General features: G+C 33.8%; 2 protein-coding genes, 1 long non-coding RNA gene, 1 other non-coding gene and 1 pseudogene across 20 annotated transcripts in view; 2 read left to right on the top strand and 3 right to left on the bottom strand.

Moving 5' to 3' along the window:
* Window positions 1–10,092: 10,092 nt before the first annotated feature.
* On the bottom strand, window positions 10,093–14,715 carry LOC146942409 (uncharacterized). 7 transcript variants are annotated; one of them, XR_015032678.1, is made up of 5 exons: window positions 14,633–14,715; window positions 13,647–13,772; window positions 12,254–13,568; window positions 11,628–12,160; window positions 11,170–11,528 (listed from the first exon to the last, which is right to left on the bottom strand). It is a non-coding gene; the product is annotated as an uncharacterized LOC146942409 (long non-coding RNA). The 7 variants fall into 7 exon arrangements; XR_015032676.1 differs by adding an exon at window positions 10,093–11,080 and having other exon boundaries at window positions 11,412–11,528; window positions 11,628–13,772; XR_015032679.1 differs by having other exon boundaries at window positions 11,628–11,739; window positions 11,883–13,772.
* Window positions 14,716–21,734: 7,019 nt separating this feature from the next.
* PKL (chromatin remodeling factor CHD3 (PICKLE)) lies at window positions 21,735–42,023 on the bottom strand. Of its 10 annotated transcripts, none has more exons than XM_085756373.1 (32): window positions 41,957–42,023; window positions 41,652–41,784; window positions 40,859–41,028; window positions 39,199–39,336; window positions 38,946–39,112; window positions 38,503–38,664; window positions 37,450–37,694; window positions 37,250–37,345; window positions 36,643–36,785; window positions 36,363–36,569; window positions 36,130–36,237; window positions 35,010–35,060; window positions 34,803–34,902; window positions 32,649–32,791; window positions 32,423–32,526; window positions 31,577–31,715; window positions 31,293–31,462; window positions 30,316–30,382; window positions 30,104–30,226; window positions 27,952–28,061; window positions 27,793–27,874; window positions 27,234–27,422; window positions 26,759–26,906; window positions 26,557–26,665; window positions 26,390–26,464; window positions 25,062–25,123; window positions 24,893–24,969; window positions 24,513–24,643; window positions 23,978–24,338; window positions 22,987–23,119; window positions 22,506–22,576; window positions 21,735–22,387 (listed from the first exon to the last, which is right to left on the bottom strand). In XM_085756373.1, exons 3-32 carry the CDS (start codon window positions 41,003–41,005, stop codon window positions 22,013–22,015), a joined length of 4,233 nt encoding a protein of 1,410 aa, XP_085612499.1. In that variant the 5' UTR covers window positions 41,006–41,028; window positions 41,652–41,784; window positions 41,957–42,023; the 3' UTR covers window positions 21,735–22,012. The 10 variants fall into 10 exon arrangements, with proteins under 10 accessions (XP_085612499.1, XP_085612505.1, XP_085612506.1 ...); XM_085756379.1 differs by having other exon boundaries at window positions 26,557–26,662; XM_085756380.1 differs by having other exon boundaries at window positions 26,557–26,662; window positions 40,859–41,054; window positions 41,759–41,784.
* A 5,913-nt stretch (window positions 42,024–47,936) lies between these two features.
* Window positions 47,937–49,482, bottom strand: LOC146942407 (putative CCR4-associated factor 1 homolog 7 pseudogene; annotated as a pseudogene). The gene is made up of 3 exons (XR_015032671.1): window positions 49,376–49,482; window positions 49,153–49,220; window positions 47,937–49,050 (listed from the first exon to the last, which is right to left on the bottom strand). The product of XR_015032671.1 is annotated as a putative CCR4-associated factor 1 homolog 7 pseudogene (transcript).
* A 7,611-nt stretch (window positions 49,483–57,093) lies between these two features.
* On the top strand, window positions 57,094–57,167 carry TRNAT-AGU (transfer RNA threonine (anticodon AGU)). The gene has a single exon. It is a non-coding gene; the product is annotated as a tRNA-Thr (tRNA).
* A 5,664-nt stretch (window positions 57,168–62,831) lies between these two features.
* The window catches only part of CLPB4 (casein lytic proteinase B4), a 9,229-nt gene continuing 8,581 nt past the window's right edge, over window positions 62,832–63,479 (top strand). Inside the window, exon 1 of the mRNA XM_085756368.1 lies at window positions 62,832–63,211. Coding sequence (XP_085612494.1) covers window positions 62,942–63,211 — 270 coding nt within the window. The 5' untranslated portion in view covers window positions 62,832–62,941. The remainder of the gene's footprint in view (window positions 63,212–63,479) is intronic.

Below are 63,479 nucleotides of genomic sequence, written 5' to 3'. Positions count from 1 at the left end.
TATGGTGGCGATTGAGGGACACTTGCTCATTTGATATTGTACTTGAGATATTTGATGCATTGCTTTCGAACAGCGACCTAGCATTCACACTATTACATATTTATTTTTTGAATGGCAAAATTTATTCTCGACGAGAAAATGCAAGGAGCACTTAAAACTCGCGGTAAACAGGGAAAAAAAATACGAGGCACCGCATATATACGGAACACCAAAACACCCTTAAACCCCCCCAAAAACATGGATTCAGGTATTGAGGCCGACATATACATGCGATAGACAGCACGCATACCCCTACCTCACACCATTACCGCCGAAACTAGGCACCCTAGCCGCAAAAACCAGCAGGAACCACACTGCCAGACAGCACCGCCCACGCACCAGCAAAGACAAAACAGAAAAAAAATCTGCAATCCCAAAAAAAAACCGCTAGAGAGAACCGAACAGCTGAAGCAAGGCCCGAAGCACCAACAAAGAGAGACAAAACAACAAAATATAAACTCCTATATAAAAAGGAGATTTACTTTTCCCACCCTATGCATTTCCTCGCGCGCCCTATTTTTTTCCAATTTTACCCCTGGTCCGGATTTCGTTTTCCGGATTGCATTGTTAGAATTTTGCAGATGTATCCGGATTTTAAAATCCGGAATAGTGTTTTACCAGAACTTTTGCAATTTTAAGCTTTACAATTCGTAAAATAAAATGCAAATAAAATAAAAAACAGAAATAAAAAGACACAAACATAAAAACAATTCATTTTATTAATATATGAACAATACATTACAATAATTTTCAAGTTTTTTAAGCTTATTACATAAGATCCTAAATCTATTTCTAATCTCCTAAGAGACTAACCACTGATATGTGATAGGACATACTAGTAGTTTCCCTATTGGAGGGCAACCGGAGGAGGAGGGAAGAGGAGGGCGGGAAAATGCCCCTGCGGGAGGTAGGGGTGCTCAAACTTACGCCCAGACAGGCAAAGCTAAGAACCACACTGACCCACATGACCCTCAGATGAACCGCACTTAGTTGCAGCGCGGTTCCATCCTCATTGACCGTTCATACAAACCCTGAAAGTTTTCAACGAGGCCCTTATCTATGAAAGGCCAACGATGGAAAACCATGGTTGTAAAAGGAAGAAGAGGAGAGGGTGGGAGAGGATGGTGTGAGAAATGGTGGGGTTTGGAAGGCAATTTATAGGGAGGGGTGGGTCAAAAACGGTTGGGAGGCCATAAATGCAGTCAAAAAACGTGGTAAAACGCGTTTTTTTGACTTGACCACCGACAAAAACGTGTGGTGCAGACCACCGGCCATGACTGATGCATTCCGGAATATAAAATTCGGAATGCACATCTGTTTTTCGGAATATATTTTCCGGATTAATGCGATAATGGTGAACGAGAGAAAAGCTTCTTGTAGGGCTAAGGACATTCCGGAATGTAAAATTCGGAAAGCTTCAGCATTAGATTCTTTTGAAAGAGAGCTTTGATTCTTTTGAAAGAGAGCCATTAATGTGGGTTTGGACGGTTACAACCACTAGCACGTTTTCATTGACTGTAGTAATGACCTAGGACTTGTTTTAGGCTATAAATAGGCTTCCATCTTCAACAAATACCTTCATTCCTCACTTCACCTCTTTTCTTCCATTATCTTCAAAAAAAATTAGTTTTTTAGGGGTGTCGGTGGTGTCATGGTCATTGTTGACCGTTCATATGAACCCTACAATTGCATTGCAGCTTGTGTGGGGTTCATATAACGGTCAACAGAGACCCTTGACATCAAAGAAAGACACAAAAAAGCACATAACATCTGGTCCGGATTTAATTTTCCGGAAATCACTAACAATCTGGTCCGGATTATATAATCCGGACCAGGGGTACTTTTGGAAATTTTGCAGGGCGCGCGAGAAGGCAGCAGGGTGGGAAAAGTAATAGTCTATAAAAAGCAGCAGCAGTGTTTTATGTTGGTTGTCGAGGCCTAACACAATCTTCTCCTATTCGGACTTGTGTCTGACTATGCATAGCAATTAAGATTCCTATGTATTTGTTTTAAAATTTAAATTTAAACTAAAATTGTGGACCATCACATTTAATTGCTAATAAGATTCCTATGTATCGCCTTGTAATGCATCGAGACACAAGAAATTTGTGCCTTGTAATACTAACGAGAATACACATATTAAATCAAATGTTAAATTGATATGAACAATTACAATATTTTTAGAGAAATGATATTTTGACAACCACTTTTTGACAACTTTTGGACAACTTTCTCTCTCATACTCACATAATGTTGTTATCCTCTCTCTTCCTTTTTCTCTCTCCATTGTTTTTGACCAATAAGAAGTGAGAAAAACAAGGTTGTCAACAAAGTTGTCATCAAATGGATGTCAAAATATCATTACTCATATTTTTATATCCGAGATACAAAGATGTATCTGTTTTGATGGGCGATGTGGGACATCTGCTTATGAACAGTTATGATTTAGCATTCTATCTTAGCTGGACATGAGTAGGGATGGCAAAGCGGGCCGGCCCGCCCCATTTAGGTCCGCCCCGTCTAAGCCCACTAAAAACGAGACGAGCCGAGTCAAATTTTGTGACCGAGTCTAAAATCTCACTCCGCCCCGTTTTGTGGCGGGCTTGCGAGTTGGCGGGCGGCCAGCCATACAAAAACTTTTTTTTTAATTTTTTTACAACTTAATTGTTACAAAAATACTAGGTTGCTTTGATCGTAAAAAAATATAAAAGAATAGGTAGCAAGTAAATTTGTGAAAAACAAGATAATTATCATTGTCGAATTCAAAATCATAACTAATAGCTTTCTTTCTTCAAAAAAAAAAAACTAATAGCAAAATAAGGCAAATGCGCAACATAAAACAAATTATAAAATAAGTCTCAAAATAAATAAACTCAGCAATCAAGATAAACCCAAAAGCATAAAATAAGTCTCAAAATATATCTAACAACCAAAATAAATCCAAAAACATAAAATAAGACTCAAAATAACAAATTGAAACAAGAGTTAAGCGGGCCTCCCCGCCACGCCCCGTGCCCGTCCCTTTTCCAACGAGTTAAGCGGGCCGGCCCGCCCCACCCCGTGCCCGCCCCGTATTTTAACGAGACGAGCCGAGCCGAGCCAACTATAGAAAGCGAGTTCAAAACTTCGACTCAGCCCGCCAAAAATAGCGGGCCAAACGGGCCGGGCCGGCGGGTCAGACCCGTTTTGCCACCCCTAGACATGAGTTACTATAAACTAGACAGAGTGGAACAGCTGAAGAAAAATGAGAGGTGGTATTTAAATTGAAGTGATATAAAGATCACAACCAATTTGATAATTAATTTTTTCTAATTCGAGTTTCGTTTATTAAATATAAGGGAACAGATGAAATCATTCTTCGTGGAACAGATTATATGTTCCAAATGATTTAATAGACACTTTACCGTTAGTTCTAAACTTACTTGGCACTTAAGGTTACGCCATCCTAACTCTAGCACTAATGAAAATTGTTGTAGATCATTGTAATATCTCATTTTCAAATAAAATGTTTGTTTTTCTACTTGATGCAAGGGTATGGCACATAGGTTGCACTAACCACCTTTGCACACTCAATACACTATGCTACTTAAATTGATTTTTATTGATTTGTGAGGACCAAAACACTTGTCTCCATTTCACTCGTAGTTGATCTTTGCTTAACCATCTTAAGCCATGTCTTTTTACCCTTAAAATATAGTTGGATCATTGTTTCTCTGTTTACCTCCTCAATACTAGCTGTCAACCCGTGCTTCGCACGGGGTGGATTGCTTTTTTTTTTTTTTCCGGATAATTTTGTTGGCAAACACATATTTGTTAATACGCTTAAAAGTAAACTGATTCGAAATTTAGATATTACATGCATATAGATATAAAAAACCATGATTCATAACATATCAAATCCTAGATAGGTCTACCATAAACAAAACCATTGCAAAAAAATTGTTCACTATTTCACTACAATGTACTCCAGTCACAGTAGCCATTATGAGGGTGTAACATATTCGGGAAGTAGGTCAGATTGTGGCAAACATTGAATAACTTAATTATTAGTACAATATGTGTCTCCCACAATCGAGTTTCTGCCACTACTGTGAGTAGGAGATGATTCAACTTCAATTTCACATCCCACTCGTCAGTGTTGGAATATTACCAGTCGAACGTATCAGAGGTTAAGTTTTCAGGAAAATTCGTTTATGACGAAGAATGTTTTATGATGTAGTGTCGGTTTCGCACGGGTTGAATAACGTACCTTGTAAAAAATTCGTTCCCAAGAAAAAATGAGCAAATTAGTGAATATTGCACAAACATTAGAAATCTTTATAAAAATATTTATGAAAGCTGTACCAAGTCTTGATTCATGAAAAGATGATATATTTTGTTCATGAGACCAGGAAAATATCATAATAATTAAGATGAAACTAATTGGAACCAATGAAGGAACCAATAATGTGTAAATTATGATTACATATTAGGCAAAATTATAAAAGTGAACGCTATTGTCATAGAGTTACAAAAAAGGGATTAACACTAATATTTACATCACACAAAATGAACTGAACCGTCATAATATTCCTAAAGGGCTTAGACGCCCTCTAGAAGGGCTCAGACGCCCTCCAGAAAGGCTGCCAAGGCCCAGGCGCGTCCTCCTAAGGATGCCGCCCTCCTTAGCTTCCAGAAGCTTCCAGAAACCGCCCAAAATACATAAATACCCCCGTTGCTTGGGATCCAAGCAACCGAAACCCAAGCTCATAACAGGCTATAAATACTACTCTTGAGATCATTCCAAAGGCATCCAATAATCAGTCTAAACCCTAGAATCCTAGAATCCTTTACCGTACTTTTTTGCAAGTACAGTTGGCGCCGTCTGTGGGAAAAGGTAAAACTAACCTAGACCACTCTTTTGAATCGTAATCCGCGATTTAGAAACCCTAAAGCCATAGAAATCTTAATGGTAGTCACTAAATTGCGATCACCTTTTCACATCAAAACCCTAAATCACGCCTCTCGGATTTAGGAACCGAACTTCATCATTCCCAACCGCCATGATGACCGAATCCTCCGATCACGACGCCGTTGGATGAAAATCAATTCGGAAGCATGGCAGCAACCTCGCCGATAAGAAGTTGTTTTGTCGCCGCCATGCCTGCACCTCATCTTGTTCTCACAAAAAGAGACCACTTCTGAAGCTGTACAAGGCAAAGTCAGAATCGCTACAATAATGAAAGCATGCTTGTGAAAATTCCTCCAATCGAAGGAGAATCGACACTTAACAGGTTTCACCGGTTTGTATTTATTTACGTTAATATCTACTGTTCGGGCATGTGTTTTTTAAAATCTCAATCACGCCCACCTTAACGCTCTATTTTGAAAAGTCAAAATTGCTTAACCAACAACCAGACGTTATATTAACCTCGTTAGTAATTCATCATAAAACGCACACAAGTTATTTAAGAAAGCATAATAGTTTTAACATTGCCGCTTCTCAGCGAAAGGGTTTTTAATCGGTGTTGATATCTCAGCCAAATTGTCAGGTAATAATATGGTCTTTTATGTGTTTGGTTCTTTAATCAACAACTTTGTAGGTGGCGTGACCAGAATTATTAACTTTATAAAATTGCTTGCCTCCTTTGCATAAAAATCATGATATAAAATTGATTGGGTGTCTTAGCCTATTATTAATTCCTTTGTTATGAAAGCCACGAATAAGATATACAATATCTTATTGGGTAGATTATGTTTTATCAATTCCTTGTTATGGAAGCTACAGGTTATGTGCATGTGCATATCAGGAGTTGTATTGGCTATTTATTTTGAATGGATGATCTCTATGTATTAATCTTTTCGTGCATACAAGTACATGATAGCTTAGCAGCTGTAAATAAATAAATGATATTGAAACTCATAATATGGGTATGACCCGTAGTTGAAACATGTCCCATGTTCTTTTATCTTTATCTTTCTTAATTTCATGTTTCATAGAAACATGGTCCATACAATATTATTTCTTTACCTGAGAAAGGATGAGTCACTTTGTGCCTATGTGTCTTAGCATCATGTCGAATTTAGTTTCTTTTTAACTGGCTTGTTTAGTAAATTCCTCATAAACAAAGACGACAAAGCTTATGGTATTGTTAGTTCGACCATACTGAGAAGTTTTTGTTCTGTCCTTTGTTTGAAAGACGCCCCCTTTTTTAGTTCAAAAAGGTGTAAGCTACTCCACCTCTATAAAATATGGACGAATCAGTATTGAATTAATCGTTTAACAGTCCATTATTAGACAATATTTGTATACAGCAACAAGACGGAGACGTGAAAGATCGGTAGTACCTACTATCTCCATGAACAGGCGTCAGCGCAAGCCTCACAAGTCACAATGAAGCTCGCAAGTTATAGTATTGCTCGTTAATTCCATTAAATAGATTGCCATCAATCAAGGTATGCTCACTTTCATTATTGTTGTTGATCCCATAACATTTCTGGAAGACTTAAGCTTCAAAGGTACCGACTGCAAATTTAGTATTTTTTGTGATGACTTTTTATTCAAAGTTTGTGGCTATTTGCCCTATTTATGTGTTGATAAGGTCGAATATCGCACCTGAGTTCATAGTATTTAATCTCTACAAATTAATCATTCTTATACAATCTCGAATGAATGAAGTAGTGAAAACATTTATGGGAGGTATTAACATTGCACTTGGATAAACTTTGATATAGATTATTGCCTTGGTGAAACATAGTCAATTTATGAAGACAAGTATATGGATTTTCAACCAAAAATATTTTCCTAAATAGGAGTATACCATTAGACAGTTGAGCGGGCGAGTTAGTTTGTAGTCAATAGGCGAAGACAAGTAGAAAACAACATAACTAAACGGAAGAATTAGTTTCAATCTAAGGGAGTACGATTTTATAATTATATTTATATTGTAAAGTAAATTCTGTCATTAGGAAAATTATTTAACTACTCTAGGTACCCTGCAGCAAAAGTACAGTGTAGTATTGATAAAAGGTCAGTTGTGAGGGTTTCTGGCGAGGAAAGCCTTGGTATTTAAGAGGTCCAAGTGACCCACCTCTCTTTCCTGGGAACCCCTTCCATGTACCATTTACTTTGCGAACTGAACTAGACTGTTTAGTAAAAATATAGATAAAGACTAATAGCACTAGACCCACGTAGAAGAATGAAGATGAGCAGAAGACTTAGTTCCAACTTTATGGGAGGAAACAAAGACATACAAAATAAAGTACCAAGCAAATTAGAATTCGAGTTAGTAGGAAGAAGAGAAGGAGTATAAAATAAAAGAACGAAGTAGGCGAGCTAGTAGCGGGAGAACTTGGCTTCCAATCTAATAGAGGAGAAAAAAGGTTTAAAAGCACAAGATAAGAAGATTAGCAGTAGGATGAAAAATATGGGTGAGTTAATAAGAGAAGACAACGAGTAATTAGTTTTCATTAATTAGTTCCCCTCGTTACTATTGTTTATTACTTAGAAGAATTCGGCCTTGTTATCAGTTTAATTCAAGTTTGAAAATATGTATGATATCGGTAAAATCTTTTCATATGTATCGTCTACCGTCAAGTAAGTAAAGTTGAATAGAAGTTAGTTTGGATTTAACATGGCCAAATAAATTGGAGAAGGACAAAGAATAGTTAGTTCCCATTGAATATAATTGCATATGATTAAAGACTACTGATTACTTCGGAAGCGTGGAAGAATTATTATATTTCAGATAAATCGATGATGGATGCTAACAAGCCCGCCGGGGGCTAGATGAACGAAAGAAGAGAACTCGCCAAACAACGCACCATGATTAAAAATGCAAGGAAGCAATGGTCCCACCATTAAGAACATAAAGATGAAACACGAAGTTATTCTAACCTTTCTCAAACCTTTGAGATTTGTTTTGCAGGTTTTTAATGAGCCACCTTAATCTCTATAAATACTTTGCCATTTCAGTTTGTTATTTTGTCCAGGTGCTACTACTACAATATTCATGGAAATCGACGAATCAACTAAGCGCCCTAAACGTCAACCTTAAAAAGGCTCTGGCAGGGTTCGACATCAAAAAATCTGCAATCTACTAAGCGCCCTAAACGTCAACCTTAAAAAGGCTCTGACGGGTTGAAAATCCTAAATAATATGGTTGAAAATCCTAAATAAAGGTTGAAATCCCTAAATAATATGGTTGAAAATCCTAAATAAAGGTTGAAATCCCTAAATAATATGGTTGAAAATCCTAAATAAAGGTTGAAATCCCTAAATAATATGGTTGAAAATCCTAAATAAAGGTTGAAATCCCTAAATATGAAGACTTCCCACGACGGAAGAATCAACATGGTTGAAAATCCTAAATAAAGGTTGAAATTCCTAAATAATAATGGTTGAAATTCCTAAATATGCAGACTTCCCACGACGAAAGAATCAACAAGGCCGAAATTCCTAAATAATAATGGTTGAAATTCCTAAATATGCTAGACTTCCCACGATGGAAGGATAACAAGGTTGAAATTCCTAAATATACAAGCCTTCCCACGACGGAAGAATCGACAAGGTTGAAATTCCTAAACAAGTGAAGAGTCCCCAAGGGGGAGCACCTCGATTCAACAAGTTATGAAGACTTCCCAAAATAAACGACTATCTGTTTTTGGGCAAGAATTGAAACAAAAATAAACAAGAAGCTAAAGTACTTGGGGACCTCTCCCATATGAGAGACATCGCCCAAAAAAAGAAAGAAAAAAGACTCGACAATTTCGCTAAAAAGCAAGAAAGCGCCAATCTGTGATTAAATATGATCTGAGTGTAAATTAACCACTTTGCTCTTATGAACCTCTTGTTTGGGGTTTATGAATCTTTAGAAAAATATAAAGGGGCGACCAAACCAGACAAAGCTCGCTGTAATATTCCTAAATGATAGACGTCGCCCGCCCCTCTGTTTCTAAAGCAAAAACCACTTCGCCTTGTCCCAAGACTCGTGCTTGGGGGGCTGTGGACCGTTAATGTACAATTAAGAGCTCAAACGCCCTCCAAAAGGGCCAAAAACGGCCTTAGGCAAGACCCCTTAAGGGTGCCACCTCTAAAGGCTTCTAGAAACATCTAGAACACTCTAAAAGCATCCTATGCGACCGACCTTATTGATTCATCACTTCGCCTTGTTCCAAGACTCGTGCTTGGGGAGCTGTGAACCATCATAATATTCCTAAAGGGCTTAGACGCCCTCTAGAAGGGCTCAGACGCCCTCCAGAAAGGCTGCCAAGGCCCAGGCGCGTCCTCCTAAGGATGCCGCCCTCCTTAGCTTCCAGAAGCTTCCAGAAACCGCCCAAAATACATAAATACCCCCGTTGCTTGGGAGCCAAGCAACCGAAACCCAAGCCCATAACAGGCTATAAATACTACTCTTGAGATCATTCCAAAGGCATCCAATAATCAGTCTAAACCATAGAATCCTAGAATCCTTTACCGTACTTTTTTGCAAGTACATGAACCAAAGAAACAACATACCCTATGCCAATGGTTGCTACGTTGGAAGTGAAATCTGACTGGCCAGTGTATAATATATAAAGAGATTTTGATATAAAGTTTCGGACAGAACAACTTTTCTTGGTGTTTCTACTTTTGCGATATTTTCCTATTTGCAGCTATTTTTTTTTGGTAGTGATGGATTTAGTACTATAGTGTATCATTAGAAATTGTTAATTATTAAAAATAATTGGTAGAAAAAAAAAAAAAATTTAATTTGAAAACTGTTGAAGAAATATCCCTTCTTCCTTTTCCATCTTTTTTTATAAATTTATTTTCCATCTTTTTGTCTTTAATCTTCATCATAAACATGGTATTCACATAATTTAATAAAAGAAAGAATTTGAAATTTATTATTCTTTGAGCAATGTAATAAAGAATTTGAAATTTATTCTTTGAGCAATTTAATAATTTCTCAAGTCTTTATCCCCAGTGCTACTTTGCACTAAATTATAGTTCGCACATGGTGTGTATTACTTTTTTTTGAAAGGTGGTGTGTATTACTATTACTATTATTAGTGTATATAAAAGAACAAAGCTTTGATGAGCAGGAATATCATAAACATTGTCAGTATGCCATCCATAGACCACACCATGTCACATGAAATACCATATTACATAATCAACATGCCCAACACTGAGCTAGCGTACTAAAATTAAATAAAGAAAAAAGGCAAGTTACATCTCAAAGAAGATTAAAAATTAAAAGCATCGATCCTGTGTGCAAGGCTTTGGGGAATGATATTGTGGATCCCTCTTTCTCTCGCTTCGCAACAGATTTAGCACGTGTTGTGTAATCCACATCTAGTCTTTGTTTTAAATTGATGCAGTGATTTGAAAACTATCACATTATAATTTGGTTTTGTTTAATAAAATTTGTGTAATATGTTAAATTTGAATGCAAAGGTCCACTATTTGAATACTGCTTATAACCAAAAAAAAGAAATTAGCTAGATGAAGCATCAACCATGTTCTACATGCCATACCAGACAAAAGGAAATGATAATTGACATAAATATTATACTTTCAAATTTAATCTTATCAGCAATGCTCTAAAAGGTTCTGTCAACAAAAAAATAATAGTGCTCCAAAAGGATCTCAATCTCACACTCATTAAAAGGGGACATTTTTTTAATCCTCGCATTTCTAATAAAACTACACATTTGATAGAGTACCCTATAATCAATTTAGAAGTACTTCTAGTGATCACAAAAATATGTGTTTCTTTTTTTTGTACATTCAAAGTCATGTCTGGGATTAAGAATGTTTTTCTCCATAAAAATCACTTCAACAATACAAATCTGAAAGAAAAATAAAATCAATGTTTTATGCGTCTAAATGTATGTCCCTGCTGCTGATCAAAATGTAGACATTCTCACTAAGCCCGTTTCCCCACTACAGTTTACTAATCTGAGACAGACCCATGGTGTTTGATAAGTTTGCACTTGATCGACCACCTTGAGTTTGAGTTGAAAAATGGAAAATGGACAACCAAACATTAGAAGCATCCAAGAGCAATGATCATCCCTTCAAAAAAAAAAAACCAATGAATCGTTTTGTGGTATAAGGAAATGGATCAAGGACCCTAAGTGCAAGTCATGTAGCCCTTAAAAGTGTTGAAAATGAATGAAAAGAATAATAAATATGTTTGAAATTAAAAGAACAAAATGACCTTAGAAACCCGTGCAGAGGAGATGACATGTTTTGTAAGATCAAAAACAGCACTCGAGAAGATTGCAATAAAAGAAGCTCAGAAATATTGTAAGCTTCAGACAAAAATAACTTAAATAGCTTAAAAGGATCACTTTTTCTTCTCTGATCAACACTGGTTTGCGATTTTTTGAAAACAATATCTCACCTTCACAATGGCTAACAACATTGTTAGGCGACTGTAAGATACATGTGTTATCGCCATGACAAAAATGAACCGATGCAACTGCTCTAGACCTTCATACGGAACAAATGGTTCATAACCCTGAAAAACATAACAAATTGCAAATCAACCTCCGTTAGCATAGAGCAGTAAAAGATGAAGTTAATCAACCTTAGTACATGTCCGGTATATAACGCATACCTCTTTGCAGGAGTTTCTATCCATTCCATTCAACATCCTTCTTTATCAATCTCAGATCTAGTGCACGGAGCAAAAGCTCTATTATACAACTTTGATGGAATGCAAATATTGGCTATCATGCCAGATGTAGCAGTAAGCACAAAAAAAAATATGCAAATAAGCATTTCCTTTTAAGAGATAAAGAAGAAAGAAAACTCTAAAATAGAACAAATTAAATTGTCATATAATGTCCTCTAGAGTTCCGGATACACATACCAACTCCATCACAGCGCTCTTCTTGAAACAGTACTGCGTCAATGTTACATTTAAATTCACCTACCATTAGTGGCATCCACCGTACTGCTGAACTGTAAAACTGTTTTGCGCAGCTGCTAAACTGCAACTATTTTGCACTTCTGCTGCTGTACTGTTATTCCTATTCGCTGCTACAATCTGCTTCCTAATCTCCTTCCATTGCGTGATGGTCTCGTGCAATCTTAATTGATACGAACATTATTCTCCTTGTCTTCCCAAATCTTCTCATTTTGGCGCTTCTATATATACCACATCATCATAGCAAAGTCAATAGCCTTATGGTGCTCCATATTAGTAATAACATTAAAAAGTAAATTTGCAAAATCTGTTACTTTTGTATTGAAACATGCAAATTCTCCCACAGCCCTGCCGCCTCACTTAGTTTTTTTGGCCTTATCACATCCCACAAACAAATGTCGATTGTTCTCATAGTTTGTTTCGGCACAAAATGATTTGCGTGTGTACCCTCTTTCATCTTGTCCACAGCTTCAAGGAAAGGTTTTCTATTAGTTTTCCACAGCCACAGAAAAAAATATAACCACAGATCAGAATTCATACCAAAGGAATAGTTTATTCAAAAACCCTTACAAAAGGGAAGGTTTGGTCCCGTAAGACTTATATATGATTAAGATAGAATCAAGCTCAATACATCAAATTAAAAAAGGTAGATTTATATATATAGCTGCAATTGCATTAACAGATACTTCCATCATACATGAATACATATTGAAAGAAATATTCTAAAAGTGGAACTTAGATAAAGTTTGTTTACTAAATTATGTTGTGTTTATTGTCACTGGTGTTTAGTGTTTGCTATATATTTATACCTGTAGGTTTGACTCAGCTTGTTTCAATCAGTCAATCAATCATTTATTTTCTTAATGTCCCTATCCATTTCAGTTTTTCTGGCAATGGAATTAACTTGTGACAAAATATACACAGAACTTATAAAGTAATAATGCACAACTAATAAACAGAACAAAACAACAAATTTGATAGATAGTTGTTTCATAAAATGACATATTGCTTCCTAACATGCAGCTACTATAATTAGATGATCTCTAAAATGTCGTAATTTCAGAAATATGATGCACAACTTATAAAGTTATAGTGCACAACTAATAAACAGAACTAATAATGCACAACTTATAAAAAAGGCAAAAATGAAATCCTTTGAAAAACCATACAGAGACCATACACTCTACAATCTAGCTATCAAAACCAATCCTTCATGAAATTCATCCTTTCACAAAAAGTATCAGATGAGAGAACAAATTATAAAAATTACAGAACCAAACGGATATAGGGAAGTAACAGAATTAAGAGATGGGTGGTTTTATGAGACTGGTTGTTTGATATTTGTAGGAAAAGCATATCTTCCTATTTTCTTTCCTAAATTAACTTCAGCATGACATTTTTTAATCTAACAAAGAATCAATTTTGCTACTGGAAACCTCATTGTTTCAGACATCTACAACGTAAAACTTGAAATATAAAATGAATCAGTAATTTATTTTAATAAATGAAATAAGAATGCGATATAAAAGTAATAGTTAAAGACTGAAGTAATGAAAATATAGTGCTTCCCGCTTCTTTATGAAGAATTGCACACAAGTGGAAGATTCCAAATGACGTCTAGGTTGTTCTCTGTAATTCATTTTTTAGGATAAAGAATTACAGGATGAAAATATAGTGCTCTTTAAATTTCAATGAACATAAGGATACCTGACTTGGTTGAATAGATGGCCGGAATTTTCCTACTAAACCTGGCACAACATGATATGGAAGTTCCCAAATTCTGAAGAATCCCAATATGTGATCAATCCTGTAAGTTGTGAAATATTTTCCCATCTGTCATGGACAAAAAGGAAGCTTATATTCAGCCTCTATACTAAAGTTTGGAGAGATTATATTCAAGGAACAACATAAAACTGAAACTGTTTGAAGAAATTTGAGAATCATAACCATCAACTTGCAATTTTCACTGGCTGAATCAAAACAAACAACAAAACAGTCAAAAGAACAACTTCCTCAACCCGAAAAAAAATCAAATTCACACAGCTCATCAAAACCAATACAAATTGCCACTAAAAAACAGAAAATTAACCCTTTATTTCAACTCAATTCATGCATCACCAAAGTTAGTCAATTTCACAAACACCTTGTGTGCAATTTACACTAAGTGTGATTTAATCTCAAAAGACTAAATTTTTTCACAAGTTACATGTATAGAAACTTCACCAAAAAAACAAAATCACACCAAAAACAGAATCACAAACAAAAACAACCCAGAAACACCAAACCACAAAGGTAAAAACTCAAACTTTTGAGACATGCAGCAACAAACACAACAACAAACCGAAATCACCAAACAACAAATAAAAACCAAAAAATTCAAACCCTAAGATCAAAAATCACCATCGAATAAAAAAATACAAGAAAAAAACCAACCCTTAACATGCAATTGGATCACAAAAACAAAAATCAAACACAAAATGCACAAAGATCATTCAATATAACAATTTTCTACAGACATGCAACCCAAATCACCATCAAATAAAAAAAAATCCAGAAAAACCATGCCTTTAACATGCAATGGGATATCCAAAAAAACTCATTCAATCATGATTTTAGAATATAAAGGATAAAGAAATTAACTTTGATGAAGAAGAAAATGAAACTGAAGAACAAAAGAAAAAGGGTTGTATTACCTTTGATGAAGCAGAAATGAAAACTGAAGAACGAAGAAGAAAAAGGAAGAACGCGTTTTTTTAGAGAGAGAGAAATGAAGAATGAAATGGGGAAAATCTGTTAAATGACCATATATATAGTGGAAAGACAACGATTACCAAAATGTCCTTCTCTCAAATTACAGGATTACCAAAATGCCCCTAATAAGGGCAAAATGGTAAAAAAAACAGACATTAATTTTCCTAAATAGTATAGTAGAAGCTTCAAACAATCAATATTTTAAATATTGGACCATAGATCCAACGGATGAAACTTTTGAGTTATGATTGAATTAGTTCAACCATGGTGCAATTGCATGACAAATAAGTAAAATTAAGTAGTGTTACAAAAATACGAAAAGGAACATTGATTGAACCAACTATGGTTCAATACTTCAATTAGTTAACCAAGTCTTACGAGACTAAAATATATTTGGGATCAAACCAACAAGCTGACGTGCAAATTTTTTTTTAATCAGACATCCTCTACGCGCCACTGTAAATTTTAATCTTTTGAGCCGGGTAGAACTGTGATAAGTGGCAAATTTCCCCCAAAAGAGTTAAAAATGTTGCATTCCCATAATTGGATTCGAGCTCATAATCTTTGATTAAACTTGAAAAAGTTCTCTTACCATGTTATCCCAATTGGTATGATTTTTTAAAATATTGCTAAGAATACAACAAAATAGTTGAGCTAGGTTCTTCTGTGTGTGTATATATATATATATATAGGGGTTTGCTAGAACACACCCACTAGTTTTTATGTGGGAGTGTTTTAGCAAAGCTACACCTTAGGGTGTAATTAACCACTTTTTAGTTATTTACTTGCTAAAACACTCCCACATAAAAACTAGTGGGTGTGTTCTAGCAAATGCCTATAGGATTTGCTAGAACACACCCACTTGTTTTTGTTAGAAGGTGTGTTATAGCAACATACACCTTAGTGTGTATTTAACCACTTTTTAGTTATTTACTTGCTAAAACACTCCCACATGAAAACTAGTGGGTGTGTTCAAGCAAACCCCATATATATATATATATATATATATTTTATGAATATAAGATTTGATGATATTTATCTCAATAGCTTAGATGTGTTTTGATTCGACATACCAATTGCAAATAATTTCTCTTTTTTCTCTCCTTCCTTTATTTTCTTTAGAATCTGGGACTACGAAATTTATCTTGAAATGCCATCTCTTATGTCAAGTGTCACAGAACCACAGCTCGTCCCACTAATTAGTATAGGGGTGCGCCTACTATTGCTGTACTTTAATGCATGATGGGCAACACCAGATGATCCCAGCATCAAGCTACGGAACTTAATCTTACCCCTCAACAAATAAATTTAATATTGTGTGAACCATTGGTCCACTTATACTAGACTTGAAAAAAATTTAAATAATGTTTATTTATGCAAATTAAATCATTGGTTATAGTTGACAGGTATATTTAATCAATGGTTATAGTTGACAGGTATATTTAATCCTAGCATTTAGCATTATTTTATTTTCTTATCTAATTTAGCATCCCAAAGTATAGTTAAAATGGTGTATGTTTAGATAAAAACCATACAAAAAGTATATAAGAAATTGTACCTACATTTTATTAAGGAGTAACTAGACAGAGCACAGAGTGATATATAACTCTAGTTATATAACTTAAGGAGTACTAGACAGGGTGATATATCTTAAGAAAAATGAGGTGGTATATAAATTCAAGTGAAATAAAGATCACAACCAATTTAAGAAAATTTAACACTTTCTTCAAAAAAGAATATTTAGCACTTATAAGACTTGACTTGCATTGCAGCCAATAATAACTATTTTATTTTCCATTCTTTGAAGCAAAAAGTGTTAATTAAAAGTTAGGCCACATACATTGTTCATTTAGAATGGTGATATCCTGAATAAGAGATCAACAGAGCAGTATTTGAAACTAACTAACTAAACTGCAACAACTGTTGTAACATAAGCGGTTATGGCCTTTACTCCATAATCTCATTAGCGATGGTAAATTTCCTATAGATGATTAATTTTGTCTATTGAGTTTCATCTGAATCATTTTGTTTGTTAAATATAAGGGAACAAATTAAATCATTGATCAAGGCAACTTGGCCCTTAAGGTTACACATCCTAACTCAAGCACTACGAAAATTGTTGTAGATCATTGTAATATCTCATTTTCAAACAAAATGTTTGTTTTTCTACTTGATGCAAGGGTATAGCACATAGGTTGCACTTACCACCTTTACAAACTTGGTCTCCTCGTCAAATAATTTCCTCTATTTCATCACTTTTGTTGCTGCAACTATGTTTACATGGCTTTATCTCCTGAAAAATAAAGTCGAGTATCCTGTTGTTTTTAAAAGGTTTAAGGCTATGGTTGAATCGCAATTTGATTTTCCTACCAAATCACTTGAAACTATTTGGCAAGGTGAATTTAAACCACTAATTGCATTATTCAATGCTTAATTGCCATTTCACTCACCTTCGAGATGATGCAGTAAAGAGCAAACATAGACATATAGCTATGAAGCCCGGATACTCCAAAATGGTGCCGTACCTGTGTCGGATACGTATCGGATACCGATACTCCGCGGATACTCCCGGATACGTATCCCAGAAGTATCCGAATGATTTAATTTAATTTTTATTTAAAAATATATTGGATACCTTAAGGATACGTTAAGGATACTCCCGGATACGTATCCCAGAAGTATCCGAATGATTTAATTTAATTTTTATTTAAAATTTTTATTTGTATTTTGATCACAAGTATTAATTTTTGTAAATTGGGATCATTATATTGGCCATTACTTGAAAAGGGTGACTATCTTCATACTACCTTGGTATCATCATAGTGCAGGTTGTTTATAGGGCAAATTACACTCACCTCCCCTGAGCTTTCTTTAAACAACACATATACCCCCTCTAGTTTTAAAAAAAACACACACCTCCCCTCTAAACTAACTCTGTTAGTCTAAAATGTTTGATTGTTTCTTTCTTTAACAACTCTGATTTATTTCATAGAGAAAAACTCCACTACAATGTAATCTTTATACACTGTAGTTATTTTACCGCTCCATCGCCAAGATACCTACATCCCACCGCTAGAGGATATGTTTCTCCGTGGTCAACCCCGAATAAATTTCACAATCATCCTTTTATGTTTCTCCGTGATTCAATTGAACATGAGATTGGAAATGGCAAGAGATTAGGGTGAGTTGTGAATAGTTTGCGAGTTTCAATGGAGAAAGGATTAGGATCTGGTGAATCAATTTCCAGTGCACACATAATTTTGTTTTACATTTTCCATTATAATTCCTTTGTTTTGTTTGTTTTTAAGTTTTTTTTTCTTGTTTGTAGAAATTGTAGTTTTGTTTTTGCGTTCCCAGGGAGATTAATTTTGCTATAATCATCTGTGTTGAATCATATATTTCATTCATTAGATTGTTTTTTCTATTTCTCTACCCTGATGAATCCCAAGATTTAGTTTGTAGTGTATGTTAACTGATGAATTGTTTATGAATTATTTGTGAGTTTTGTGGCATTAATTTATTTATGGATAATCAAACTGTTCTTCCCCATTGTGTGTTTTTTTTTTTCTTTTCAATTTGCCACTGAGATGAGGTGCCAATTTCCTGTGCAACGAGTTGCCATGGCGAAAGACATCTTAGCTGACAAAAGCTTATGCTGCAACCAAGAAGTTAACAGACTACTAACAGTGTTAACATAGAAGGGAGGTATATGTTAATTAGAGAAACAAATAAGGGAGGTTAATGTCCATTTTTAAACTAGAGGGGGTCTATGTGTTGTTTAAAGAAATCTCAGGGGAGGTGACTGCAATTTGCCCTTGTTTATATGGTATGTTTTGGTTTAAAGGATATCTTAGTTGGTGAATGGTCCATTGTATTTTGACTTGGTGTAATTAGTTTTAAGATTTCACGCTATTTATTTTTTGTGCGTTTATGTCTAATATATATATATATATATATATATATATATATATATATATTAAAAAAATTTGTAAACGTATCCAAGCCGTATCGTATCCTAAATTTGAAATTTTTGACGTATTCGCGTACCCGTATCGTATCGTACCCGTATCCGTATCCGTATCGGGGCTTCATAGACATATAGTTGATTTTGGTTCATTGTTTAAGGCTTTCTAGAATTGTCTATCTCATCAATAGGCTTCTTTTTTTTGTGGTGGCCAGGATTCGAACTCCGGACCTTGCATATATTATATTATGCATTGTCCTTACCAACTGGGTTAAGCTAACTACATAGACATAACTTAATTCCACGAACAATTATTCTTGGATGGAGATTTTGGCTATTGTTTAAGTAGTTGTACATAGAAATCATTTTTTTTTTCTTTTAATCAATATTTTCAATGTTGGACCATAGATGGAATCAATGAAATCTCAGTTATGATGATTTTATTAGCACAACCATGGTTGAACCACAGGACAAGTAAGTAAATAAAATATTCAAAACGTTGACGACGTCAAAGTCGTTGATCGTATCTGCATTTGCTCAACTAATATTTCAAATTCGATCAAATAAACACCGCACTAAGATGGAAAATCAAAACAGACTGAGTTGTGCAAAGACAGCAAAATCACAAAAACAACTAGTTTAACCACATGTGTTTGAGGATATTTTTAATTAATATATATTCTGCTCGGAAACGAGATTATAATGATACTCGCATTGAGGACAGATTGATGAAGAAAGTGCTATGTTGACGAGATGCTCGTCAGAATCTATGATGGAAGCTCCGCTGCCAGTGGAACATAGGGGGTTGTACCTGTACAAATGCTATGATGCCCAAATTAGAAGGAAAATGAGGAGGTTGTGACTAAATTATTTTTATGTAACTTTGTTTATTTGATTTCATCTTAGATTGATCAAATAATATTGATTTGGGATAGTACTCATAGAAGAATTTGGTCCATCCTTAAAAAAATGACTTTGGTCCGCTTATTATGCATAAAGACACTCTTAAAGACTCTTGCATGGTCGCAACACAAACACAAAATTTGAACACATTCTCAAAATATAAAATAGGGAAGAAAAAAAAATTAAACAAGAGACAAAATTTGAACATATTCTCAAAATAAAAAATAGGAAAAATATTAAATAATGTATTAAAAGGTATGCTTCTATAGCCCTGTGTTAGACGTAAGATTTTAAGTCATTTGATCACACTCCAAATACAGTGTCTACAACATTGTAACAACTTAAGCATTACTGCTTCCCTTCATCATATCCTAGTTAAAAGACATACGACAAAAGTATAGTATGCTTGATCAATGGCCAGGTCTTGTTTTTTTTATATCTGAGACACGAAGGTTCATCTGTATCTATGGATGATGTGGGAGTGGGACATTATAAGCAGTAGTGTGAAAATCAATTGTTCCTCAACATGTACTTGTTTATTTTTTTTGAATAAAAGTCGACCGGTATATTTAATCCTACCATTTAGCTCTTTCTTGTTATCTCTACTTTCTGTTACTTAATTTAGCATAGTAAATCTTAAGTAATTTTGCATCCAAAATTAAAGACTCGGAGCTTCAGCTTATTTGAGAAGTGAGTTTCTAAACAGCCTTATCATTACCAATGCTCTCTTAATTTTCGATAATGATCCGGCTCATGCAAACATACGAGAGATTCTTCAATATTGCATGGCTTAGAACAGCAACTGATGTGGAATGTAACCACAGCTCTCTCTCAGGGAGAGAAGTCACAAAAGAGAACGCTCAATCGATCAAGTCAGAAATCTAAACAATATTCGAAGTATTGCTTATCTATTGGCTTTAAGCCGTGTGTAACTAGCTACATTGCACCAACAGAAAGCTAGCATTCCAAGTACAGGGTGGCTGGTTAAATCTATATTGTAAATAAATATTCAAAGTAAAGCTGCTGAGTCTCTATTTTCTTGACTCTTGTATGGAGATATGCCTCTTCATCTAATATTGTTAGAAAAAAGAAAAACCTTATCACGTAAGAAGATGGTTAACATCCCTTTTTTACAGCCTTCAAGTTCATTATTTATGATTTCTTTTAGTGAAAATTCATTCTTTATAATTGATACATACTGTTAAAGTATATTACTGTTATTGAAGTATATTATTTTTTCAAGAAAATTGATCAACAATAAAACTGTGATTAAAAAGGTACATTACTGTCATTTTCTTTGTATGCTATTTAACTTCGAGCATCCACATCCATGTCACTCATATTGGTAGTATAAATGGACCTTACTCAATATATTATATTACTTCACACTTTTGTAAAAACTTTAACAATGATGAATGCCACCGTTGCCAAACTTGGGAACATAGTAAAAGAAAGCATATGCTATGCCAAATATCCATGACCTTCTGACAAAAAATGCTAGACGCGTATGCAATGCCACCGCCGATAATTATGCTCTGAACCTAAATGTCTAGATGGCATATGTGCAGTCTTTTATCAGAGAAAAACGTTAATTGATAATCCGTTTACTTTTCGCCGTTTGCAATTTTCATTTCCAAAAAAGAAAAATCACCATTTAATACTTCTGCTCAACTAAAATTCAGAAAACAAAATCAGTATTTATGAAAATATTAAATAGTTGTTTATTTATCTTAAAAATGTTGATAGTCACCCACTACCTGCTGCATTTGTTGAATTCGAGAGTACGATACGATACGATACGATACATAGACAAGATATGAGAACATTTTAGAATACAATACAGCCCAAATATAAACAACATTTTATGAAAAGAAGTTATATAAATACAGATATATAAACTTTTTTGAATATGAAGCATTCCAGACACAGTAATTCTTCATTTATACATTTGTAGAGAAGTACACAAGGAGTGTTAGTCTCCAAAATAAGCATGGCACGACATTTTTCCTGTTTTGAAGTACCCGGACTTCATAGGGTCATATAAGATGAAAGCCGCAGTTACACAAAAATAAATTTAAAACATTTCGAGGAAGTAAGCATGCCTCAAATCTATAAAATTCAAATAATTATCTGCTCACACAGAATAGAAAACTAGAAATCAATGGTAAAGTGCTACATTGTAGGAAAGCATATACTTAATCATGATCCTCAATTTAAAAATAATAAGGTACGAAATCTAATCATTTCTCATGTACTCGGTTGCAAGGGATTAAAGAACTAACGCATACGCTCTCTTTTTTATAAGTTACCGCATATGCTTTTTAATCTACTTCACTTTTGACGAGTTAAAAAAATGTTGATTAAGACTGATATGATACAGCATACATGGTACAACAAATATCTGTCACCTAAATATTGCGTTTACTCATCCAATACAACTACTCAAGCGTCAGAATTATGTGTCCTCATTCAACTCAGCATTGCTACTTTCATCCATCGCTGTATTACTTTCCTTTTTCTCCGCAGAGTCTACTACCAAATCTTTTGCATCGTCGTTTGCTAAAGAATCACGTTTAAGATCATTTTGAGGATTAGGCGGTGATTTGGACCCCAAAACTTCAGAGTGTGATATTTCCTCTGATTTGTTATCTGAATTTAATACTGGAGTTTCTGCAACAGGTTGTTCTACTGTGGGTGTTAGAATTCTGTTGATATCTTCACAGATGGTTTCTAGTGGCGGGCACTTCTTCACCGCATTGACCTCTGCCGGTTCTCTTGCCAATGACGATTGAACTAAATCCATAGGGTTTTCCTCAACTACCTTGCACATCTGATAATACAGAGGAATGATTATTGATAAAAAAAATACTCGTAGAATATCAATTTTCCACCATCTCTATTTTTATTGAATAAGATGAAGGGAGTACAATTACACATTAATATTTTACCTCATTGTAAAGTCGAACTAATTCCAGTCGATTTGAATCACTATCACAAGCAACCGAAACATCTTCTGAAGCTGCGACAAATGGAAGCATTACAAGTAAGTTTTCTGGTATTTCCTTTACCCATCTTCAGTTGGGTATAGAGATGGACACCAAAGGTCAGAAGAAAATATCTTCAAAATTCAAATATTTTATTTTTGTAATAATGATAGGTGGAAACAAGACAATAAGAACAGAAATAATGACGCCATCGACACTATTTGGAGAGGTTCTTGCATACTCTATTTTGTCAGGCTGACAACAGTCCAGATTTTAATTTAGCTTCTTAGACAGCCCAGATTGAAATGTGTCCTGTCAAGTTCTAATTATCTAGGAGAAATACTCTTGGAGTATGCAAAACTTCTTCCTTTATCTGATGCAAACTAGGCAATTGCTATCGTCTGATCTAGAGAAAAGTATCTGATGAGCAACAATAGAATCATACCTATTATTTCTACTTGTGGCAATTGATCAATCATTTGGGTGTCAGTATCTACTGATGTATAACTTGGAATAGTGGTAGACTTGGGTTCACTTTTAAGTTCTTCATTGGTTACTTCACCAGCTTTTGGATCACCCTGCAAACAAAGTTCGCAAGGAAGAAATGTCAGTCCACAAACTAATCAAGCAAAATCTTTCCACAGACAATGCATTGTAATGGTGTGATGTACCATCTGTAAAATTTACAGATGATGAAAGTGCAAGCAATCATAACTATGGTTACGGATATGAACCCAACTTGTTAATTAATGGCAGTAACTGAAAACCAGGTCAACATAAATTTCCAGCTAGAAATATGGTTATGAAAAACAATAAATAAATACAACAATGGAAGGATGCAAAAAGATAGTTCTGGCAGTATGTAAACATAGAAATCCTTAAATGCTTTCAAAAATATTAAAAGAGGCATGACTGCAAACCCTAGATACAATGCTGCCAAATTAATGCCTTCCATTTTAAATGAAGCGTGACTACAGAGATCAGCAATAGTAACCAGTCTCCACTGATGTAAAGGAAGTAAGGTATACCCCACTTTTCCAGCCATTCGAGAGAGCACTAGTGCCAGGAAAATTAGTTCTCAAGCACGAAGTTGGGTACATACAGAAAGATCACTTGTGATCTATTTCTTGCATTTACCAATAAATTCTATTTCCACCTTCCTTGTAAAGGGGTGGGGATGGGGGGATATATAATAGCCATGTTTGTTTTTGCTTCACCTCTTATCCTCGTACAAAATTAAATCATGGCACTCTCAAACTATTAGCAGTTCAATTGATTGGAAGTACCTAACTAACAGGCAAACTCATGAAAAAATAATAAAGCATCTATGATTGACTTCTGACCAAATTAATGTTTTGAACCTGAATCCTGAGCATTCAAAAGAGCAGAATATTATTTTGAAGATTTTATGCACTACGAAATGTTGATACACTTACAAAGTATTCTTTCTGGTACTCAGCATTTAGCCCCTTTTCCAAAAGAAGAACCCTCTTTTTTACAAATTCAACCTGTCTTCTCTGCATGTCTCTAAAATGATATAAGGACGAGTCTTGATATAGCTGTGTTTGGTTCTTAGCATCACCAGAACCTTGTGCACCGTCAGCTGCTATGCCACTTCCACCATTTTCCCTGGATTCATTGCCGGGTATTTCTGCATTTGCACCATTTTGTACGTGAGAGCCAACTTGTCCTGGTCCTGGTAAATTTATAACGGGAAGATTCAACTCCTGACAGATGATCTCCTGAATCTTCAGATCCCTATCATCAACAATAGCTTGCCACCTTCCATACCCGTGCCTTGCATAGGAAAGAGTTGTGTTAAAAGAATATATCAACAAAGAATCTACAAACTACCAAACATCCATAGTTGTTAACAATGAAGATTTAAAAAAGACTGGCTAAAAATCATGGAGTTCGAAGATAATCTTGCTGAATTGTTCAAGAAAAAAAGATATTTATCAAAATTCATACTTTAACACAGCACGTAGTAGCATAAAATCATGCTCCTCCTTCCACTTCCTTATACCCTTCAAACCTGGATAGCGTAATAAGATGTCATCTGAAAACAGTGGAGTTTGAGGATGTTCTGATGCAAACCTCACCTGTAAGTCCACATCCCAAGAGGAAAAAACACTTCAATCAGCTAAAAGAAATTCAACTTAAAAAATAACAGTGGTTACTCAGCAAGCAATTAAGTGGTTACTCATTAACCATAACTACAATTACTCAGAATTCCTTTGTTAGACTTCTCCGAAACTTTTTATGTTACGGCGAGAAGCACAGGGTGCAGAACGATTTAATAGTAGACTAATAACAAGCAGGTAAAAACAGAAAATTCATTCAGGGCTTACTTTGTCCCTTATCAAGAGCAGGACTGCAATCCTAACAAGTACATCTTGGATTCGGAGTCCTTCTTTTGGAACACCGTCTACAAGGAAATTATAAATTAAAAAAATTAGGAAATTAAAAGAATAAAAAGAGGAAAATGAGAAAGATACAGTAGCAATAAGGATCTACCACCTGTGAATGTAGAGGAATCGCTTATGTCTTCAGCAATATGAGACAAGAAAAGGGTTCCATAGCTGCGAAAATATAGACAACATATAAATCAAACTCACTCAGAATGATTTTAAGCGTGATGCAACCATAAGATAGGTAGTAAAATTATTAAACAAGAGTTAAAAAAACATATCCTGCAATATAGATACATATAAATCAAACCCACTCGCAAAGAATGACTTTAAGGTGTGGTACGAACCATAAGATGGGAGGTAAGACTAATAAACAAAGTTAAAAAAAATCTATATATATCCTACCAAGCAACAATGATTATACTGTAAAACAAAATTGCCATTTTATGACGTGTAAGACAGAGTTTTCAACCATCAGTTTTACTGATTTACTAAAAACAATTCAATCGATAGGCCCACTAGCACATGCATGTGCCCATCATTAAAATTAGAAAACATAAGCGGTTAGCCTATGTCTGATATAAGCATGCCTGCCACATATGCCAGACACAAAGCCCACGCAATATTGAGAGAAAAAGCAAATGCGGCGCTCGAAGATCAGGATTCCCTCCAAAAACGAAAACAGAGGGACAAAGAGGGATAAGATAAGAAAGTCAAACTGCTGATAGGAACACTAAGAGGCAAACTGCTCACCAGTACTCCTATTAAAGATGCAGAGGGGTATATCATGCAGAATTTTCCCAATGGAACGATGCCATTTTCCTTAACTTTCAACAAACTAAATATATTATTTCTGGACCAAAACTATTGGAAGAGACAATATGCAACAGCAAAAATAAAATGGAAAAATAAAACCGCACAACTTCCTCACACACAGTTCACCCACTTTAAGGGACTAGTTACAAATTTAAAAATATATCCTTATTCTTAACCTTTTCCATATCAAACTACTGTTACTTTTATTTTATTTATATTGAGAATTATAAGAGAATGTTAATTCCTTTGTTTTAGGACTACTGTATGCACAGGTATTGTAATATTTTAGGCTCCTTGACAGCTGTACAATTGTCAGTCAGTCACATTGTTGATGAACTGCTGTTCCTGACTTTTACCGTTTCCTACTAGATTTTGTCCCAATACACATGTTCTAATGCTGAGCTCGATACATGGGACTATAAATATTTTCAGTTTCCTTTTTCTCAAAGAAGAATGCACAGGCACAGCAGTGTGGCTGTCATCAAATCCCTGTCCCCTTTTCTCCCAGCAAAAATTAAGTCAAAATAAATTCCAGCAAACACATGTTTCAAATAAACACTTAAAATCATATAAAGCATCACAAATATATGGAAACAGATTAAAGAAAAATAATGTCCATACTCCTTGATTTCTTCATAAGTCTTCTGTTTCATGCGCGAAGTAAACTCTTTCCAATCAAAATCACCAACCCCAAACCTGTAATATAACACAAAGTGAGATAAACCGCAGATACTGCCAGGAAAAACCATTTCATCAACTCAATACATAAAAATAAAGTATAAAATAACCTCATCAAAATTTGCACAAAGGCAGCCCTCTGACTTTGATTAAAACCAAGTACTCTGAATGCTTTTCCTTCACCTTCCATCAGAGGAAGCGGCTCTGTGCTATCCGCTGCTAATAGATTTGAATGAATATTTACATCAGTCAAGGTCAGATAATCTAGGTCCACAATTTCACCCAAAAAAATTATTAGATAACTATACTTACTACGTGCTTTTTTCTTATACGGCCTTCTAGTAGTAGTAGTTCCAGTGGAATTTGAATCACCGTCAGTAAGCTCTGCTTCATAATTGTCGTCTTCATCAGAGCTTACATCTTCAAGACCAGCAAGGTCGTCCTCCTCAACAGAAACCATCTGTGAAATCAGGAAATAAATAATAGATACTACCTTGAGTCCTTAACAAAAACACATAAGTTACAGCATAGTAACCTTTAAAGAAAAAAAATAACCACTCAAGATGCATTAACACCCCCCAAATATCTAGTTATATAAATTATTCTGGATTTCAATATCTAGTTATATAAATTATTAGCATATGCCATCTATTGATAGGAAAGGAACAAATTCCTTGTTCCAAAATACTATTAAAAGGTAGTACGCAAAATTAAAGAGTAAACAAAATATGAAATGTCACTGTTGAATAGAATCTACCATAAACCCGCAAATATCATCTTAACATACCAATTTGCGGTTTCGCTTTCCTTTTCCCAAAGCATTAAACTCCTCAACTTTATGCTCCTGAAACTTGTCTTTTAACAACTCTTCCCAATAATGTGTTCTATCTGAACTGTTGACGGTTTCCATTGCTCTTTTTTGTGCTGCCTCCTCTGCAGCAGCCTCAGCCTCGTCAACATACTCAAAATTTGCAACCTAGATCATATAATTCACCCAGTCAATCAAAAAGCACAGATATAAAAAAGAAACAAACCATAATATATGCAAGGTGAAGTTCAATAGTCATGACCAGTGAATTGCCATGGCAATGCTTCCACAGTAAAACAATTAATCCAAAAAGTAGAAGGGAAAGTTGAACTTCTTTATACAGAAAAAAGACCATTACAGTTGTACGTCCAAGTACCGATTCATTTAGTTTGCAAAATGAGTGCTTGTATGTGTATAGCTATAGAACGATAGAAATCAATGGCACCTCAACTCACAACGAACAAGAATGTTGATATATCAAATAGGAATATACACTAGTAGCAAAAAACGTGTATGCACGACTATATGATAAAACAACCTTAAAGGCCTTCAGAAATCCATCTTCATCTTCATCATCCAAAGTAGTTTCTTCATCTACAACTTGGTCACGATCCAGCAACCTATTGTGAAGAAATATATGTGGAATAAATTTTCAAGCATATTCCTATTTCATGTTTGCAACAGAATGCTTGATTACCTATCGATAGCAGCTGCATCATAATGGATTTGACGGGATTTTCCTGCTTCATCATTCTCATCTGCAAATAACTCCTTTGAGCCATATCGTATGATGTCATCCAACTCTTCCTAAGCATGATTGACAGTCAAAGCCACCATCAAATATCTTAGTAATACTATGTTCAATTTGCTATTAAATGCTTGATACTCCTAATCCGCATTTGGCATTAATATTTTAGAAAATATCAATCTCTTAAAAAAATAACATATATACCCCGAACTCGATAACTATAAACAAAATAAATATAATTTTGCAACTTGGACATGCAATGAACTTTTTTTAAAAGGGGAGGGGATAAATAAAATGACCCTCGAGGACACACTTAGCAGACAATGGACCATGAGGAACCTAATTTGTTTATATTCTTATATACTGTGGTTTCTGATTTTGAAGTATACGGTTGTTCTATATTCTAAGGACGCTTTTAAGTGAGGTGTTTGGTGCATTCGAAGGCAATGCATGGTGTTTTCCTCATCCTGTTTTTAGAGTTCAGTGAATAGTCACCCTTAGGAATCGACTTATATAAAGAATGGAGTGCTTTACTCTGCTGATGTACCTTTATCTTCACCCCTATCTTCTTTTATCATCCTTTTTAGCATTATATGCCTTATCCTAACTTATGGAGGTTTTCCTTTTACTAATCTTAATAAAAATGTTAAAACCCCCAACACAAAAGATTTAAAATTTACAACTATTGGGAGTTTAGGATATCCTCCAAAACCTGTTGAGAAAATAGGGGCAACAAAACGAAGAACCAAATAGAACTATGAGTGAGGTGATGCCAACCAATCTCTGTGCTCTAAAACCTGTTGAGAAAATATTAAAACCCCCAACACAAGAATTACAAATTTACAACTATTGGGAGTTTAGGATATCCTCCAAAACCTGTTGAGAAAATGGGGGAACAAAACGAAGAACCAAATAGAACTATGTGTGAGGTGATGCTAACCAATCTCTGTGCTCTATGTCAGACCCTATATAGTTATATGACTACTACTTTGAGAAGAGCTGTAAGGGGAAATGGGGGATTTGGACTGTAAAGAGCTCTAAAAAAATTATCTATGCCTATGCGGCAAGAAGTGTGGGAAAAGGAAAGAATCGATTAATTGTAAGGTTTAGAGGGGAGGAAAAGATCTAGCAGATGGAGGCAAGAATGGAGTAAAGTGGAAAGATTTTGGGTGGGCTTGAATATTCTGTCCTTCTGCACAATTCCCTGTATTTTGTTTCCTTTTTTAACAGCATTTTCAGTCTTTACAGAGGGCTGCCTCAGTTTGAAAGAAGCTTGATCCCTGTACTTGTTTCAATTGGAAATAAATTCAATTTACGTGTATATTCCAGCACAAGTATGTTGAAGTGTACACCAACAAGTTCGCCATATTCTGATAAGGTAGCATAAACAAGGACATGAACAGTAAATGCCATTACAACAACAACAACCAAGCCTTGTCCCACTAAGTGGGGTCAGCTACATGGATTAAATTAGGCCATAATGTTCTGTCATACACTATATTTGGATCCAACTCATTAATCTCTAAATCTTTCTTGATAGTTTCCTTTACAGTTTTTCTAGGTCTTCCTCTACCTCTAGTGATCTGACTATCCTCCGTCTGATCTGCTCTCCTTACTACAGAATCTACAGGTCTTCTCTCTACATATCAGAACCACCTAAGCCTATTTTCCACCATCTATTCTACAATAGGTGCTACCCTAACTCACTCTCTCTCTCTCTCTCTCTCTGATGTTGTCATTTCTAATATAGTCTTGCCACACATCCAACGCAACGTTCTCATCTCCGCTACACTTACTTTATTCTCGTGTTGGTTCTAAACCGCACAACACTCTGTTCTAAACAACATTACCAACAATGACAACAGAACAAAAATGAAAAATGAATATATTTTTTATATTCTTGAGTCCAATAAAAAAAACTGCTAGTCAATATCCATTTTCCACTTGGTTTCTGCAATCTTAGTTACTTTAAAACACTGAAGGAAAAAACTACAGGGTATCTCCTAAAAAATCTTAAATAAGTGGTTTTAACAATGAAACTGCTAACATCTATAAGATTTCACAACATAAACCTTCACTTTAGAAAAAAGTGATTATTTACCTGGTTGATATTTTGAGCCTTTAGCCTCCCTACAACAAGATGTTCTAACACCATTTTCTTCTTAGTCATTTGCATCATCCTTTCTTCAATCGTTCCCCGTGTTATAAGCCTATAAATCAATACCTGCAACACCAAAACCATTTTAACCTATATAGCCTTAACCTATATAGCCAACAAAAATCATAGATTTCATATCAATGAAAAACGCAAACCTTGTTAGTTTGTCCAAGTCGATGAGCTCTAGCCATTGCTTGTAAGTCAGCATGAGGATTCCAATCACTACAGAATGGAATTGACCAAATAAAAAATTGGATTAAATTAGACAGCAAATAACATAAAAATAAAAGCTTAATCCCTCCGCATATGGATTGTATGCATAAGAAAATAACTATGATGACTACGGAAGATCCCCCATTGTTTAACTACAAAACAGCCAAAATGTTCATGAGCATACACTTGAATATGAGACTGAATCTGATTATGAATGCTTGAGATTAACCCAGCCTAATGAATAATATATAACAATAGGATTGTGATCAAGATCCCTTGATTATAGAGATAAGAACAAGTATCCTATACCTATCAAGTTAATAATTACAGTCAGAAGCCAACAAGAAATCCTGAACCTTGTCATAATTAAGAATCTGCCAGTCTTAACAGCTATAATAAGTAGCTCTTAAGGTAACTTAGTCTCAATTCATGTGCATAAGGTAAAAAAGAAAAACAACAAAAACAATATCAACAAATAGGTCAAAAGAAGTTCACCACACGACAATCAGTCATATATAATAGAACAAGGCAAGTAATAGCCAGACACCAAGAAATTACTATCTAGCAGCTATTTCAATTTTTCTTGCCAGTAGAAACTTAAGATTTGTGATTGTGATAGCTGGAAACATTTTTTTACCCCCAAAAAAACAGACTTTAGACAGTTAAAGAGTTAAACTTGTTTCATGTAATCATGTCCAACTTTGCATGTGTTTCCACTGTAACTTGCCAGTAGAAACTTAAGATTTGTGATTGTGATAGCTGGAAACATTTTTTTACCCCCAAAAAAAAAAAAAAAAGACTTTAGACAGTTAAAGAGTTAAACTTGTTTCATGTAATCATGTCCAACATTGCATGTGTTTCCACTGTAATATTTTTCTAGTTGAAAAAGAAATACAATTGCAGGAACATAAAGGTTCACCTGTCATAAATAACAACTGTGTCAGCAGTTGCAAGGTTTATTCCCAAACCCCCGGCTCTTGTAGAAAGAAGAAAGCAAAATCTTGAAGAATTTTTGGCATTAAAACGATCTATCCGTATTTGTCTTTCAGCCCCACCAACCTTGCCATCTATCCTTTCATAATGCCATTTCTATTTATATTTTAAAAACAAAGAGAAAGAAGAGTAAAATATATTGAATATCACACTGAAACAATCTATTTCAAAAGTTTGGTCGATAAAAACAGAACAACCTCATATGGATACCTTGTAAGAGCAGTAATCTTCAAGCAAATCAAGCATGTGCTGAAACTGGGAGTATATGAGAACTCTGTGTCCTTGTTCTTTAAGCTTCACCATCATCTTGTCCAGCAAGTGCAACTTCCCTGATGATTCCAGCAATTGCCTGTCACATAGAAAATAAATGGAAATGTTAATAATAAACAGACCACAATCATAGAAGTCAAAATAGTCAGTAATTTTAAGAAATCGGCTGAGTTTACGAGTCCAGGCAAACAAAATTGCACTTGGACTTGTAAACTCAGCCGATTTCATAGTGGCCATGCACTCGTGTGGCTACACACTGTCCCACCACAACATATTTGGGTTCAGCCACTATCTGGGATTGATAACTAAACTATGTTTGTTTTAATTTGACCTTTGTGATTGTTATTGCTGCTACTGAGTGTGTCTAACATAATGACGGAGGATAGTGAAAATTTGAGGGAGTCAGCTCCTGTTTCTTGAAATATTTTTGCTTTAGGAAATTGGGTTTTCATGGAGATATGTATGTTTGGTCATTCGTGTTAGTGTGACTATATTCTAGATATATGTAATTATAGGTTTTTTAATATTTTTTACATTAGGTGAACTTGAACTCTTACTAGTTTACGGGTCAAAGTTTACCTGGACTGTTGACTTTGACAACCTTTACCACAATAATGCCTTTCGATGTGATAATCAAATATTTCATTTGTTACAACTAATAATGGCTAATAATTTTCGATAGCAAAAACAGAAACAAAACTTAGCCCCAGATAAGCAAAGGACCCAGTATTTTTTTTACAAAGTAACAAATCAGAGTCAGTCTAAAAAAATGGCATAAGTGCTTACTTGAATGCTTCTTTTGGATCGTCAATATCTGGCTCAACTCCTTCTAACATGTAAGCATGACAACAGAGCTTACGCAGTTCCATAACAACGTTGATAAGAGAAATCTGATACAAAAACGTATAAAACAAAACAATAGTAATAATATTAAGATAATTTTGATCTTAACTTATGATGCTAAGATTAAGAATAAACCAAAATGGTCGTTTCACTGAAGCATGAATCTTGCCTGTGCACCACCACGGCGAGTTAATATCTGATAATTACGGGTCAAAATTGCCTTATAATATTCTTTCTGTTTGCTGCTCAAATCCACTCGTAGAATAAGTTCCTTTTTAGGAGGTAGTTCCTTCATGACATCTTTCTTCACTCCTGCAGAGAATTTAAAAAATTAAACCGCTATCCAGCAATACTCATTTCTATACCAAATATATGCTAATCAGAAGATAAGTGAAATCAAGAGTCTACTGTTCTGACCAAAAATAGAAAAGGGGCAACCCGGTGCACTAAAGCTCCCGCATACGCAGGGTCCGGGAAGGGGTCCCACCATTTGGTGTATTGTACGCAGCCTTACCCTGTTTTTTACACAAGAGGCTGTTTCCAGGACTTGAACCCGTGACCTTCCAAAAATAATATTAATATAAAAATGAGTATATATTCAGGTTAGCCTATATATTAACACTAAAGCTGGTTTAACAATGTTTTAAAAATCGAGAGTCTGCGCAAGATTGAAAGAGGTTGAAAGATCGTAAAGAATGAATCGTAGCACGGATCATAAAATCCTACTAGTAGGAAAGAAGTGTACTTATATATTAAAGCTATAAACACATATACAACAACAACAACCATGTCTTATCCCACCAAGTAGGGTCGGCTACATGGATCAAATTACGCCATAGTGTTCTATCATAAAACCATATTTGGATCCAACTCGTTAACCTCTAAATCTTTCCTGATAGTTTCTCTTATAGTATAAGTTGAACTTGGCAGTTATGTTAGTTTCAAGGGGGTTCCTTACTCTAAATCGAAATCTTCGTTTTGTAGCTATTCTACCTGGTATATGTATTCTGTATGATCTCTGACACTCATTCTCTCATATGACTAGAAAGAATTTTACTTTCTCATCCTTTAGTGATTCCAAAGATCGCTAAACTTAGATTATATGACCCTAGTGCCACTGATTATATGACCCCTTGTCCCTATTTATTTTTTCATCCTATCTTGCTTTGTCCTGTAAACATCACATTACTGTGGCTAATGGTCTTATGCCCCACAACCCAGCACACGAAAGGTGTTGTACTGTTGTAACGAAGATAACAGACTACAGGAATAGCCACGAGACAGATTTCAAATATACCCCTAATGCACATGGGCCTGGAATATGGAGAATGAGTACAGCCCAACAACAAATGTAGGATAGACGCTGGTACCATCTTAGGTATTGGGCCTAAACACCACAAAACCAAGTTTATATTCACCATTGTTCAAGCAATGAATGAATGAATATGTATAAGCAACATGCAAATGCCATAAGAAACAACTTCCACCCGTAGGCTCAGTGGAATAATGAGATTAGTCAATGATAATCCAGGCAACCAAAATCAAGAGAAATTGTGCCGCTTACCATCTGTTTGGGGGGAGGGGAACGGAGGGGAGGGGAGCAAAATCAAAAGTGGAGGGGGATTTGGAGAGGAGGGAATACTTGTTTCAGTTTAGACTTAAATACCCTTATATTTAATGTTGTCTTCATTATTGAAAAATATAATTTTAAACTTCCCTCTATTAAAATCCATCCCCTTGTCCAACTAGACACAGCATTTTGCAAACCCTCCCTTCTCCTCCCCTTCTCTCTGTTTAACCAAGCAGGTAGTTATTGTTGAAATAATTTAGTAATTATTATTATTGATAGTTTTATTAGTTTTTATTATTGATAGTACTCCCTTCATTTTTTCCTTTTGATGTTTTAGAACTTCAACTATATTCCAAAATATTTGATGTTTTAGTATATTCAATATTTTTTCCCAAGTTTACCCTTGCTGAAAAACACACCATAAAACTATTAAAGGAGTTGGGACCTTTGGTTTATCACATGTGAATTTAATCATAAATAAGGACATTTTAGTCTATAACATACAAATATTTATATAATTTAATTACTCCTTAAGACTTGTGCCAAGAGCTAAAACATCAAAAGATAAAAAACGGAGGGAGTAGTTGATTATATTTTTAGTTTTTTTATGTATTTTAGTATATCACCACTTGATTTAAGAACTTGACTTTGTGTACTTTTTCCAATAAAGGAAGTGCCCTTTCATTAGAATAAAATACTTGAGTTCCAATAGTAATAGTATTTGCTACAGATATTCAAGATTGTAATGCATACTTCGCAGAAGATGCGGGGCCAGCATTTTATGAAGCCTTGAAATCTGTTCCTCTTGATTGATATCCTTGAATTCTTCTTGGAATTCCTCTAAACTTGCAAACTGGCAGCAGTCAAATATAAAGTCAATAGATACTTGTGATAATGAAGAGAAAATTATTCAATAACTTAAAATCATGGTTAATCTTATAGCACATTCCACGCACTAACCTTCCCCGCATCAAGGAAATGCATAAGCATAAAAAGTTCATCCAAGTTGTTCTGTAATGCATAAGACAAGCTATCATTAGTACATTACATCTCCCACAGATAAATTCAATATATGCAGCCATTCTTTAAATTAAAAGTATGTATATTATGACGTGTAAAAGACAAGTAAGCATCTGTAAATTACTAAACTTATACAAGAAATTCAAAAAATACAACCCTTCTATTTAGATGAGTAGAGTTGTAAAATTCATATTTAAAACAAATTAACTAATCAAAAATGCAAAATTGTACAACTTTGTTGCTGTAGACATGCAGAAATACAAACCATAAATTCAAGTCAAGACTCACAGTATGTTCAATCTTCATTTGATAACATAATCTAACTTCAAATATTCTTTTAACAATTAGTTTTATTGCTGATTAAAGGTAGTGGAATTGACTTTCAGTTAACTTAATTAGTTTTATTGCAGATTAATAAATGAAGGTTGGTCTCACTGTGCATCTTACGATGAAAAAGCTGGATCTTTTGAGAGCTTCGCCTCGATATATATTTACTCTTTTACAGGTCCTTTGACCTTATATTAGTGACATAATGATGATAGTATGTGTGCAAAACTAATGTACACACATATATTGGAGTGACGGTATACCTGTTAAGCCAACAACATATTACGATGGCCATTCATGCTAAATTCAAGGTAACAAAAGACTAGTTAAATACATAAAAAAACATAAAGACATGCTTTTATGTTTGGACGCGACTCACCCCACCCACCCACCACCCCCCACACCACCCCGAGCGTGTTTTTTTACTCCCAAGACCTACTAGAATCCATCTTCCGGTGGGGTTTTCTGAAAATTGAGCAATAAGGGGGTGGGGAATAGCAACTTCCTTTATGTAGGAATTTATGGCCAATTCAAAAATCAGAAATGCAATAAAAATTGTATGACCCAAATTTAGAAAATGGAACTCTTAGTATTAGTCAGTGTGCACAGAACAATCTGTCGAGAACAACCAGCCAGCAAAAGTAACAAAACAAAAACACAGTTCAATTAACCAATAATAGAAAATTAGGACACGAGTTCACACTAAACCAGTATGACATGATTCAAATTGGACCTGAAGAGGAGTTCCAGTCAAGAGCACACGATGTCTGGTAGAATATTGCTTCAATGAAGAAAATAATTTTGAATCCTTATTTTTGAGGCGGTGACCTTCATCAACTATCTACATATACATGTAGGTGTAGACTATCAGCATAATGGAGAAACCAAAAATGTGAATAGAAGTAATAGAGGTAACTGGAAAACTAATATTTCTTGTCTCGTAATGTAACAGTAAGCGTATCTTACCATGCACTCCCATTTTATAGGTTTTAATGATGTTGTGTCTAAGTTGATCATCTCATATGATGTCAAAAGGACATCAAACTTAATCCTGTCATGCTTACTTTCACTAACTATAGATTTCTTTTTCTTGTTCTTCTTCAGTTTCTTGGGAAAGTAAAATTCATATTCTCTGATAACACTACGAGCTTGGGCAGATCCAACATACATAATCTGCAATAACAAACATACAATTAAAAGAGTATATATCAAAATGAAATATTACTGACAATCTCCATATACATACAACATTCATTTGAGGGGCCCATGTTGCAAATTCACGTTCCCAGTTTCGCAGTGTTGAAAGTGGAGCAACCACCAAATGTGGATGTGCAGAGACACCCTCTTCAAAAAGGGATGCTAAGAAAGCAATACTTTGTATAGTTTTTCCTGCAGGTGTAAAACTAATTCATCATGGTGCAATACTGTAATTCTCTAGAAACTACAAATTAGTAATTGGTTCTTGGTCCCTAGAACCGGGTGGAACTGGGTTGAACACTGAATCACGGTTCAATTGCGGTTGATTCAACAAGTGTTTGTTTTTGCTTTTTTGTGTATTTATTTATTACACATCTGGTTCAACTGGTTGAACCAATTGAACCATGACCCAGAGGTCTCACCAGTTCGGCCTTCGGTCCAATTATGACAAATTTGGTATAAAGCATTAGCTCAATGCACTTGGTTCTGCTTGCAACAATACTTTGATTGAATAGTTATTAAGAAACAATAGAAGCCCACACTGTTGCATGTGATATACCCTTTCCTTGGGAATGGAGTATCCTACCATCCCATTAAACTTTTATCTTCCCAAAAACAAGGGAATATGTGGGTAGAGAATAAGAGAGAAAAAGTACCAAGTCCCATTTCATCAGCAAGTATAACATGTGTTTGCTTGGACCAAGAGAATCGTAAGAAGTTCAAGCCTTCAAGCTGATATGGGTGTAGAGAACCTTCACCAATATGAAATTTTATATCAGCCAATCGAGATCATCCAGATCTGAAAAATAAAAGCATAATGCTGCCAGAAGAATAGGGCAGTTACAAAAAATACCACCTGAAAGAAACTCGGGGCTATGTTCATACTGATGAAATTCTTTCTGCTGTTTCTTCAATTCATTGTCATCATTAACACGGCTTTTTTGCTTAATGAAAGCAAGTTTGCTCGATCTAGAACGAAATCTATTGAATCTTTCTATTTCCGGCTGAAATGCAGAAATATCAGACTCAGATTCCCAATAACATTCATCATATGGAAGCTCTTTCCACTTCACCAGATATTCCCTCTCATCGTTATCACCCCTGTGCCATTCAAACAACAGATTCCATGAAAATGCATGCATTTGTCAGCAATGTTATTGGAAATATTAGAACAAACCAATTAAGCAAGCTTTCTAAGCCATTAGGTTGCACAACCAAATATGACTGATGACAATATGAGTGGGGATGACTAGAAGAAAAACAGAGTTAAACACACACACACATAGACCGTGACAGGACTAACTTACAACATGTTCAAGTCTTATTTACACCTTTTAATAAATTTCATCAATCCAACTGAATTGGAAGTTCTGATAAAATGGATCTAGTCTACAAATCACCCCTCCATTTTTATCAATCCAATTGGATTGAAAGTTCTAATGAAGTGGATCAAGTCTACCATTTCAAACAGTGTAAAAAATATTTAACGATTCATCACAGAACTACATTTTAACGTACATTGTGTTATTTAAAACATAAGTTACCATCCACTATTAAACTGCATAGCTAGAAATGTCTTGGTCGCTATACGTGTTTATCAACATAATATCACATCATTGAACGTTTGGAGCTAAGTTTTGCATTTCCCAAAAAATTATCAAGGGTGCAAGTGCCAGATGCTTGCAAACACCTGATGTCAACCTAATGTCAAGAATGAGAGAGTTTTGACTTGACATGACCTAACGGCTAACACATCTACACTACCCGAAATCCTGAGAAACATTTTGTCACTCAAATGCTGGAAAATTTAAAATATTCCAGTTACAGACTTTATCCAGATAACGGGAACAGAATCATCTCATTTTATTTTGCATATAGAAGAGGAAAATAAATTGTCACACAGTTGAACCTGCAAGCAATTATTCGATCAACGGTGGTCCATTCAGGACGAATGGCAACAAAGTCTTCATCTGACGTATTGGAGGATGCCATTTGACGGTGGAAGTTGTTCACTTTGGTCTTCAGGCGAGGATGACTCTTGAAAGCTTTCAGAAACTCTTTCTCTGGCACCCTAAAGGGAAGGGGGGGAAAAGGTAGGAGGTAAATTGACAATACCCAAAATAATTTAAAAAAAAAAAAAAAAACTAGATAATAAAACTTAAATAAAAAACCAAAATAAGAACATTCAAAAGCAAAAAGAAATGAAGATGATATTGTTGAAAACTACAATCTAAAGTGATACAAAAGTAGATGAAAAATACGAGGATTACAAATTAATACATAAGAATTGAAGGTGTAATAAACCCTATGGAAAGGCAGAACACAATAAGTGATAGGATCCAACGAATTTACCATGTACAGTGCAGATATGATAGTCCCTTCCACTTAACAAGATATTGTTTAACAAAAATTTGCTTTGACCCAGATTTTGCGGCGTCACTGTCACCGCCACCATCACCCTCTACAGTAGGGCGCATCTCACAGTCTAATAACTTATCAATATCAATAAGAGGGGTAACCTGCAAAAACAAAACAAAAATTTAAAATATAGTCGTCACTCAAGCAAAAATATATTATAAATTGTTATAGAAGCATAAACACTCACGCATTCAGGGCACCTCCAGTTGTCAGGAGCAGGACCTTTAAGTGGTGGAAGTAAACACCTGGAATGGTAAGCATAGTTGCAGGTTGCACAACTCAGGAGATCTCCACTTTCACCACATGCTTGACATAAATCCTCTTTCTAAATAAAAAGATAGAAAGATCAAAAAATGAAGTGATGAAAAATGAGTATTGAGTATAAAACATTAACTAGTGTAAAGCAAGGACACCAAATATATGCAAAGATGCCAACTATATCAAACAATGTCATAAAGGTTTACACCATATATGTCTTGGGTCCAGTAAAACTTGGCTCTTGGGGAAATTTGTTGTGTGGGGGCAGTTTATTTGGGTCTGCTGATTTACATTGTTGTGTTGTCTGGAATATGGTACACGGGGCAGGAATCCCGTGTGTGATTTTGTTTATGGATTAAGCACAACTTGTGCTACAAAAACTGTTGGTAATCCTCTTTTCGTTACAATAAAGTTCATTGGTTTACCAAACAAAACTGATTATAAATGAGAAAAAATGCATATCAATATTCCTAGTATGTATGTACCAAAAAATAACTCCGTTTACTACCTAGGATAACATTTTCATCATAGAAACCAAAAAAAGGAAGGAAAAAAATCAGAATAAACAAGAAAAATATATCTAGTGAACAAGGTTTGCCGACGTCCTCTAGCATCGAACAAAGAAACTTCTGAATTCATAAATAGTCGTAACCAGATGACTAAAAAGAAGCTAAGAAGACTATCCCATGTCATCTGAGTCTCTCAGAATGGGTAAAATCTACAGTGTAAAACATGCTGGGAACAGTGTCGTCAAAGGCACTCCTACGGCACAGGCAATAAGCTAGAAAGGAGAAGAACCTCTTTCCAGTTGAGGCACTGCCCCATTAGTGAGGCACACACATCTAACTCCATCAACACGATAATGATAGCTGTTAAAAACCAACAGCCTGGGCATTTAACTTGCTAACTGTAATCTTGAAAGTGATAAAATATGTAGAAAATTATAAAAGAGTTTTTGGGACTCTTCGGAGCAAGAAACTCATGGGATGTAAATTGAAGGTGAAACACCAATGTTTATTTTTAATATGAAATATGAATGTTGAACTTGCTTGCCTATTTGAGTGTTCTAATTAAATGTGAATAATGTTAAAAACCAAAATATTTTACTGCTTTCTTCTTTTTCGAATATTAACAACTACATTCATAGAGACATGCGCTTGTTAGTTATTTGTGCCGCTCAACAAAAGGCATCAAAGCTCCATAGGGCCGGATTCTTTTGCCTTTGAAAATCTTGGTCAATTCATATCACTTGTATTATTATACTTCCATACCAAATTCCAGTGTTTAAGGGAAAACTGTGCACCACTACACTTTTTACCAATCAATATAAAGTCAGGAATATTCATATCTTTAAATTTTACCAGGCAAAACTCAAATTGAACTAGAATTTCCTATACACAGAACAGCTCAAAGCCTCAAACAAGTTTATACGAGTTTATCGTGTCACGCAAAAATTATAACTATCAGTGACCATATGAGGCACTGAACAATGCACCGAACACAAATACCTAAGCAAGATTCAAGAAAAATAAGTATAACAAGCTCAAATGAAAAGGCATTTAAACATAAAAGGGAACCAAGTATCGTACCGCATCACTTCTATCAATCCTCTCAAACTTTTCCTGACTTGTCCCAGGTTTTTTAAGCAAAAAATCTTCATCATCTGACTCATCAAGATTATAAATTGGCTTGCGATCCGATGATCGTACACGAAGTCTTTCAACCAAGCTACTCATTTTCCACTACAGAGAGACAATTCCTGAGGTGCACAAGACGGAAAAAAAACTGTAAATTCTGTCAACCAAGAACCCTCTAATAAGTAAACAATTATTATAATGTACTAAAGGGGATAAAATCATGGCAAACTCATTTTTTATTTTGCATATGATTTGGATAAACAGCTTATCTTATTTGCAGCTTATAGCAGAAGCGCTTGAGATGTTTTACATTTATAGCAAAAGATCAAATACAGTGAAATTGTTTGTGCATATAAGTTGTTTTTATAAGCTGTATCGGAGAACTTATAAAAATAAGTTGAAAAAAAGCTTATGAAAATCGTCAGATGCTGTTTTTGTAAATTATCTCAATCATGGTCACAAGACTTATGCCAGATAAACTCAAATATCTTTTAGCATCTTTATTCACCAAAAATAACGCTATGCCTACAAAATGCCAACAAAAAGCTGTTGCTTGAAAATTGAAATACGAATAACCCTAAAAAAATTCAAATGCATCTTATGCAAAGCAATACAGCATGTAAATACAATAACAATACACAAAATTCTCAACTGAATAAACAAAGCAATTGGAGAAGAAAAGCGAAAAAACAGTTGCAATTTAGCGAGAAAAAGTAGAAACCCTAGAATGGCGAAAAAGCTATACCCCGTTTGAATGAGTATAAAACGGAAATTGGCAAGCTAATCGGATGATTTTCGAAGCTATGAGTAATCAAAGTGAAGTGTGGAATGAAAATTGAGAGTAAGATTTACCGTTGAGAGTGAGGTTTTGCGGCGATCTGAAAATGAGAGATGAAAATCGCGGGAACAAAGGTGAGAAATGAGAAAAATAAAAGAAACGAAATGAAAATAAACGAAAACGAAAATGATTTTTTTTTTTTTGACAATAACGAAAATGAAATTAAAATTAAATAAAAAAAATTAGGAACAGGGATGTTATGCTAGACTCACCATGTAGGGACGAGGTTATTGTTTTTCGGTAATAAGATACCAAGATAAGATTGTGACGAGGTTTAACATTCACAACACAAGCCACACTAACCCTATTTATATCCGTATTTTGGAAGGAAAGAGGGAACCCTTAACAAAAGGATTGATGGTGGGACCCTTGAGTTTTGCATCAAAATTTGATGGGTTGTGTTGGTTTAATTTGATGGTTGTGTTGGTGGAAATCGTACATGATTTGGAATAACCGTGACGCGATTTTCGTAATTCTTCAAAAAAAATGGATGTTGTTGTTGATTTTGAAAAAATTGTGACATGATTTGGATAATCATGGCCCAATTTTGCTAGATGGATGCAGCTAATTTGTGTACGAATGGTGAATCGTGGCGCGAACAGGATAAATCTTGACGCGGTTTTGCATGTATTCGAACACTTTAAAAGTAGTTTTTGACACATTCGTTGAGTGACCTTGGAGAGTCTCGTGTAACCAAAGAAGTAAACTTTTAAGGAAATTAAAGCTAAATGTTGAAAATCTTTTGGGTGAGATTCAAAGGGTAAGATGTGAATCTTGGATAACCAAAAGAGGGAACTTTTAGGAAAAGGATGTTACATTTTGGAATGAGATTCATGAGGTTGGGAAACACATAAGAATATAGTCTTTGCGAGCGAATTGGGTGAATCTTGAAAAACCATAAGAGAATACCCTTAGGAAATCAAAGTCTAAGGGTTGTTTCCTTTAGTGTTAGATTCTAAAGTTGGGAATACACATTGGGTAGTGAGATCATTAAGTCTATTGAACACAGGAAAAAATTGGAGAAAAGAGATAGAAATTAGGATTGCTCTTTGAGAGCTTGTTGAAACTAATTTCTCGTAACTCTGTTATATCTCTAATTGTAAAGAACTTTTTAATAGGGAAGTAGAAAGATCTCTCATGTCCAAATGTAGGCCATTGTTCGGCCGAATTGGCTGAACAAATATTTGGTGTGTTTTTCTTTATTTTCAACTCTATGTATCTTGTTATTCTTTGGTTCGATGTGGTTTTGTCTTACATTTTGTTACCATATTCTATCCATGTCTGTTGTTGTTGCTTGTGATTGTTTTGGTTATTGGTTATCATTGACGATTGTCCCACGCATATAAGTTTATTGGTGTGGTTTTGAGTCTCAAATTTACAACAAATTTCGATAAATTAATGTTTTTAGTCAGTCACTCGAAACACACATAATATTTACAACTGAGATGGTATCTTTTATTGGCATAAGCGTGCACAAAATATACATATGACATTGTTCGTGACCTTCTCGATATTTTGTTTCATTTGATTCCAAATACATACAAGTACATTCTTGCATTGTTCAGCTTATCCTTTTTCATCCGACGCTAGATACTCAACAATTTCTCCATTCTCATTAACTCGTCTACAATGGCCCCGAGTTGTATTAGTTTTTTCTTCACCACTTGTAATTGAATTTATTGAGGGAAAACCTCTTATGAAAGAAAAATGACATTTATACAACCATTTCGTGATAACTTTTAAACAACTTTGTCTCTCGTGCTTACGTTGTGTTTCCACTCTCTCTTTATTTTTCCCTCTATTGTTTTTGACTAGTAAGAAGAGAGAGAAAGTAGGTTGTCCAAAAATAATCACAAAATAGTTGTATAATATTATTACTATAAGACAACAAACTTAAAATCTAACACACGTGTTCTATAGAGAATAAGACAGAAATGCCTAATGAGAAACGTAGAATACAAAATATTTTTTTTCAAGGGGATGACGAAAAGGATGCGTGACAGACGTGCGGCAGCGTTGGGAGACGGAAGAAGCGACGTGCACTGATGGGAGAGACAGGGTTCCAAGGTTCTGATTGAAAATAGAACTAAGCTACGCAAGGAAGAGTGAAAAGACTCAAAGTGCACGTTTTTGGTTATGTTACTTTGTTTGCAGTTTTTTAACAAAACGACACTGTTTCGATGTTCTGCAAAAACGAATTAGTCTGATTTGAGCCACCCTGAAATTCACTGGTTTGACCATAAACTCGATCGTGCGTCATTGATTGCCTTGGATACCCGATTTTCGTTTCGATCATGGGTATAAAACAATGGTATTGTTTCCAATTTCCACATTGTCGGCATGTATTTAACTTTTTTATATGTATAATGAGATTGAATCTAACCCTCAAACAAGATAGTAAGATAAGAGTCCAACACGGATCCATGAACACTCGAAACTTAAATATAACTTCAATGACACATTTTTTTACCAACTTCATTTCAAGATAATATACATTATCTACACAATTGACTTTGACCATTTTTTTGACTAACACGCTATAATCATTCATTGAAAAATAATAACGCCTTTTTTATGTAATCTAAAATAATACATTTATTTAACCTTTTTAATTATTTTTTTAAAACTCGATATCTGATCTAAGACCGACTAATTCGAGGGGATCAATTCCACCACCCACTTGCGAAGCCCCATTTAAAACCAGAGCAAAGCTCTGTATGAACTTGCCTACCAAAATTGGCACCAGAGAAATCGAACTTAAGACCCGAGCACACTTCAGTATTCCAAGCCAACCACTGGATCAATCACAAATTGGTTACCTTTTTAAAATCTCAATAATTGATTTTTTTATGAGATAAGCAATAGCATTTTGTTTTAGAAAAGCCAAATATATATATATATATATATATAGGGTTTTGCTAGAAGCCACCCATGAAGGTGTCTTTTAGCAACCCACACCTCAAGGTGTGATTTCCACTTTTTAGTTATAACTTTGCTAAAAGACACCTTCATAGTTGGTGTCTTTTAGCAAATGCTCATAGAATAACTTGCTAAAAGACACCTTCATAAAAGGTGTCTTCTAGCAAAACTCATATATATATATATATATATATATATATATATATATATATATATATATATATTTATATATTTTCAGGAGAATGTTAACCAGTGCCCCAAGGGCATTGATTAAGCATCCAAAACAAGTAAGTTTTAAGGAAAAAGTTGTGTAATCATTACTTGATCAAAAATAATATCTTATATTTCCAAGACAAAATTTCTATTTGTAGATTTCTTAATCATTGCCCTGAAGGCATTTAGCAAAACTTTTTTTTTTTATCATAGTTCGAAGGTTTTTGTGGTTAACATTTGCTAACTTAACTCGTGCGTATTTATGAAAGGTTTTCTTACAATGATAATAAATATTCAAACTTTATTAAAAAAATATATTCAAACTTGACCTAGATTAAAAAATCAAACTAATGCTGCTCTCATCCTTCGGAGTTCAAATCTGCTCCAGTGCGTATATGCTCGAGTTCTCCGGTTCGCTTCACCGATGTGTGACACGTGGCAAATTAAAAACCAACGGTTGAGATTAAAAATAATAAAATTAACATTCTACTGTTCCTTCATCTTCTCCACGTGTCACGCATCAGTGAAGCGAACCAGAGAACTGGAGCATATATGCACTGGAGCAGATCTGAACTCCATCCTTCGTACCATAATTAAAATTTGACGTTTTTGGCTTTCCAAACTTTTAATTAAAAATAGTGTAAACTATATCAAGACAAATAGTGTAAACTATTTTTTCTAGAAATGATATTTGAATAACTATTTTATGATAATTTTTTGCTACAACTTTCTCTTATACTCACTCCGTGTTCTTACTTTCTCTCTCTATTGCTTTAATTTTTGTGCCAATACTTACATTTCTTTGTATATTTTGGTTGTCTTATAAACTGTCTTAAAAAATGGTTGCTGAAATAACATTCCTTTTTTTTATCCCTTTTTTTATAAATGAGCAATAAATAAAACAAAATATATAGAACAAAGTCGAACTCCACAAACACCCCCTCTATTCTTTTAATCAAACACTGACCTCTTTGGTTTATCATCAATTGACAAACACATTCCTAATTTATCGATGTTTAAACTTTGTTAATACCATTGTTTTTTTAGATGTTATCTCCCTCGTATGAGCATGAACCCCCTTAATTTTCAGTCATTTTTTCTTCACTTTTGCACTTTTCATGATTTTTAAAACTTAAGATTACTCACTCTTCAGATAAAATTGATATATTAGATATTATTATTTTTTTCATAGACTAACAACAATGTCCATCCACCAAAACTCTTTCCATTGCTATATTCTCTCTGACTCCCTATAGTAACCGATATGTGTTTGATTATATTTCGTGGTAAAAACAATTGTTGTTAAAGAAGTGTTATGTGCACTCTCTTCATTGTTCCACCATTGAGGCAGAAATACTTCACTCAACATAATTGCAAAAAAAAAAAAAAAATGCAAGATATGGTTATTGAAATAAAATTAGATAAATATTTAGAATTTTCCGCTCTTAATTTTATTAAGGAGAATGATAATCAGTGTCCTTGGGGCATTAGTAAAAATGTTAAAATTAGTAAGCTTGCATCAAAAAGTAGTGTAATTATTGATAAGATAAAAGTAAAAACTTATATTTTCAGAACAAAGTTTCTATTAAAGGATTCATTAATCAATGCCCTTAAGACACTGGTTAGCAAGACTCTTTTATTAATTATCTAAGACAAGTTTGATGGGGTTAAAACAAGTGGACGTTAATGTGTTTAGAATACTATAGGAGATATTTGTGTTGTTTAAGAAAATCTTAGAGTACTTCAACAAAAAAAAATCTTAGAGGTCAATGTAATTCTGCCATTTAAAATAAGGGTTAGATATGTTTTTGATCCCTATAAATATACCTACTTTTTGTTTTAGTTCCTCTAAAAATTTTATTCAACTTTCAGTCACTATAAAATTTTCAATCACTACTTTTGTTCCTTATTTTTAAGTTAATTTTTGTATTTTTTAATGAAATTGTGCAAAAATGTGTAGAATATTGTAATTTTTTTTTTTAAACAAACACAAATTAAATATGAATTTTTAACCGTAAAAAATTTAAATATTCATATTAAATTAATGTTTTGTTAAAAATTTCTATTTTTTTTGGAGTGATTTTTATAATATTATGAATTTTTCTGCAAAATTTTACTCTAAAATATGAATTCTACATATGAGTAGGAACCAAAAGTGAAGTTGAAAATTTTTTGAAGGACTAAAAATTGAAGAAACCTTTTAGTGGGACTAAAAGAAAAAGTTGACATATTTATGCGAACTAAAAACATATTTAACCCTAAAAATAATCAAAGGAAAAGGATACTCGTTAGCATTTCATGTAATTAAAACACGATAAACCGAGTGTTTTCTGTTCAATAAGATTAATTCAACTTCGAGGAATCTGCAAGGGAATGTGTGATAACGCGTCAAAATCAATTATTTTCTTCAATTATTTCCCATCATCTTATTTATTCTTTTCCAATGGAATGATGACAGCAAAATTAAAAAACAAAATCAATAACTAGAGAGAAGGTGACGACGGCACATTCCAATCCAAACTCGCCCATCAAGCCTATCCTCTAGGGTACAATTGGATTCAGACAGCTTAGGAGAATACCTCCTTCAAGGAAATGGATTTTCCCCCAACCAACAACCTCCACCGTTTGATCGAAATTACTAATGCTTAGGCCAATTAAAACCGATCCAAGATTGTTTTAATGAATATGGAATGGATCCATTGTGGCATCACAAATCAAACAAAGATCCCACCAATCCCACCATGGTTTCATAATTTTTTTGGTATGAACCTCGTGTTGAGAAATCTGACAACAACCCAATTGCGCCACAGTTGTAGAGCACACCAAAATAGACCCAATTCCGTGTGGACTTTGCATACCAATATTTTTGACCAATCTTGAAAGAGTAATTAATCTAAATGTTGCTCTGCTTCAAATTAAATTAGTGAACCGTAACCTTCACAAACATGAACCAGCCGTAACCTTCACAAACATGAACCAGAAACCTTTGGCAACATGATCAAACACCATATTAGATGAGAACAATCAAAACAAATAGCAACAAACAAAAGCAAAAAGATATAAAGAAATCATGATAAATTATTATTGTTGAAACACTAAACTGAAGTGATTTACAAAGAACTCAAGCTAACAAAACAAGCTAAGGTTTTATCAGTTACAATTCAAACAAAGATGATGAAAATGTTACAAGTAAACAACAACCATTTTCTTTCTGGCAGAAGTGTACACAAGTAAAAAAGACTCTCACAACACTTAAAAGACATTACTCTACAACCAATTATACTTTGTTCTTTCTTTCTCAATTAGTCTGTTTTCTCAACACCTAATCCATACAACACACCAGAATATTTCTCTGTTTCGCCGTTGAAGAATGTTTCCCTCAACTTCCTAAATGTACAAGCTGTGAGTAAACTATCCGATCCAGCTTGATGGCACACACCAACCCTCTCAACTTCCAGCAATTCCGCAAGCTTGTTCAAACCACCATGAAGACTGTTACAGAACTTCATCAAATGTTTGATATCATACACAATCGGGAAATAAATCCCGATCAAATCGAAAAATCCAGCTTGTGTATCCGGCAAAGCCCTGCACGTCAAAAGCTTCAAAAGATAACCAAAATCATAACCACTGTGAAAAGTAACCCAATGAACATTATCATTCAACACAATCCCGGATGACATCAGAAGTTCTCCAAATCTGTTCACGTCGATTCCTTGCTCGCTGTTCTTCTTAAAATCAATTCCGCATTGGCGCAAAAGCTCGATCGAATCAGCAGCGAAAATATCTTCGCTAACATTAAACTCGCGAAAATTGAATTGCCAGATGCAAGGACTATCAGTGCCACAGGTAGGTAAATTTCCATTCTCATCAGAAAAAGTTAAACCTAACTGAATCAGCTTCAACATATCAACGTTATCCTTCAAAGTCTGATAGTTAAAATCGTTAATATGCTTAAAATTCCCAACAGGCCGAAGAACAACACCAGGAAACTCTGTATCCATCGCAACATAGTTATACTTATCAACAATTTCACGGATCAACACAAATTCCTCTTCCAGATTATCGTTCCATACCTCTCTGATTTGAATCGAATCTCCTTTCTGTAAATCCTTCGTTAAATCCGTCATTTCACACACAGCAAAATCCAAATCCAAATCAAAACCACTCAGATCTGTTATCAAATCACACAAAAAAACCATTCAGATCTCAAAACCTAACAAATCTACAGCAACAAAATCAACAGAACTAAATCTAGTAGTAAAAAGTAAAAAACCTGCAGAATCTTCAAATTCAGTGAGTTGAGCTTCGAATCAAACGTATGAGGTAGAAATTCAACTAGATCTGAAACAAAAACAAGTATAGACGAAGCGTCAAAGAACGAATCAACTAAATTAAATCAAATCGAATTGAAGTGAACTAGGGTTTGAGGTTTGAAGTGAGAAACCCTGGAAAACGAAGTAGTAGTTAATAGAGTGAAGAAAACGGTAGAATCGAACCTTGTAGTGAAGAAAACGAAGGTTGAAGTATCACCGATCCTCGACGAAGATCGATTTTGGAGTCAACGAAGCAAAGGGATTGGGAAATGGAAGAGAGAGAGAAGAACGAAGGTTGGGGTGCGAGGGTTGAGTCTGGATTTGTACTCGGTGAGAACGTGGGGTCGTTTTGATTAAAAATGACGTCGTTTACAATTGGGCCTGGGGTGTGATAATTTTTGGTATGCGACAATAAGATATCAGTCGTTAATCCTTCAAAAAAATAAAAATTTATATCAGTCGTTAACATGTGTCCCAAACAATTTATCGCCGACCTTTTTTTTTATTAAATTTAATTATTTTTGATATTATTAATTTTTTATTTATTTTATTTTTCAATTATTTTAGGCAAGTTGAATTCTGGATTGAGATGCATGCACTGTGCTTGATTTCATGCTACCTACTTCAATTATTTGCCGAAGAATAAAATTATATTGGTTTTAATCTTTAGTTTATAATTTCAAAGGTAGGACATTTTTTGCTACATCGAAGGTAGGATTTTGTAATAATTAAGACAAAAATTGATCAAACCTTTTTTTTTTTTTTTAAGTTCTTCATGATTGAATTTTGAGTTAGTATTTGTTTCGGTAATAGTCATTTTCATCCTTAACTGTATAACGAGTAGTCATAATAATTTTTCAATGTATCGAGATTCTAAAATATTCATTGATTGTGTGCTTTGTTAACCAAAATAGTCTCTGACGTTAAAATAGTTTATCAATAACATTAACTCTTTTTATATATGGGTTGATATCAGAGTAAGTTCTTAGAACTGATATGATAATAAGTACGTATATTAAGGAACTAACGTGACAATATTAAATAAACATTTTAATATAGGGGTCTATTTTGAATAGCATAGTGCACAATCGGACTATTTTGAAATTACGATACATTTAAGAGCTATTGTTTGTGGTTGCTCGTTACACATTTAGATACCAAAACTATTACCCTTTTTTCATCGGTATATTTTCTAAAATTTCTAAGAAAACGCACTCCATGTCATTTTCAACATTAATAAAATTTGTATTAATATATTTACATTTGAGTCTTATCATTTGTTTTTTTTTTTATGATTTCTAAAAGTCTGAACTTGAACTCTAGTTTCCATCAAGCAAGACGGACCGAGGGCAGTTTCCCCGATGACGCAGTTACTATCCGGAATATTTTGAAAAGCTGCCAAGCAGTAAAAGCAAAGCCAAATATGAGGACATGGCACTTATTAACATGACCATTGTAATATATATATATATTACACGCATACACAGTGCTAAGAGGGGGCTGCAGAGGTCACATTCCCCCTAAATTTTGTATTCTTATATTTATATTTTTACTAGTATGTATTATATTTTGTTTCTATTTTTTGTAGAGGAAAGACCTAAGAAAACCATTAAAGAAACCATTAGAAAAGATTTAGAGGTCAATAAGTTGGATCTAAATATGGTTTTTGATAGAACACTATGGCGTCATTTGATCCATGTAGCCGACCCCACTTAGTGGGATAAGGTTTGGTTGTTGTTGTTGTTTATTTTGTATGACCTTTATATAATATTGTATAATGAGTTTTTTCGTTGCTTCAATGCATTAGGTCTTAAACCCTTAAGTTTATAGGTTAAATTGCAATAATCCTCGTCTCAAATATTTGAAATTGAAAATGAAACTAAATTTTTGTTTGTAGTTTGCAAAACAATCCCAATCTTTAATTAAAATCTAGATTTAGTATTCCTCGTTGCAACATTGTTTGAAATTTTGACTCGTTGCCTGTTATTTTGTTTGTCCATTCACAACCACCACCGTCACCAGGGCGGAGCCACACACAAGGTTGTGTGGGCTCCTGCCTGCACAAAACTTTCATTTTTTTTAAGGGTCTTGTTAACGAGTGCCCCCGGGGCACTCTTTAAGGATTCCAAAAGAAGAAACTATTTTATAAAAAAGTCAAACATTTCGATTTCCGATGCACTGATTACACGTATTTTCATCATAAGTTATCTTTTAAAGGCCTTAACTAATACCCCGGGGGCACCGGTTAACATTTCCCTTTTTTTAATACTAATATTGCTAGATTTAACCTAAGCAAAAATGATGATAGATGTGAATGATGGCTTATCATCCATATAAAATATGAGTATTGTTTCTCGGTATGCAGTGATTTAATCTCCTATGAAGATGCATGGCTAAAATTGTTCAAAAAAATTTTGGTTGGTTAAAGTTACACAATTAACAAATTTGTGGGGTAAAAAATGCAATAAATTCTTCCAAAAAAAATGCAATAAATTCTAGTTACTTATGTATAGAGAGATGTTTTTATTGAGATTGAAAATAAGACATTCAATATTTTTAAAATATGACAAATCGTAGAGAACAATTATATTGTATATCAATGTTTTCAAAAATAAAATGTAATATATAGGTAAAATTACACAGTTTGTCTCATAACTTATAACTTAATTTCAGGCAACACTTTCATCCTTTATATTTTTTTGTCCCGATTTAGTTCTTTATGTTATAAAATGACAATATCTTATCATTTTTTATGTGACTTTTTTCAATGGAATATGATTTTTTAGGTTTGTATGATGAAGATTTTAGTTTGTCTATTAGTTTGATGATTTTTTTGTGGAGTTTTTGATTTATTTATTTTTTGATAAAAATAGATAACTATCTTGACATTTTATAACATAAACGACTAAGTCGAGACCAAAAAAAAAAATTAAAGGACAAAAGTGTTACCTAAAATTATGTTAAGTGGCGAATTGTGTAATTTTTCCTAATATTTATCTAATGCTACGAATTATATATATTGTGCCCCCACTTTTCAACATTTTTGGCTCCGCTGCTGACCGTCACCAATGAATCGCAACTCGTGATAATCACTTTTGTATAATCATTCTATGACAAGCCTCATTGTCTGTTATTTTCTGATGTCCTTTTTTTTTTATAATTTTGGATGTATTTCGAATTGGGTAAATAATCATTTTTCGTCTTTGAACGTGTACCAAGTAGCTTCAGTAGCGTCTTAATGTACTGAAATTTTAAAATAGTCTCTAAATATGCACTTTGTTGGTCAACATTGTTAACACTTTCATATTAGTCTTTCAATGCACTTATTTACTGTTATGTTTGTCCCTATAAGTATTTACTTATCGGCATATTGGTTCTTATAAAAAAACAGTTGCTTTCAAAATCAAGAGACTATTTTAATGCAGGGACAATTTTGACTAAATAAGTGCATAATCAAAGATTATTTTCAAATTTTATTACATTATAAAATTATCGTGATTACTCATTACGCACACAATTAAGAACGAAAAATGACTATTTGACAATTTTAAAATTGAACATATCTTATAGTTTCTTAAATTGTTTGTGTATGTCGTGTATTTGAAAATTTATTCGTTCTTCATGATATTTACTTTCAACCGATCCCACGTAATCTTAACTCGGGACTCTATTCATGTGTGTGTATTGTTGGAACATGTGTGAAAATTGAGTTAAAAAACTGAACACAAATTTCCACGTTGGATAGAACTAGTGTTGTGTAAATTGAAAAAAGTGGAAGTTCCACGCCGGATGGAACACGCACATTAGCAATGTTTATACATTGGGAGGTGTACCTCCAAGGGTGGGTACATAATTACGTGAACGAAGTAAAGCACCGGAGAAAAATATATATTTATGTATTTTATTTGTTGGAAGTGTTAAATTAGTTGGAACATGTGTGGAAAATGAGTTAAAAGACTAAACATAAATTCCTACATTGGGTATAACTAGTGTTGTGTGAATTGAAAAAAGTGAAAGTTCCACATCGGATGGAACAAACGCATTAGTAGTGTTTATATTTTGGGAGGTGTACCTCTAAGGGTGGGTACATGATTATGTGAACGAAGTAAGCACCAGAGAAAAATATATATTTGTATATTTTATTTGTTGGAAATGTTAAATTAAGGTGTTGATTTAATCATTATTGGAGCGTGTTTTCCTAGTCCACAAGTTTTGACTAAAATATTTTAAAATGCAATCTATAATATTTTATAAGACAGACTGAAATATTTTGGTATGCAATCTAATATATTTTGGTGCACAATCTAAAATATATTTTGGTACATAATATAATATATTTTTGTACACAATATAATATAGTTTGGTACTCAATTGATATATTTTTGTACTAAATATAATTCTTGAATCACTCAATAACAAAAGTAATGTATTAATTGTTCTCATAGTTTCTCACTTATTAATTGTGAATTCTCTTTATAAACAGAGAACTCTCTTCTCCCTCCAGCTTGTGTTAACGAGCTATTCTTCTTCCTATCTCCTTTTTTCCGTTCCTTCATAGATAAGAGTGTTCTTAAGACCATAGTTCATTTTCGATTTATTATCCCTTCGAAATTAAGAATGGTCTTAAAAGCATAATCCCTTCAATTATTTACGTCCCCCCAGGATAAATAATATTTATCTCCTCCTTTCCGTCCCTTCATAAATAAGAGTGTTCTTAAGACCATAATCCCTTTTTCGGTTTATTGTCACTTCATAATTAAGAATGGTCTTAAGAACATAGTCCCTTCAATTATTTACGTTTCTAAATAAATAATATTTTAAGATCATAGTCTAGGAGCATAGTGTAACAGCCCGGTGGGCCCCTCGCAAGGCAAGACACTGTAGCTCAATTGGTAGTGGAAATGCATTGAAGTAGTACTTATCCCCAGGTACTAGGTTTGATTCCCACGGGAGGCAAAAACACTAGTATGGTGAGGGGGCTAGTGATTAAGCTTGTGAGTAACAGTGCAGTGCGGGGGGTGCAGTGTCTTGCCTTGCAAGGGGCCCACCGGGCTGTTACAACGGCCGTGCCACCCTCCAGGAGCTCTTTTGCTGCTTTTCTTCGAGCCCAAGTTACCATGTTGCAGCTTTACTGCTTTGCCCTTATAGTTGCTTAGATTTTAAGTCAATTGTAAAGCTATAAATAGAGTAGCATTCCATCATAAACATTCACCTCTTTTTAGAATATTTCAATACAATTATTTTAATAAAGATTCTTTCTTTCCTTTACTTTATCACAATTTATTTTACTGCTTTCTCTCTTCTTCCCCCATGTCTACGATGAACATGAGTGAGTAGACTTCTTCTTGTCTTGGGATTGTTGGGAAAGTCTAATGACATAATCCTAACAAACCAAGTTTTAACCCTAATTCTATGTAACCATAATTTCTAATTTAGATTCACCGTTTTAACGTGGATTAACCATTATCAAACTGTAGAAGCGAAAGTGGAGGGTTTGATAATTGTTAATCCATCATCCCAAACATCAATTCATAAAGCGAGAGCGGAGCTTTGATGTTGGACCAGGTGAATCTAGACAATAATTGCAAAGGCATCGAAATAGTCTTTGCAATTATTGAGACACAAGTAGTTTCAATCCTTATAAGCATCCTCTAGTAATTAAGTCAGCGAAATAGGCTTGGTTACTAGAAGTAAACTCTCACCGGACTTTCATCAGAAAGGTGAGGGGCTAAAGGGAAACCGGTCTTTAGAAATTAAGGTGTAAACCATGGAATTAGAAGTTAAAGTCTTGTCTAGTGAAAGATTTGTTATTATGACAAACCAATAATCCCAAGGCTCTTTATTATTATTGTTATTTACCTTCAGCAATCAAACCTCCTTTTTACAAACTTTCTTCTCCTCTAATCATTCTTTTTAAGTTAATTAAGTTGAACAACTCCCTAGCGGAACGATACTCTTCTTACTATTATTACTTCGATAGACCGTGCACTTGCGGTTTGGTTCTATCATTTACGTCCCTTCAAAATAAATAATATTTTAAGATTATAATCCTTTTTTCCGTTATAATAAGAATGATATTAAAAATACATTATTCTTCAATTTTTCGAGATGTTATATGTTAGAATGGCGATAACGTCGTATTTGAGTGGTTAAATACCACATTAACACTTGAAGATGTTAAAAGTTAGAATGACGGTAACGCCATATTTAAATTGTCATAATACCATAGTAAAGTGGTTATAGTACCATAATTAATTGGTTTCAGTTTTGAAAGAGTGACATTAATAGTCACAGTTAAGGGTGTAATTCTTGAACAGTTCTCTACAGTGTAGTAGTTAATCGCACAATTGTAGCCAGACTTGTTTTATCCTGGAGGCACTCGTGGTTGATAGTATGCATTGCATAATTTTTGGGCAATACCCGAAACGTCTCAAAGAGAGCGACATGCTCATGACTCAACTAGTGACATAGATGAAAATTCTTTTTCAAAATAAACTTTGGAAATTCAAATAAACCAGTTTGAAAATACATCTTAAAGAGAGCGACTTGGTCGCGACTCAACAAGTGACAACTTAAATTCTTTTTTAAAATAAACTTTGAAAATTCGAATACAATAGTTTGAAAATTTAAAACGATCGTGACTCAACTAGCGACAACTTAATTTTTTTTGAAAATTCAAATACAACAGTTTAAAAATTTTAAACCAACAATTCGGTGGTAGAGCAATGGCAAAGACAACATATATGCTGGGATGGATCCATGTTAAGACTACGTGTGGCTAAAGACCCACATCCAACTTTCCTTTTTGTTTTATTATAATTAGGGTAATAGTTATTTTGGTCCCTGAATGTGTAACAGATAGACACAATAGTATATCAATGTATTAAAATTTCAAAATAGTCTCTGATTTTTCACTTTGTTAGTCAAAATAGCCCTGAAGTGACAACTAATAAGTATATTAAAACACGAGAAAGTTTTGGTTGGACGCATACTCGCATAAAATTATCAAAATTAAATAAAAAGTATTTAGTCACATCAATTGATATGTTATAATTTAATTTTTCTTTAATTTTTTATTGGTTTTGTGTGTGTGCCTAAAATTGAAGTGTTAGATATGCTCCCAACCAAGACTTTTTCATTAAAACACTAACATGACAATATCAACAAATTATTTTAATGTTGGGAACTATTTTGACTAGTAAAATGCACAATCAAGGACTATATTTAAATTTTGAACATTGAGGGATTATTATGATTACTCCTTACACATTCAGGACTAAAATAATTAATACTCCTTATAAATAAAACACAATATATATCAAGAATAAGACCAAACATGTCAACAACTCCGTGCAAAACTTGTGGAAACAAATAAGTACAACACATTTGCTATGATTTATAAGTTTTTGAAGTTGGCTCTGCTATTGTCAGTAGCAAGTGCAAGTGTTAGCAACTTAGATTTTAGTCCCATATACACCAAATGTTTGGATCCGCAGCAACATATACGGTGCTTGAAAATATAATTAATCTATTGATAATTATTTATATAAAATTACACAATTGAAATCAAGTTTGACTCAAAACTATTGAATACGATATAGTCACAGTAGTACTCACAAAATCACTTTTATCGTTTTATACTATTACCCTACAAAAAATATATAGAATTTATTTATTTATAAGGATTAAACTTTAAATCAAACTTAAAAACTTACATACTTAAAAAAAAAAACGTACACTGTCAATATATAGAAAAATTAATTTATAATTAATTATTCAATTAATTATGGTTAATCCTTCAAAAAGAGAAAAACAGTTGCATGTGTTAGGATGTTCTAGTGATTATATTTGAATATCTATACATACAAAATAAATATTAAAACTTGCAAATTATAATTGTAGCTTTTATAGCTCAGTTGGTTAGAGCACCCGTTTAGTAAGCGGGAGGTCTTGAGTTCAACTCTCAATGAAAGCATTTGTGCTCAATGAAAGCATTTGTGATTACGTGTGCTCAATGAAAGCATTTGTGATTACGTGATTACTGTGATTACTCAATGAAAGCATTTGTGATTATTTTTTGTGTGCGCAGCATATCAAAAGCATTTGTGAGTATTTTTTGTGCGCAGCATATAGTGTTATACATTTTAACGTTGTGTATAGTGTTTCACTGTTTCTTTTCTTTCATTTTTCTTACCAAAACCTGCACGAGTACGATGATGGCATTACTGTCACGTAATTTTAGTGCCAAAATGTTATCCATTTTACTTTTTTTAAAAATAATATATATATATTTTTGCAAAAAAATAGCAAAAAAATAATATTCATTGTATTATCATTATCTTTGAAGAATAGAGTGATAATACAATTGTATTCTTTCATGTTATGTTTTAAAAATCACAACAATTGTATTTGTCCGTTAACTTTATTTTACAAAAATGACATTTTTTTGTCCATTGATAAAAACATTTCTAATGGAGAGTCCTTATTTATTTGTGATTATTTTTTGTGCGCAGCATATAGTGTTGTACATTTTAACGTTGTGCATAGTGTTTCACTGTATCTTTTCTTTCATTTTTCTTACAAAAACTTGCACGAGTACGATGATGGCATTACTGTCACGTAATTTTCGTGTCAAAATGTTATCCATTTTACTTTTTTTAGAAATAATATATATATTTTTACAAATAAATAGCAAAAAAATAATATTCATTGTATTATCATTATCTTTGAAGAATAGAGTGATAATACAATTGTATTCTTTCATGTTATGTTTTAAAAATCACAACAATTGTATTTGTCCGTTAACTTTATTTTACAAAAATGACATTTTTTTGTCCATTGATAAAAACATTTCTAATGGAGAGTCCTTATTTATTTGTGATTATTTTTTGTGCGCGGCATATAGTGTCATACATTTTAACGTTGTGCTTAGTGTTTCACTCTTTCTTTTCTTTCATTTTTCTTACCAAAACCTGCACGAGTACGATGATGGCATTACTGTCACGTAATTTTAGTGCCAAAATGTTATCCATTTTACTTTTTTTAAAAATAATATATATATATATTTTTGCAAAAAAACTATATTCATTGTATTATCATTATCTTTGAAGAATAGAGTGATAACACAATTGTATTCTTTCATGTTATGTTTTAAAAATCACAACAATTGAATTTGTCCCTTAACTTTATTTTACAAAAATGACATTTTTTTGTCCATTGATAAAAACATTTCTAATGGAGAGTCCTTATTTATTTGTGATTATTTTTTGTGTGCAGCATATAGTGTTATACATTTTAACGTTGTGCATAGTGTTTCACTGTTTCTTTTCTTTCATTTTTCTTACCAAAACCTGCACGAGTACGATGATGGCATTAGTGTCACGTAATTTTAGTGCCAAAATGTTATCCATTTTACTTTTTTTAAAAATAATATATATATTTTTGCAAAAAAATAGCAAAAAAATAATATTCATTGTATCATCATTATCTTTGAAGAATAGAGTGATAATACAATTGTATTCTTTCATGTTATGTTTTAAAAATCACAACAATTGTATTTGTCCGTTAACTTTATTTTACAAAAATGACATTTTTTTTCCATTGATAAAAATATTTCTAATGGAGAGTCCTTATTTATTTGTGATTATTTTTTGTGCGCAGCATATAGTGTTATACATTTTAACGTTGTGCATAGTGTTTCACTGTTTCTTTTCTTTCATTTTTCTTACCAAAACCTGCACGAGTGCGATGATGGCATTACTGTCACGTAATTTTAGTGCCAAAATGTTATCCATTTTACTTTTTTTAAAAATAATATATATATTTTTTGTAAAAAAATAATATTCATTGTATTATCATTATCTTTGAAGAATAGAGTGATAATGCAATTGTATTCTTTCATGTTATGTTTTAAAAATCACAACAATTGTATTTGTCCGTTAAATTTATTTTACAAAAATGACATTTTTTTGTCCATTGATAAAAACATTTCTAATGGAAAGTCTTTATTTAACAAGGACCTCAATCTGTTAAGGACCTCCACTGGAGGAAGAAAAAAAATAGGTACCTATTAGTTACCGACAACTATATATGGACTTTATTTCTCCTCGGTTACGAGATCTTCAGAGTGAGTTTCGTCTACTTCGATCGTGCATGAGTATTGTCAAACATTTCTATGGCTTAAGGACGTGCCAACCGATTCACATGGAGGAGGTGACTATGTTGTTTGATAAAGAGTTGTGTGGAGAGGTTGAAGACATTGTGGTTGGTGGATGTCCTTTCTCTGGGGACCTTCAATGGAGGTTAGCTTCTTTACCAATTAGGTTTGGAGGATTTGGTCTGTACTCAGCAGTAGAGGCTTTCTTTTACGCTTTTGTGCTACAAGGTCATATTTTGAGAGACAATGGGATATGTGGTATGGACTTGAATTTTGATAATGCTTTAGATGGTCTCCGTGGTACGATTCTAGATTTTGACGTTAGCAGTTTTACTAGCAAAGACATCGTCCCTTCTTAAGCACAACATATTTCGGCGAGTGCTCTTTTTAATAAGTGTTCAAGATATGGGAGTTAAGTTTGACATGACCACGAGACAGAAGACAATTTTAGGATGTTTGCAAGTAGTACATGCTCAGGATTTTCTTCGAGCTATCCTGATTGATGGGTTAGGTTAACATATGTCACCAGTTGAGTACTGTACTATCCTTAGATATCGCCTTATGATTTCATTGTTTCCTATTGATGAGGCGTGCCTTGTTTGTCGTAAGACGTGCCCGAATACTTTTTGGGAGCATGTTGTTCATTGTAAGGTGCTTCCCGACTTTAGGTGCATACATGACTTTGTTAGGGATGTGATTTTTAATATATTCAGACGGGCGAGAGTATCATTGAAGAAGGAGGCGTCTGTGAACTTCCTAACTAAACCACTAGATAAAATATCAACACTCAGGCCTGCGAATGTTATGGTGTACAGACAGCGGCGAAGCTAGTAAAATATTTGTGTGGGGGCCATTTATAAACAAAAAATAAAATATTTTAAAACCAACATATTAAATTTACGAATAAAATATTTTTTTAATCCTATAAATTATAATTTTTTAGGTTTGGCCCTTAAATATAATTTATTCAATTTTTGTCTCGATTTTTTAAAAAAAATTTACAAAAGAAAAGTGTTTTTTGTCTTGGATTTAATCTCTATAACAAAAATTAAGGACTAGAATTAAACAAAATCTTAGGAAATTAACTTAAAAATTGTAAGTGTTGTAGAGACTAAAAACAAAATAATATGAAAATTAGACATAACATAAAAATTAACTTAGAGCAGCAACAAATGATAAAAATTGACAATAGGTATTTAAAAAAGTTGGACAAAATTCCCTAAAAAAAAAGTTAAACAAAATGCGTTTTAAGAAGTTAATTTTATCCATAATTGATTGTTTACAAAATAGAATGATAATGTCCTCTCTAATGTAAACAATTAGATGATTTGGAAGAAACTCATTGCTCATTTAATATGTTTATGACTATTGTCTTGTTAATTTTAATTGTTAAAAATGTTTTCTCTATAGTTGTTATTGCGACAGAAAATGCCAAACCATTACAAATAAATTGTCAATCACGTAGTAATTTTTTTACTTTCTTATTTATGCTAATTTTCGACAACCGAACTTGTTTGAAGTAGCTTAATGTTTATTATTTAAGATAGTTAAATATAAATACATACCAACTAATTCAAGAATAATATATTTCTTGGGGTAGCCAAGGCTATCCCTTGCATATGAAGGGATACGCCCCTGTGTACGGATGGGTAGGAGGAAAACATGCATGTGTAGACTTGACTGAAGTTTCACCACTTGTGGGATAAGGTGTCGGGCCTTTTACGGTAGGACAGACAACACTAAAAGCTGCGTCGAGCAAAGTGACCAGACATGAGAAAGTGTGTTCTGACAATCAACATGCTTTTATACTATTTGCTTTTGACACTTTCGATTTCCTAGCACTAGAGGTTGTTAACCTTCTACATAGAGTTAAAAAGGTCATGCATAGCAATGTCATGTTAGGTCCATGAATGTTGTGTTTATAAGGATTGGTTTTGTCATCCAAAAAGGCCTAGCGATGCAGCTTGTTGTCCGCTTGCCTTATATTCAAGTATAAATAATAACAATTATTTTAAATACACACATAAAGACACAATACATATGCACATAATGGAACCTATTTAAGAATTTTCTACTGAATTCCCCACACGCGAGTCTATTTAAGGAGTCCTTAATAGTTTACTACCATTGTCGATATTCAAAGATAATTTAAATGTTATTCAATGGCTGTAAATATTAACGCAAAAGAAATTGAACAATTTCATCATCATTAAGCTTAAAATTAAAATATCCATTAAAACAACGTCCACCAAACCAATCAACAATTTTCAAGTTCAACCATGACCTATTACATAACAATGTTATGTTATCCCTTTAATAAGGTCAAATTTCAATAAAGAACCAAAAGTACAAGAATTTTCTATGTGCAAAAAGAAATGAAAAAAGTATGTTGAGATGGTTAAACGAGACGTTGTGATTGGGGTCCAACTCAATCGTTTAAGTACGGGTGTTTATTGATTATTATCATTTTACTTGTTGATTAAACAATTTTTTGATGAGATTAAAAATCTAAAATTAAATTATAAAAGAATAATCTAAAACCTCGTATTACATTGCTATTAGCAATTTCTTTGAGTTTAACTTAGTTGATAGAGATATTACATATTATATATTACAAGGACGAAGTTGAACATCAGACATCCACTTATTCATATCTAAAATGCGCAAGACCCAGTCACTAAACTACCTGGGGAAAAAAATAAAGGGTCTGTTTGGTAACACCCAAAAAAGAGCTTATAGCTTATAAGCTCGTCTGACAAAAAAAGCTCTGTTTGGTAACATTTTTTTACAACGAGCTTATAGCTTATTTCAGGAGCTTATAAGCTATTTTTCAGAAGCTACTTCAAGTAGCGTTTGAGCTTATAGCTTTTAACTTATCATATTTTGTTCCATTTTTACCCTTATCATTTTAATTAAAACCCACATTTACCCTTTATATAATAAAACACTTATTATTATGTTTTCAATGCTTTGCCTCCATTTCTTCTGTTCCTACGTTTTCCAGCCTATGTATATGACGTTTTACAAGTTTTGTTCCATATAGATAATGGTTTGTTTTAAAACAAATTTGTTCGCGTAACAATTTTTATTTCAAAATAAAATTTTATACTTTATTTTTTTTAAAGTATAAAACCTGAAATGAAATAAGTTTAAAATGAATCTTCAACAAAAAAATAATATTTTTTAAATAGAAAAAAATTAATAATATATAAAATATATATTAAGAACATAATTTAATAATTTTATTAGAATTAAAAATGTTCTTTTATGTCATTTTACATTTATCAGCTGGTTGAACCGTTAATTTTATCAAACACTTTAATTAACTTATCAGCTATAAGCTATCAGTCATCAACCATCAACTATGAGCTATCAGTCATCAGCTAACTATCAGTTAGCTTATCAGCTATCCGTTATTTTTACCAGAGCCAAAAACAATAGCAAATGGAATATGAGTTTGGCCCCTTCTCCAAGCTTCGAGAGACACCCATTCTATTCCTGCATCTCTCCCAAAACCCCACTCTAAAACGAAAACTAAACTAAAACCCAACGCAACTCAATAATCAAACTTTCTGCTATCGTCTTAACCTTCAATGGCAACTAGAAGAACTACAAAACTAACCAAATCAGTTTTCGCCGCCGTAACTGCTTCTAGAACCAGAACCCCTCTCACTCGTTCTCTTTCCGCTCCACTCTTCAACGGTAGCTTCCTTCACCCTTCACAAAACGCGAGAAAACCTCTTTCACGTTCTCAGATTATCGACCGAACCACCAATGTCGCCTCCGCGAAGTTCCTCTCCCACTCTTTCACTCGAAATTTTCACGCCTCTACTCCTTCTTACCGCTCCGCCGGAGCTTCTCAGGTTTCTCCACTCCTTCCACTCTTTCCCTAATTTCATTTTTAGAGCGTTGCTTCAATTATATAGTTTAGTTAACAAGTTGATTTTGTTGTTACCGATTAATCTTGAAATTCATACGCAATGTATAAAATCAGTGTCCTGTAATTTTGCAAGTTGCATCCTAATTAGACAGTTGAACTCATTAGGAATTATTGTTCTAATATAATTCAGCTAATTTATTTTTTAAAGTAGAATAAAATTGACAAATAAGTTTCCCTTAAGCACAAATCAA

This window comes from Medicago sativa, chromosome 3 (genome assembly GCF_051527215.1).
Source record: "Medicago sativa cultivar Bolivia chromosome 3, Bolivia_mono, whole genome shotgun sequence".
NCBI classification, from domain to species: Eukaryota; Viridiplantae; Streptophyta; class Magnoliopsida; order Fabales; family Fabaceae; genus Medicago; species Medicago sativa.
Note: the sequence above shows the minus strand (reverse complement) of the source record. Positions and strands in the feature narration are given on the sequence as shown.

Bases quoted from the DNA above. Each gene is read 5' to 3' on its own strand.
- PKL (XM_085756370.1), bottom strand. From the start codon at position 41,005: ATGAGTAGCTTGGTTGAAAGACTTCGTGTACGATCATCGGATCGCAAG. The intron at 37,695-38,502 runs GTTCAACTGTGT...TGAATGGCACAG, and splicing joins GATCGAATAATTGCTTGCAG to GGGTGATAACGATGAGAGGG. The intron at 26,907-27,233 runs GTATGTTAAGAT...CTGATTTCACAG, and splicing joins GAAAGCGAAACCGCAAATTG to ATGGTTTCTGTTGAGGAGGA.